This window comes from Syngnathus acus, unplaced genomic scaffold (genome assembly GCF_901709675.1).
Source record: "Syngnathus acus unplaced genomic scaffold, fSynAcu1.2, whole genome shotgun sequence".
Classification (NCBI taxonomy): domain Eukaryota; kingdom Metazoa; phylum Chordata; class Actinopteri; order Syngnathiformes; family Syngnathidae; genus Syngnathus; species Syngnathus acus.
Window position 1 is genome coordinate 1,621 of NW_023590234.1, and position 72,089 is coordinate 73,709.

The 72,089-nt window shown below is 47.2% G+C and overlaps 2 long non-coding RNA genes and 4 other non-coding genes across 6 annotated transcripts; 2 read left to right on the top strand and 4 right to left on the bottom strand.

The window, feature by feature from the left end:
* Nucleotides 1-11,362: 11,362 nt before the first annotated feature.
* Nucleotides 11,363-29,085, bottom strand: LOC119119053. The gene is made up of 2 exons (XR_005097077.1): nt 29,035-29,085; nt 11,363-11,577 (listed from the first exon to the last, which is right to left on the bottom strand). It is a non-coding gene; the product is annotated as an uncharacterized LOC119119053 (long non-coding RNA).
* LOC119119056 lies at nt 12,720-12,833 on the top strand. The gene has a single exon (XR_005097078.1). It is a non-coding gene; the product is annotated as a U5 spliceosomal RNA (small nuclear RNA).
* trnat-agu lies at nt 28,980-29,052 on the bottom strand. Its single transcript has one exon. It is a non-coding gene; the product is annotated as a tRNA-Thr (tRNA).
* A 351-nt stretch (nt 29,086-29,436) lies between the features above and the next one.
* trnar-ucg lies at nt 29,437-29,509 on the top strand. Its single transcript has one exon. It is a non-coding gene; the product is annotated as a tRNA-Arg (tRNA).
* Nucleotides 29,510-43,839: 14,330 nt separating this feature from the next.
* LOC119119052 lies at nt 43,840-45,260 on the bottom strand. Its single transcript, XR_005097076.1, has 2 exons — nt 45,148-45,260; nt 43,840-44,317 (listed from the first exon to the last, which is right to left on the bottom strand). It is a non-coding gene; the product is annotated as an uncharacterized LOC119119052 (long non-coding RNA).
* Nucleotides 45,261-48,029: 2,769 nt separating this feature from the next.
* Nucleotides 48,030-48,101, bottom strand: trnaq-cug. Its single transcript has one exon. It is a non-coding gene; the product is annotated as a tRNA-Gln (tRNA).
* Between the last annotated feature and the right edge of the window lie 23,988 nt (nt 48,102-72,089).

Below are 72,089 nucleotides of genomic sequence, written 5' to 3' on the forward strand. Positions count from 1 at the left end.
GCTCTTCTCATGATAATTCTTCTGTTGTATTTACCTCAGCTTCACAAACCACTCTCTCTCCGCAGCGATGTCGTGAAATTTGAATCCGGGACGTTTTCAGCTGGATGGTCTCATCAATTGTCATCAATGTCCACACAAAAACACAGCTTATGGTTAATACTCCTACTAATAGCAATTCCGAAAACCCCTTCGGGCCCTCCTCTTTCTTCCTCCGTTCTGCTACTCCTACTCCACCTGACCTCCCTCTCTTGGCCGTGTCACGGACCCGGCCAAACAGGGACACCTTCATCCTGTCGGAACAAACTCTGGGGCCGGACGGAGTTGCGAGACTGGCCTCAACGGGGTGTTCCATTCTGAACACGATACTTCCAACACCCATGCGTCCCAGAGGCCGCACAGAGTGTCTTCCAAGCCTTGGTCCGCCTCTTTCGGCCAACGATATTGAGGCCGTTTGATAGGCTGCGTCTCATCCATTTGGAGATCAATAGGGGCCACCGAGTGACAAAACCCGACATCAAATGGACCCTGGGACCACAGGGTGTCGGGCAAGGCCACAAGCATTACTTCAGCGTCCTCATGATCAGTTAATTCCCTGCCGTGTGTGCGAGATACCAACCTCATCTCCAGCAATCCTGTGTCTGTCATGGGTTGTTTAATTTGGTAAGCGTTCTGAGACTCGGACCAGTATAAATTAGGAATGTGAGTTTTCCGCCAATCGGTCTGTCGCAACAATCGCTTGACCATTGAGCCCAATTGTCTGGCCTCGTGTCCCGGGGCAAGAGCCAGCGAAATTTGTGGTGCCCCTTTTTCTGTCATTTTGAACCACTGCATTTGTTCAGATGTCAATTCAGTTGTTGCTGCGACTCCCTCTTTGCCAATTAAAATGCTTGATGAAGTTAAATCCCACATGCGCCCTTCAATTTCTTCAAACAAATCCCGATATACATCATCACATTTTCGGTCATAATATAGAGTGCAATGCAAAGGATCAACAGGTGGGTGGTATGGCGCCAGTGAGCAGATCCAGGGTTTCCACAGCAGGTAGGTTGAGAACACACCGCCACCAGCAGGGGTCTCTGGCTCCAGCCTGGCCCAGTAAGTGGTTGCAGTTTCTGCTTCTGCTGGTAGGGGCGCCATCAGCCACTGGCCATGTTGTTGTAGCTGCTGTGAGCACGGGATGCTGACGCCATCTGGAAATTGAATAATCACCCCTTCTGGCCCACACAAGATTCTGGCCTCAACGGCAGACAGCAAATCCCTTCCCACCAAATTGATTGGAGTGTCTGTGGAATGAATGTATTTGTGCCACAGTCTACACCCCGTCCGGGTGATCACCATCTCAAGTGGCTTGGTAAAAGGCACAGTTCGTGGTTGTCCCGAGAAGCCGACTAAAGTTGTTGTTTTATTTGACAGTGAGGATACGGCTAAGGCAGTGTTTATTAATGAATAAGTTGCTCCTGTGTCCACCAGCATCTGCACAGGTGTCCCCTCCACTGTCACATGAAGCATTGGCTCCGCCGGGCCGCTGTTTACCTGGCTCCCCGGGCGGCCCTATTCAAATTGTCCACTCCAGAGATCATCATGTTGGTAGTACTGACCTCCGTGTGTTTGTGGCTGTTGCCAGGGTCGTCCACCAGATGGAGCTGTTGGTGTGGCGGGCCTCCGGCTGGGCGGGCGGCTCCACGCGGCCGATATTGTGGGCATCCTCTTGCCCAGTGATCGGTTTCGCCGCAGATGAAGCATGCGTTGGGCGGGTAGGGTTTTTTATGTCGCCCTACCCGGGTAGGCGGGTGCACTCCCTCCCCGGCCTCTGTATCCGCCCCGGAACTGGCTCCTTCCGCGCCCCACCACCTGAGGAGCCTGTGTCATCTGCATTTCCTTTTTCTGTGATTTGGACTGTTTAGCTTCACCATGCATTTTTGCCAATTGTAATTTCAACAACTGTTTTGATAAAACATCTGTCTCGTTCTCAACTTTAGCATGTGACTCAGTGAACGTTCTGCAGTGATGCAAAAGATGACGTTTAAATCGTGCTTCGGCACAAACCAGAATGTCAGGGTCTGACATTAGCTGCTTCTTCACATCTGGCGGCAGCCCACCCACCAGCACCGTCCAGAAGAGCACCTCTGCCTCGGGCGAGAGAGCCGGAAGGCGAACTGTGGTTTCAATCCAACTCCCCACACGTTACATAATGTTGTGCTGGTGACATTTTCGCATCATAAATCGGGCCAAATCGGTGGGTTGTGGGAAAGTCGATTTAATGTTTTCAAACAGGGGCGCTGCTACTTGTGGCAAGGGCACCTCCCTCCCCAGTCTCGCTGTGCCTGCTGCTTCCTCAATCGCCTGCATCTGCACCAGGGAGCACGCTCCTGCCAACATCTGGCGCATGTCACCGAGAGTACAGCTCTGAAAAAAACGTCATGATGGCGCCGCGGATGGCAGCCACGGTGAGTCGCTCTCTGTTTATTTGTCTTATTTTGTGTGTTTTCTGTGTCCTCTGCTGTCCATCCCGGATCACCTTTACTCGAGAAGCGCTGTTAAACATCGGACAGTCTTCTTCTGGTATTTTCTCTCCTGTTCTCTTCGATTCAGACTGTTTGTCGGAGATTCTAGCCGGAGCGGCGGTGCTGTACAAGCTAGCACGACGACGGCGGCGCGGAAAACGAGCGGGAGCACTCGTAAGGCTGAGGCAGAGAGGGTTCCGTTCTGCCCTACCGTCAATTCATCTGGCGAATGTCCGCTCCCTGGCGAACAAGATGGACGAACTGCTGCTCCTCACTTCAAGGAACACGGACTTCAGCAGATCCGCCGCGCTGTGCTTTGTGGAAACGTGGCTCAGCGAACGAACGCCCCACCACGCCGTTGAGCTAGCGGGCTTCAGGCTAACGCGAGCAGATCGCAGCGCGGAGCTCTCCGGAAAATCAAAGGGAGGTGGTCTCTGTTTCTACATTAATGAACGTTGGTGTACTGATGTCACGGTGTTGAAAGAGTTTTGCAGCCCTCTCCTAGAAACACTTTTCATAAACTGCCGGCCGTTCTATTCACCACGGGAGTTCTCCTCGATCGTCATGGCGGCTGTTTACATCCCACCACACGCACGTGCGAGTGAAGCCACGCAGATGCTGGCTTGACCAGGTAGCAGACATGGAGAAACTTCTACCAAACTCACTAATCATTGTTCTGGGTGATCTTAACAGGGCGAACCTCGCACACGAACTCCCCAGATACAGACAGCACGTAACGTGTCCCACCAGAGGGGCACAGACTCTGGACCACTGCTACACCGTGATCAAGGATGCATACCACTCTGCGGCTCGTGCAGCTTTAGGACTCTCGGACCACTGTCTAGTTCATCTGATCCCGGCCTACAGGCAGAAACTAAAAACTTCTAAGCCTGTGGTGAGGACTGTGAGGAAGTGGACAGTGGAGTCAAGGCAGGACCTCCAAGCCTGCTTTGACTGCACCGATTGGGGAGCTTTCGAAGCTGCAACTTCAGACTTGCATGAACTCACTGACACTGTCACATCATACATCAGTTTTTGTGAGGATCTGTGTGTGCAGACTAAGACCTTCTGCACGTACAACAACGCCAAACCTTGGTTTACACCGAACCTCAGGAGGCTGCGCAAAGTCAAGGAGGAGGCCTACAGGAGCGGCGACCTGTTCAGGCAGACCAGAAACACACTGAACCGAGAGGTCAGGAAAGCCAAGAGGTGTTACGGGGAGAACCTGAAGAGACACCTCTCTGCCAATCCTGATCCCTCAACAGTGTGGAAAGGTCTGCAGAGCATCACGGGCTACAAGAAACGAACCCCCCGTCCTGTGGAGAGCCCAAGGCTTGCTAACCAGCTGAATAAGTTCTACTGCAGGTTTGATCGGTCCTCCCACACAACGGGACTTCCTGCAGCACAATCTACATACTCACCTCTCCCCACAACTGCTCTGTCCACACCTCTATCATCGTTGTCACCCACTCTCTCTCTTGCAGAGGCCGCGCCCGCACTCCAGGTCCGCGAGGAGGAAGTGCGCCAGATGTTCCGCAGACAAAAGACCAGGAAGGCACCGGGCCCAGACGGCGTGTCACCTTCCTGCTTGAAAGTCTGCGCTGAACAGCTGGCGCCCACCTTTGCACGGATCTTCAACCGTTCTCTGGAGCTGTGTGAGGTGCCCTCGTGCTTCAAGAGCTCCACCATCGTTCCAGTGGCCAAGAAGCCCGCCATCACAGGTTTGAATGACTATAGACCCGTCGCACTGACATCTGTGGTCATGAAATCTTTCGAGAGGTTAGTGCTGAACCACCTGAAGGAGGTCACGGGCCCCCTGCTTGACCCCCTCCAGTTTGCCTACCGGGCAAACAGGTCAGTGGATGATGCGGTCAACATGGGACTGCACTACATCCTGCACCACCTGGACACCCCAGGAACGTACGCCAGGATCCTGTTCGTGGACTTCAGCTCGGCGTTCAACACCATTGCTCCTGACATCCTCCAACAGAAGCTCATCCAGCTTGCGGTGCCTGCCCCCACCTGTCAGTGGATCACCAGCTTCGTGACCAACAGGAGACAGCGTGTGAGGCTGGGGGGCATCACATCTGACACCCGGACCACCAATACTGGAGCCCCTCAGGGGTGCGTCCTCTCCCCACTGCTCTTCTCTCTCTACACCAATGATTTCTCCTCAGATGACTCTCCTGTGAAGCTCCTGAAGTATGCAGACGACACCACTCTCATCGGACTGATCCAGGACGGTGATGAGACTGCGTACAGACAGGAGGTGGAGCGGCTGGTCCACTGGTGCAACCAAAACCATCTGGAGCTGAACCCGCTCAAGACCGTGGAGATGACAGTGGATTTCAGGCGAGACCCTTCACCACTTTTACCCCTCACTATCCGCAGTAATACTATTCTCTCCACAGACACCTTCAAGTTCCTGGGAACCACAATCTCTCGGGACCTGAAATGGACCGGCCACATAGACTCTGTCCGGAAGAAGGCCCAGCAGAGGCTGTACTTGCTGAGACAGCTCAAGAAGTTCAACCTGCCGCGAGAGCTTCTGAAGACCTTCTACACTGCCATCATCCAGTCTGTCCTCTGCACCTCCATCACTGTCTGGTTTGGATCAGCCTCCAAACAAGACAAGCACAGACTGCAACGGACAATCAGGACTGCAGAAAAGATCATTGGAATCAACCTCCCATCTATCCAAGACTTGTACCTGTCCAGGACCAGGAAACGTGCAAGGAACATCTCTACAGACCCTTCTCACCCAGGTTGCAGTCTGTTTGAACTACTCCCCTCCGGACGGCGTTATAGAGCTCGGTACGCCAAAACCAGCAGACACCGAGACAGCTTCTTCCCCCAGGCTGTTGCTCTGATGAACTCACACCACTCATAGAGTCTCAGAGGCATTACTGTGCAATAACATCCTGCTCTTCACACCTTTTGAATTTGTCTACACTGTTTTTGCCATTATTCACATGTCCTGAGTGTTGTTAGTCACCTATATGTTGAACAGAGGGTGTGTTTTACCAAAGTCAAATTCCTTGTTTGGCACGCTCAAACATGGCGAATAAAAACTCTTGAATCTTGAATTTCTGCCCACTCATCAGAGCCAAAAATATGTTCAGCCACACCTTACCTCCTCTGTGAAGTCTTTTCCATCATCGCGGTCACATCGCGGAGCACCATGGGCTCGTAGTGCTGACCGCCCGATGTGGTCACCAGCGGACACATCAATTCATTTTTCTGCACCTCGGCCTGCGTCATCTGTCCCTGACCACTCCGCAAATTGTATTCTTTCCGTGTCTCTCTTTCTCCCTGCCTGTGCTTCATTCTACTGTCCTGATTCACGTATTCTAACATTTTTCTCTGTTGCATCACAACATCATCTTCTTCCTCACCCTCGCTGCTGTCCCACTGTGGATGCTCTTCCTGTCTCCGCTCGCTCTTCGCGTCTTCTAGTCTCACTTTCTCCATTGCCCATTTTAACATCTGCGCTTCCTGTCTACGCTGCTCATCGGCTTGATCAACTTTCGCCACGTTCTCGGCACTAAGTCTATGCCAGCTTTCTCCTTTTGTCACGTTGGACGGCTGAGGGCTCGGGCCGGGGGTGGATGTGACTACGCGGGATGCATCCCCCTCCCGGGCCCGTCGCCTCTCTTTATTTACTGCTTGTTCAATCAGCTGCACAATACTCTGATCCGCCCTGTCGCCTCCGCCCTCGTCATCCATTACCAGCCGGCCACCCAACGTCACCACCGGAGCCATCACTCCGGGGTCGCCGTACGGCGGCGGTTCAACATTGGTCACTCCGAGTGTGGGGGCACTCGGGTGTGTCACATCGTGCAAAGATGTGTAAATGCCCTTGTATTCATTCCTTGCCGTCTATTTTCACCGTTTTCTCTACCTTCTCTGCTTTTCCCACATTCTCCTGTTAGCCTGCAATTGTCCAAATCAAAAATGTTATTTTCTTTTAATTGTCTTTCTTTTGAACCTCTAAATCTCTCGTGTTGCTAACCTATCTACACCAGGAAACCATTTAAAGGGTCTTAAAGACAGGACCAACAGATTACTCCCAATATTTCCTCATTATTTATTTATTAGCTGTGGGGGCGACATCCGTCTGCTCAACGATCTCAATCGCTTCTTTGCTCGCTTCGACGCTCAGGACAGCACTTGCCCGCTGAAGGCCCCTCCTCCTCCACAAGAGCAACCCCTGTGCCTCTCTGCTGATAGCGCTATCAACACTCGTAAGGCGGCGGGCCCTGACAACATCCCGGGTCGAGCGCTGAAGGACTGCGCTGGGGAGCTGACGGGTGTCTTCACGGACATCTTCAACATTTCCCTGCAGCAAGCCGTCGTCCCTTCGTGTTTCAAGGCTGCCACCATCGTACCTGTGCCGAAGAAACCTGCCCCGTCCTGCTTCAATGACTACCGCCCCGTGGCACTGACGCCCATCATCATGAAGTGCTTTGAGCGGCTTGTCATGGAGCAGATCCATTCTACCCCCCACCATAGACCCCTTCCAGTTTGCGTACCGAGCCAAACGGTCCTCTGAGGATGCCATCTGCTCTGCCCTCCACTCGGCCCTCACCCACCTGGAGAGTAGGGACTCATATGTGAGATTGCTGTTTCTGGACTTCAGTTCTGCCTTCAACACCATTGTGCCACAACGACTCATCTGCAAACTCGCCAAGCTGGGCCTCAGTACCTACCTCTGCAACTGGCTACTAGACTTCCTCAGTCAGAGACCTCAGGTGGTACGTGTTGGCGACAAGATCTCCGCCAGCATCACGCTGAGCACGGGGGCCCCCCAAGGCTGCGTGCTCAGTCCGCTGCTCTTCACCCTGCTGACGCATGACTGCGCTGCAACCTACAGCACCAACCGCATGGTGAAATTTGCTGACGACACGACTCTGGTGCCGAAGAAACCTCAAATCACCTCATGGAATGACTACAGACCTGTGGCACTGACTCCCATCATGATGAAATGCTTCGAAAGGCTGCTCAAAGATCACATCGTCTCCAGACTCCCCCCAACATTCGATCCGTTCCAGTTTGCCTACCGGCAGAACCGCTCCACTGAGGATGCCATCTCCTCCGTTCTTCACCTGAGCCTGGCTCACCTGGAGGAGAGGAACACCCACGTGCGGTTGCTGTTCCTGGACTTCAGCTCAGCGTTTAACACCATCATTCCACAACATCTGGTGGAAAAACTGGAACACCTGGGCTTCAGCACCCCCCTTCGGAACTGGCTGCTAGACTTCCTCACCAACAGACCTCAGTCAGTCCGGGTCGGACAGAACACCTCCGATGTCATCACCCTCAGCACAGGCTCCCCTCAGGGCTGCGTCCTGAGCCCCCTGCTGTTCACCCTGATGACACACGACTGCGCCCCCAGGTTCACCACCAATCACATCGTGAAGTTTGCAGACGACACAACGGTGGTGGGCCTCATCAGGGACAACAACGACCTGGACTACAGAGAGGAGGTGGAGCAGTTGGTGGGCTGGTGCAGAGAAAATAGCCTGATCCTGAATGTGGAGAAGACGAAGGAGATCATCGTCGACTTCAGGAAGAACCAGCCTCACCACGCTCCACTGATCATCAACAGCTCAGCTGTGGAGGTGGTCAGCAGCACTAAATTCCTGGGAGTCCACATCACAGACGACCTCACCTGGACTGTGAACACCACAACACTGGTCAAGAGGGCACAGAAGCGCTTGTACTTCCTGCGGAGGATGAGGAGAGCCCACCTGCCCCCACGCATCATGAGGACGTTCTACCGAAGCACCATAGAGAGCATTCTGACAAGCTGTCTCTCGGTGTGGTGTGGAGGTTGCAGCGCCTCCGATTGGAAGAACCTGAGGAGAGTGGTGAGGACAGCAGAGAGGATCATCGGGGCTCCTCTTCCCTCCATTCAGGACTTGTCATCCCAGCGCTGCGTGTCCCGAGCCCGAAATATTATCAGTGACCCATCACACCCCCACCATGGTCTGTTCTCCCTGCTGCCCTCTGGGAAGAGGTTTCGCAGCATCCGCTGGAGGTCCACCAGGTTCTGCAATAGTTTTTTCCCTGCTGTCGTCAGACTGTTGAACATTCAAACGTAGCACTCCTCTGCACACTTGTAAATACTGTTTTTGTCTCCTGCACTGTTCACATACTTTATCACTGCTGCACCTTGTACTTTATAATTATCTTATTTCATATTTTTATATAGAATGTCACTTTTTTTTTTAACCAGCCGAAATACCTCTACATTGCTGAAAGCCGTATGCAACGAAATTTCGTTTTGTACACACCTAGTGTTGACAAAATGACAATAAAGTTCTGTCTAAGTCTAAGTCTAAGTCTGGTGGGTCTCATCACCAAGGGCGACGAGACTCAATACAGGTTGGAGGTTGACCTTCTGACCACGTGGTGCAAGGACAACAACCTCCTGCTGAACGTCAACAAGACCAAGGAGATTGTTGTTGACTTCCGGAAGGGTCACACCCAACACCTGCCGCTGACCAACGACGGTGCTGTGGTGGAGAGAGTGAGCAGCACCAGGTTCCTGGGGGTGCACATCAGTGAGGATCTCTCCTGGTCCACCAACACCGCATCACTGGCGAAGAAGGCCCAGCGCCGCCTGTACTTCCTGCAGAAACTCAGGCGAGCGTGTGCTCCTCCGGCCGTCATGACTACATTTTACCGTGGCACCATTGGGAGCGTCCTCTCCAGTTGTATTGCTGTTTGGGGTGGTAGCTGCACTGACTACAACATGAAGGCCCTCCAGCGCATAGTGATCACGGCTGGTAAGATTATTGGTGCTTCACTCCCCTCCTTGAAGGACATTTACGCCTCCCGTCTCACCCGCAAGGCGACCACGATTGTGAGTGATGTGAGTCACCCCGCTCACTCTTTGTTCGATCTTCTGCCCTCTGGGAAGAGGTACAGGAGCCTGCGCTCCCGCACCACCAGACTCACCAACAGCTTCATACTCCAGGCTGTTAGGATCCTGAACTCTCTCCCCCCTTCTGGGTAGCGTCCTGTACTTTTGCGCTTTATTCTGACTGTCTGCTGTATGCACACTTGCTCCGTTTTGCTCCTCTTATTTATTGTCTTATTTGTTTATTTATTATTTATTCATCACTCTTATTATTCATTGTTTGTGCCTTCTTGTTTTTATTTTGTGTTGTTTGCTTGTATGTATGTCGTGTACTATGTCTTGTCACCGTGGGATAGTGGTAACGTAATTTCGATTTCTTTGTGTGTCTTGGCATGTGAAGAGATTGACAATAAAGCAGACTTTGACTTTGACTTTTTATTTACGAGTTAGCCCCCCTTCCTTCTCTCACTCCCTCTTTCTATCTGTCTCGGGCCGAATGTGTAGCGTCCTGGCATAAATCACTGCTGCCACGGCCCAACTGTTTTCCTAAGACCCACAGGTACACATACATTAGTATTTTAATGAGTATTGCAAGCATGCCCCTCTCTCGCCTATTTGCAAACTGTTAAACATTAGTACCAGTGATGTTTCAGTTTCAATCAAGCACGTTCGCTGTTGGTCATGCACCCTTTGCTCATCAACATTTGATCTCCCCTCGTCTTGCCTCAGTTCTCCTCGACATTGACCTCTCCCGGGGGGACCCAGCCCCGCCTTTGCGGACTCCTCGGCACAGCGGCCCTGGACGGGGGGGGGGGGGGGGGGGTAGGGGGTCAGCGTATCAATGTTGACGCCACGATCTGGCCAGGCCCGCGCGTCCCGCTGGCCCCCACCCCCGCCGGTATAGCGCCATTCCACGCCTTGGAGCCCACCGATCCCCCTCCTTTCTTGAACATTCTCTGATATGTGGCGTCTTCCTCCTCACACGGCCGCACCCACACGGGGTGTGCACATAAACGCACACACACCGAGCGCGCACACAACCGCACATACACACACGTATCCGCACGCCAATACACAAAGCGCGCACACAGAGCTCAGACGAACGACGACAGACTGACACAAACTTTACAGAGATTACGCACGAACACAGAACACACAGACAAAGGGATTCGAATCCATCTCTCATGTAGCTTCTTTGCCACTTTCTTTCGGTCAATGCCACTCACGATTTGTGCTTCCACATCAGCATACATTCCTTCAATCTCACTCCATTCATTCCTCTCACACACATTCCCCCCAATTTGGTTGCTCATTTTGGATATTTTAGCGGTCTGGTCTCTCACAGGAAGAACTGTTACCACCGGATACTTTTTGAGGAGGCCTCACTTCTCCTCGGGGACCTCAAAAACACCCCAGCTATTTGAATACGGTCGTCACCGCAAAACTTGTCCGCCACGACGAAGCACTAGGTCCCTGACCTATCCTTAGTACGCGTAAGTCCCTGACTTTACCGTACACGTTACACACGTAAGTTCCAAACTTATCCACCGTATGTATCTTAGCTTCTTGCACACCTTATTTGATCTGAACGACAGTCTCCTCTTAAATTTCCTCTTTCAATTTTCAGAATTTCGACTTCTAGTAGCAGGTATTCTGCTTACCTTATCAGTGGTGAGTACTCAGGGTTGAGGAGACGTCGTAACAGCTCAACGTTGTGTGACAGCGCTTATCCTTATCACGACGGTTCGCCGACCGGGAGGCAGTGTCCCTGACAACTGTCCGGTGCCCTGGGTGCAGACCACGAGTTTGTCAATTACCCTTCTCTTGACATCACGTCGGGGTCACCAAGAAATTGTTAGGATACGGATTTTAGTTATTGATCTGACTCCAAATTGCGATCAACACTTAACACATGAGTTGCTATGTCCTAATCCACACACTGGCGCACCTAACAATTTTGCGAGTTCGTTCTGTCAAAGAGAAGACCAGTAGATCAATCAGACCGAATTTACCAATTGTTTATTCCTGACAAAGCAAGCTAATACAGGCGCCTGGGTCCCGGGTCCCTCACACTAAAACGTGTGTGTTCTTGTGACCATCAAGAGACAACACATTCTTCCGGGTTGCCCAGTTATAAAGAAACACAATATGAATAATTAAACATGCAAAACATTGTGAGATGATTGGTCGATGGCCGTCTCCTCCCCACTGGGTGTTATCAGTGAGTGCAGCTGTCTGGCGGTTGGGTTTTTCCGACCACAAGGACGGGATGTTGTTCTCATTCCTCACCGATCTCGAGATGTTCTCGCCAGCTGCACGTTCGCCTCGCTCTCGCCTGACCGATGATATATCCTGTTTGCACAACACTTCGGAGAAAACAACTTTGTGCAGTTGCTTGCACATTTCCTTTCTACTCATCATGTGAACACATAAGTGCAGCCACTACTGGAGATTATATTGATGTGATTATATATAAGTCTAACGCTGTCACGAATTCGGGGTGGAAATGGAGCAGGGCGACCAAGTGCAGCTTGGACCAGGGTTTATTGACGGAACTCAAACTAACAGACTCGGTACACTGACATAACTGATTAACAAAACCAACAACAGGAACCGAACAGAGACGTGAGACAAAAGACAGGAACCGAACAAACCTCACGACAGTAAACCTCATCAATGCTCCGACAGGGAGTAACACACAGACAGGACTTAAATACGCGACAGGCAACAAGAGGCAGGTGAGAATGATCACACTGATCATGGGCACACAGGAGGGGAGGGGCGAGCACACAGACACACTGACAGAAACTTTGGACATGATCAGGGACACATGGCAAAACTGGGGACGAGACATGACAAACGCAGCATTAATAAAATGTTTGGAAACTGCCGAAAGCACATTTCCCTTTACGATCGAATTTTGTTTCCCGATTTGTGTTGAATAAAATAATGAAATTACACATTTTCAAATAAAACACAGAGATAGGATCATTTCCCGTTCTCTCATACCAAAAGTACACGTACCAAGACATACAACCGTTTTTACCTTCAATACTCAAAATAGACGCTCAATCGATAGGTGACGCAGTTTGAAAGAACGAGCGCCGTCAGTGTTCGATCAGGTACCTACAATCCTGTGCGCCAACAAGGTTTGAAGTAAAAAAGACATTACTGAACACAAAATACTCGTTTAAACCTTCTATTTAGGTTGAGTCCTTCTAAGTATAGTAAATCTAGGAACGTCTATTTTTTGTATTAGAAGGAATGGTTGCTGCAATTTGAGTGTGAGACCGCCTGTGAATTTGGTGAGACCAGCTGTGGGGTGGCCCGTTTTGACTCAGATTTTCAGATCACTCGTTTCTCTTCAGATCGAATAAATCTTTCGCCTTTTACTAAAGATTTCCGTGGGGAGGAACAATAAGAGTCTATCTGAATTTTTTTTGATGTTCTGCGAAAGCGGAGCATTCTTTCTCTGTGAAAATATCAATAACGGATAGCCGCCTATATCATACTCTGTGCAACAGTCATACGTTCACATAATTCATACCGACATACACGTATATGTGAACATGTTCACATAAACAGAGAAATAATGCCGAGTGCAGACAGACAATCACATTTAAGCCCTCGTTTATCAATGCAGTTTAATTTCTCGTGGTACCTATTTGAATGGGCACATGTCAGTCTATTGTAATTTGGCAAAGAAATATTGTTTTTGAACAAAAACCAATAACCGCCCCCCTCAATTGCACAAGCACTGCTCCTCACTTCAAAGAACACGGACTTGAGCAGATCCGCCGCGCTGTGCTTCGTTGAAACGTGGCTTGACGGACGCACCCCCCACCACGCCGTGGAGTTAGCTGGGTTTCGGCTAATGCGTGTAGATCGCAGCGCGGAGCTCACCGGAAAATCAAAGGGAGGTGGTATCTGTTTCTGTATTAATGAACGTTGGTGTACTGATGTCACGGTGTTGAAAGAGTCTTGCAGCCCTCTCCTAGAAACACTTTGTTGGGTTCACAACATTTATCTGAAAAGAATCTCACAGAGGCAGGAGATGTCTTCGATGGCAAGCGACTTCTGCAGAAGGGCGTAAACCAGACACACAGCAAGTGTGGCTGAGATTCACGCCCTTCCTCCAGTTTGTTCGTGTCTTTTATTGAGGAACAACAATGGGGGAAGTCTACATGAATGCATAGTTTCTTAAACAGGAAGGACATCTCATAATTACATCTCATGACCACAGAACAACAGGGATGCTATTATGGAAAGAGCAGTATGGTCATCTCATGACTTTAGCTTAACAAAGACGTAGTCTTAGTGCCCCTGGGATGCATACATCTGTGGCGTACTCGTGACTTTGGATTAAATAAGACGTTTGTCTGCTTCAACCATCTCATAACAAACTCATGATCTGTTCATGAATAGCTAACTAAGGAGTTTATTGTATAGCGCGACTCATGACTCCAGTCATGTGCTCCTTAGCCAGCCATATGCTCCCAAGTCATTATCACGAGGTCAAATTGTCACATACTGTGGAAGATCTTGCACACATAAGTAGATACATAGAATCCAATGATAAAAAGTATCTTTTTCCCAACACAGTTTTCATAAACTGCCGGCCGTTCTATTCACCACGGGAGTTCTCCTCGATCGTCATGGCGGCTCTTTACATTCCACCACACGCACGTGCGAGTGAAGCCACGCAGATGCTGGCTGACCAGGTGACAGACATGGAGAAACCTCTACCAAATTCACTAATCATTGTTCTGGGTGATTTTAACAGGGCGAACCTCGCACACGAACTCCCCAAGTACAGACAGCACATAACGTGTCCCACCAGAGGGGCACAGACACTGGACCACTGCTACACCGTAATTAAGGATGCACACCACTGTGGCTCGTGCAGCTTTAGGACTCTCGGACCACTGTCTAGTTCATCTGATCCCGGCCTACAGGCAGAAATTAAAGACTTCTAAGTCTGTGGTGAGGACTGTGAGGAAGTGGACAGTGGAGTCTAGGCAGGACCTCCAAGCCTGCTTTGACTGCACCGATTGGGGAGTTTTTGAAGCTGCAACTTCAGACCTGCATGAACTCACTGACACTGTCACATCATACATCAGTTTTTGTGAGGATCTGTGTGTGCAGACCAAGACCTTCTGCACGTACAACGACGACAAACCTTGGTTTACACCGAACCTCAGGAGGCTGCGCAAAGTCAAGGAGGAGTCCTCCAGGAGCGGCGACCGGGACCTGTTCAAGCAGACCAGAAACACACTGAACCGAGAGGTCAGGAAAGCCAGCAAGTGTTACGGGGAGAGCCTGGAGAGACACCTCTCTGCCAATCCTGATCCCTCAACAGTGTGGAAAGGCCTGCAGAGCATCACGGGCTTCAAGAAACAAACCCCTTGTCCTGTGGAGAGCCCAAGGCTTGCAAACCAGCTAAACAGGTTCTACTCTAGGTTTGATCGGTCCTCCCACACTACAGGACCTCCTGCAGCACAATCAACATACTCACAACCCCCCACAACCGCTCTGTCCACACCTCCATCACCGTTGTCACCTACTCTCTCTCTTGCAGAGGCCAAAAGATCAGGAAGGCACCGGGCCCAGACGGCGTGTCACCTTCCTGCTTGAAAGTCTGTGCTGAGCTGGCACCCACCTTTGCACGGATCTTCAACCGTTCCCTGGAGCTGTGTGAGGTGCCCTCGTGCTTCAAGAGCTCCACCATCGTTCCGGTGGCCAAGAAGCCCGCCATCACAGGTTTGAATGACTATAGACCTGTCGCTCTGACATCTGTGGTCATGAAATCTTTGGAGAGGTTAGTGTTGAACCACCTGAAGGATGTCACGGGCCCCATGCTTGACCCCCTCCACTTTGCCTACTGGGCAAACAGGTCGGTGGATGATGCGGTCAACATGGGACTGCACTACGTCCTGCACCACCTGCACACCCCAGGAACGTACGCCAGGATCCTGTTTGTGGACTTCAGCTCGGCGTTCAACACCATCGCTCCTGACATCCTCCAACAGAAGCTCATCCAGCTCGCGGTGCCTGCCTCCACCTGTCAGTGGATCACCAGCTTCCTGACCAACAGTGTGAGGCCGGGGAGCATCACATCCGACACCCGGACCATCAATACTGGCTCCCCTCAGGGGTGCGTCCTCTCCCCACTGCTCTTCTCTCTCTACACCAACAATTTCTCCTCAGGTGACTCTCCTGTGAAGCTCCTGAAGTATGCGGACGACACCACTCTCATCGGACTGATCCGGGACGGTGACGAGACTGCGTACAGACAGGAGGTGGAGCGGCTGGTCCACGCGCAGCCAAAACCACCTTGAGCTGAACCCGCTCAAGACTGTGGAGATGACAGTGGACTTCAGGCGAGACCCTTCACCATTTTCACCCCTCACTATCCGCAGTAATACTATTCTCTCCACAGACACCTTCAAGTTCCTGGGAACCACAATCTCTCGGGACCTGAAATGGACCGGCCACATAGACTCTGTCCGGAAGAAGGCCCAGCAGAGGCTGTACTTCCCGAGACAGCTCAAGAAGTTCAACCTGCTGCGGGAAGACCTTCTACACTGCCATGATCCAGTCTGTCCTCTGCATCTCCATCACTGTCTGGTTTGGATCGGCCTCCTAACAAGACAAGCACAGACTGCAACAGACAGTCAGGACTGCAGAAAAGATCATTGGAATCAACCTCCCATCTATCCAAGACTTGTACCTGCCCAGGACCAGGAAACGTGCAAGTAACATCTCTACAGACCCTTCTCACCCAGGTTGCAGTCTGTTTGAACTACTCCCCTCCAGACGGCGTTATAGAGCTCTGTACGCCCAAACCAGCAGACACAGAGACAGCTTCTTCCCCCAGGCTGTTGCTCTGATGAACTCACACCACTCTTAGAGTCTCAGAGTCATTGCTGTGCAACAACATCCCGCTCTCCACACCTTTTTTTGAATTGTCTACAGTGTAGACTCTACACTATTTGTACTATGTGTCCTCTCTGCATCCATTGCAGCCTGGTCATCCTGGAAGAGGGACCCTCCCATCTGTGGTCTCTTCTCAAGGTTTCTCATTTGCCCTAGTTGGAGTTTTGAGCTTTTCGTTGCCCTCCTGGGAGAATATTTGTCATTTTTCACACGTCCTGAGTGTTGTTAGTTACCTAAATGTTGAACAGAGGCTGTGATGTACCGAAGTCAAATTCCTTGTTTGACACGCTCAAACATGGCAAATAAAAATTCTTGAATCTTTACTGTTCACAAGCACAATCACAAGTACAAGTCATCTTTATCCATAAGCACATCAGTACATCAGTCTTTCCTTGTTAAAACACAACAGCCCTTCAAAACAAAATGTGTTCCATCAACTTTTAGTTTCTTAATAGACAATGATGTTATTTATTTACATATTGAAACACACGTCCACCTCCTTCAGTGTTACACGTGAATGCACATACAGAGAGAAGTTTTATTCATTTTGATCAGGCTACATGAAGCAAAATATAAAGGTGAATGTAATTCTCATTAATGGAATAAATTACTCCTTTTGACCAGCAGGGGGGGGTGCACATGAAGCCTCGAGAAATGAACCTATTTGCAAACCGTTTGGTGGGAAAGCCTCAAATCCCAAGTGTGCCAGTTTCTTCACTAAAGAGACGAGAGTTCTTTGTTACAGATGTTTACTGTGATCTTAATTCGTTGACATCACAGCCACACCGTAGAACTGGTGACAACACATATTTTGGCATGCCAGTGAACAACCGGGTACTTTACTGTTTTGACTTAGTAGCTTCGCGATGACGCATCCTAGGTCGGCCGTTAACTATTGCGCTGTTGCATCACGTCACCTTCCCGCTTCTTTCCCGGAAACAGGAAGTGCCCTCGAAGTCTAACTTACCACCGGTTTCTATCGCAACTTAATATCAACAAGACAGTGCTACAAACCAGTGGTCCCCAACCACCGGGCCGCGGACCGGTACCGGTCCGTGGGTCACTTGGTACCGGGCCGCCAAGCCACACAGAAAAAAAAAAAAAAAAAAAGTTTTAATCGACGATCAATTAATTCAGGTCAAGACGCTCGTCCCGGTCACGTGACATGTTTCCCCAGTCGAGCCCGCAAAGCTAACAAAAATGAGTAAGTATTTATTTTGAAAAATATAAAAAAATTGGCGATTCTCTCCCAATTACATCCGTCGGTTCAGGTCAAGACGCTCGTCTCGGTCACGTGACATGTCACCTCAGTTGAGCCCGCGAAGCAAGCAAAAATGAGCAAGAAACAGAGATGTTTGGAAAGCTTCTTCGGAAAGGGAAAAAAGCCCAATGAGGAGACGGAAGAAGAAGAGGCTACGACTTCTAAGAAAAGGAAAGCTGCATTTAAAAGACTATGACGCGCCAAGCCCACACTGCATAATATGTGGCAACAGGCTAGCTAACGAGGCAATGAGGAGGCATCGGGAGGGAGGTTATAAGTTAAGAGGGAATCACAACTTCAAAATCTTAAACATAAGAACAACCTTAAAAAGTTTCTGTATAACTATAACCGGGGTCAAACTATGGAACAATCTAAGTGAGGAACTCAAGCAAAGTCCAAATATCCACCAGTTTAAAAAAATGTATAAAAATATGTTGTTTAGCGGGTACAAAGGCTAAGAGTGCCAAAGGGCTACACACAAGTAAAAATGAAACAGAACAATAAGTGTGCAAGTTTGTCTACTTGTGTTATATTGTAGAATTACAGTATAGTATGTTGAATCGTTGGTTTAATGGATGAAGTGAGAAAGGGGTAGGAATCTAAAAAGCTATGCTTCCTCCTACTCCTTTTCGAGCATTCTTTATTTTTTTATTTACTTATGTATTATTATTATTAATTAATTAATTTATTTAATGTATTTACTTCTATTTGTTGGTTTATTTTTGTTGTTGTATGGACTTATGTGGCACTTTAGAGTGTTATTTGTTTTGTTTTTTGTTTTTTTGTTTTTCTTTTTTGTTTTGGATGTTCGAAATAAAGATATCAATCAATCAATCAATAAATCAGTGAAGCCCTCAAAACTGCTTCGGCACATGGAGACCAAGCATCCTGCATTAAAAGACAAACCTTAACCACTTCGGGTGTCATTGTCTCCGATTACGCCTAGATGGGACCGGCTCGTTTCTGAGAAACAAGCTCAGTGCTCCCACTAATTCAATGTAATGGTGAGTTTTATTTTAATGTCATTTATACTTGTTTTTATGCCAGTCGTATCATTTTATTTCATCGTATTCCTATATTTATTATAAATGTATTATTTATTTATATAAATGTATTATTTAGTTATATACATCTATTATTTATTTATATAAAGGCCGGTCCGCGAAAATATTTCTGACACGTAACCGGTCCGTGGCGCAAAAAAGGTTGGGGATCACTGCTACAAACTATATACAAATAACAAGGAACAAAAATAAATTCACACAAAAATAATTTGCACACCATGCAAAACGTTTTGTACAGGATATGGATGTGATCAGTCCAGTCCAGCCCAGTCCAGTTTGTTGTTAAGGTGAACACCCAGGAATTTGTAGTTCTCCACTACCTCAATGTCCGATCCCTGGATATTCACCGGAGTGAAGATGGGTGCTGTCCTCCCGAAGCTCACAATCAACTCCTTCGTCTTGCTGGTGTTCAGCTGAAGCTGGTTGAGCTCACACCAGCTGACAAAGTCCTTGATGACCAACCTATATTCCAGATCATTCCCCTCCGCGACATTTCCAACAATGGCCGTGTCGTCGGAGAACTTCTGGATGTGGCAGTGAGCGGTGTCGTGGGTAAAGTCTGAAGTGAACAGGGTGAAAAGGAAAGGAGAGAGCACCGTACCCTGGGGGACACCAGTGCTGCAGCGCACAACGTCGTACTCACAGCGATGTAACCTCAAATACTGCGGCCGGTCGGTGAGGAAGTCCGTTGTCCATGCATCCAGGCGCTCGTCCACACCCGCCTTCTCCATCTTCACCCTAAGCAGTGACGGCTAGATGGTGTTAGAAGCGCTGGAGAAATCGAAGAACATGATCCTCCCAGTGCTCCTGTTGTCCTCCAGGTGAAGCAGTGTTCTGTGCAGTAAATAAATCACTGCATTGTCCACCCCAACACCAGGCCGGTAAGCAAACTTCAGGGGGTCCAGCTGCGCTCCCACTAGGGAACGCAGGTGACCCAGGATGATCCTCTCCATAGTCTTCATCAGGTGGGAAGTCAAGGCAATAGGCCTGAAGTGGTTAGGCTCCTTGGGGCACGGCACCTTTGGTACAGGGACCACGCAGGAGGTCTTCCACAGTACTGGGACCTTGTTCAGGCTCAGGCTCAGTTTGAACAGGTACCTGACCACACCACTCAGCTGGTCCACACAGTCCCTGAGCAGTCTCGGCCAGATGCCGTCTGGGCCCGGGGTCTTTCCTGCTTTGATCTTTCTGAGGTGACTCCTCACCTCAAGATCTGTAAAGGAGAGGGGGATGTCGGAAGACCGGGGTGATGGAGTGGAGACAGAAGAGTGATTCGGGGGGGGGGGGGGGTGAGAGGGGGTTGGTGAGCTGGCGGGGGGGCTGGAGTGTTGAAGGTAGCAGAATGAGATGCAGATCGAGGTGAAGGGGTGGGGGGGAGGCGGAATCAAATCTGTTGAAGAACAGATTGAGTTCATCCACCCGGTCCTCGTCCCCATAAGCTGGTTTCCGATCAGCCCCTTTACCATGGCCCGAGATGGACTGCAGACCCCTCCATTGTAAGTTTACAGTTCAACAAAAACCAAAAGAAAAAATGCCAAGTTTTCTCTGTTGCAGATGTTTTGGTGTGTTGATCACTAAAACAATGTTAAACTGAGGAGGCCTGAAAGCACTGCTTTAACAGTTTCAGGAATATACAAACGTTTTGTGTGCCAAATCTTCATTACAGCCAATAGCAGAATCCTGATTAAAGGTACAAAAAGACAGACAATGACTCTGTGTTTCCACTGGTTCTTCTCTGCAAGTTCTCTGCATTTCCAGTGCGGGATGGCGGAGATCACAGAGGGGCTCAACGGTGTGGTTTGTCACATCGATGATCTGTTGGTGTGGGGGCGGGACCAGGAAGAGCATGACACTCGACTTAATGCCGTGCTACAAAGACTGGAAAAAGCAGGCATCACACTGAATGTGGACAAGTGTGAAATCTCCAAGAGCGAAGTAGTCTTCCTGGGCCATATCATCACAGCCGCAGGCATCCGCCCTGACCCAAGAAAGACAGAGGCCATCACAGACATGACAGAGCCCACACATCTGAGTGAATTAAGGAGTTTTCTCGGCATGGTCAACCAGCTGGGAAGGTTTATTCCCCAGCTAGCTGAAAAAGATAAACCGCTCCGTGACCTCTTCTCAAAGAAAAACTGCTGGGTCTGGGACGTGGACCAGGCAGCAGCGTTTGAAGACCGAAAGAAAGCTCTGTCCTCTCCTCCGGTGCAGGCTATGTATGACCCGGGCAGAGACACCAAAGTATCTGCTGATGCATCATCGTATGGGTTGGGGGCGTAATTCTCCAGAAATGGGGGGAAGGATGGAAGCCTGTGGCATACGCATCACGGTCACTCACTCCAACTGAGCAACGATACGCACAGGTGGAGAAGGAGGCTCTGGGCCTCACATGGGCCTCACATGGGCCTGTGAACGGTTTCGGGATTTCCTCATCGGAAAGGAGTTTTGCCTGGAGACCGACCATAAACCCCTTCTCAGCCTGCTCGGAGCCCAAGCACTGGATCTTTTGCCACAGAGAATCCAGGGTTTCAGGATGAGGCTGATGCGCTACTCATACTCCATCGTGCACGTACCAGGAAAGTCGCTTTGGACAGCAGACACACTTTCACGTGCACCTGTAAAATTACGCATGTCCACTGATGACCAGGAGCTGATGGAGAGCACAAACATATTTGTGGACTGTGTTAGGGTTTACAGATTATCTTGCTCGTATGATTATGTTGGAATGTAGACTAGAATTATTAACTTTGTTTAAACCTTTTACCTTTCCTTGACTCTGAAAAGTTTAACCATTCAGTTGTTGAAACTTTCCAAATGGTGTGGAAACATTCTTGCTTAGTTAGTCATCGAAAATGCTCCACTAGTTTCTGTTTCCACGACCTTGTAAAACAATGAGCTGGGACCCTCCGCACTGATTAACCAGTTGCTGAGGTGACCACCAAACATGTCCAATGTCACCCCCACCCTGCTTGTTCTTAATAAATATGCTCTTGCAAGAGGCCTAAGCCAGACCTCATTCGATCATCGCTGTACGCACAGCGACGAATGGTTCTCCATTTGCAAATGCTTAAAAAGGGCATACTGTCTCCCGTGTGGTTCTTGCAAAAATAAGTTAGAGTAAGCACCACTCTAACAGACTGTGTCACTGAGAGTCTACCTGTCGGCTCATCATATCCAGAAAACCTGAAAGAGCAGTTGAAAGCCGACAGTGTCTGCTCGCGTGTCATGTGCATGGAAGGATGGCCAGCACATGCAAAACAGGAACCAGCGCTGAAAAACTACTGGCTGGAGCGAGCTACATTAACAGTGAAAGATGGCTTACTGCTAAAGGACACACGACTGGTAATACCTTCTGCAATGAGGAACGACGTGCTATTCAAATTACATGAAGGACACTTAGGTGTCGTGAAATGTAAAGCACGTGCACGTCAATCTGTGTGGTGGCCGGGACTCAGCCAGCAAGTGAACGAAATGGTACTGAACTGCAGGACATGCATACAAGAGCGACACAACCCAAAAGACTCACTCATGCCATCAGGGTGCCCTGAAAGACCTTGGCAAAAGTTAGGAACAGACCTTTCAACACAAGAGGCAGAATAATCCTCCTAGGCAGGGGTGTCCAAACTACGGCCCGCGGGCCAACTGCGTTGCTGAATGTGGAGAATGACTGAGATGGTGAGGCGGGATGCGACGAAGTGGAGGGTGAATGTGGCCCGATCACACGGACAGAAGTGGGAAAAGCCATGAAGGCCATGAAGGATGGAAAGGCAGCTGGAACATCTGGAGTGGTGGCAGAGATGCTAAAGGCAGCGGGAGACGTCGGTGTGCAGTGGATGACCGACCTGTATAACAGTGTCATCGCTGAGAGGCACATTCCGGAGGACTGGACAAGAAGCGTCCTGGTGCCTCTATTCAAAGGGAAGGGGGACCCACTCGCATGCGGGTCATACAGGGCCATAAAGCTGCTGGAGCATGGAATGAAGTTATTAGAGAGGGTGTTGGAAAGGAGGGTGAGGACACGGGTAAAGGTGGACGAGATGCAGTATGGCTTCATGCCTGGTAAAGGTACAACAGACGCAATTTTTGTCATCCGACAGATGCAAGAGAAACACCAGGAGAAGAGGAAGAGGTTGTACTTCGCTTTTGTCGACCTGGAAAAAGCGTTCGACAGGGTGCCAAGGGAGGTGGTGAGGTGGGCCCTAAGGAAGTCGTGTGGAAGAGGGACTGGTCAAGGCTGTGATGGCTCTCTATTGCAGAGCCTGCACAACTGTTAGAACAGGAGTTGGCGACAGTAATGGGTTTGAAGTAAGGGTAGGGGTGCACCAGGGATCAGTGCTCAGCCCATTACTGTTTGCTATCGTGATGGATGTGGTATCGAGGGAAGTGAGGGGTGGACTGCCATGGGAGCTGCTCTACGCGGATGACCTGGTATTGATGGCTCACAGCCGAGAAGACCTAGCTAGGAAGCTAGCGGCCTGGAAGACATGCCTGGAAGTGAAAGGAATGAAGGTGAATGCGGCAAAATCAAAGGTCATGGTCGGTGGTGCTGGCCTGGGAGTGATATCGCAGTCAGGAGCATGGCCATGTGGAGTTTGCGGGAAGGGAGTGCAAGCTAACTCTATCCGGTGCAAGGGTTGCCAGAGATGGGTACACCGAAGATGCAGCGGAGTAAAAGGCAGCCTACTAGCTGCAAGTGTGACCTTCCATTGCAAGCGGTGTAGGGGAGAAGTCGCCCAAGCAGACCCAGCTGAGCAAGAGGGGCTCGTGGTAGATGGGGAGATGTACGAGGTGGTGGACAGCTTCTGCTACCTTGGAGACATGTTTAATGCTGGTGGGGGGGTGGACCTAGCAGTGACCACAAGGGTGAGAAACGGGTGGAAGAAATTCAGGGCAACTCATGCCCTTTTTAACATCTAAGGCCCCATCCCTGAAGATGAGAGGCCAAGTGTACTCAGCCTGTGTCAGAAGTAGTATGACGTACGGAAGTGAGGCATGGGCCCTGAAAACAGAACACGAAGACAAACTAAACAGAGCAGAAATGAGGATGATCAGATGGATGTGTGGTGTGTCAATGAGGGAGGAAAAGACCAGTGCAGAGCTGAGACAGAAGATGGGAGTGGAGGCCATAGTGGATGTGGTGAGGAGAGGCAGACTGCGATGGTACGGACATGTAGTGAGGAAGGACGAGAACGACTGGGTGAAGAAAGTTATGTCGTATAACGTAGAGCAGGGGTGTCCAAACTACGGCCCGCGGGCCGCAGAAGTACTGGGCAGGCTAACGAGTTAGCGGAAAGATGCTAATTCGCGATCGTGCTAACACGCGCAAACGGACCTCTAAAGGAAATTAAACGAACATTTGGAGCAATACTACATTGTCCTAAAGGTTAGACACATGTGATCATTCATTTCTCTTGTTAGGAGACACACTTACATCGCCAATGACTCCCGTACCACTGTAACCGACATATGTACAAGAACGTAAAAAAGGAAGTGGTATCGCCTGAAAACGGCCTTCAAAATAAATCACCCTACCTCAAATCAAAGCATGGCTGAATAACATAAATAACATGGAGAATTCTTAACACAAACTGTAAATATGTTTTTAGAACAACTTTTATTATTATACTTTTTTTTATAACAAGGTAGAAGTGTACATACTGTAAATATGTTCTTAGAACTCTTTTATTATTATAACAATTTTCTATAACAAGGTACAACACTAAATATGTTTTTAGAACTCTTATTATAATAACCTTTTTTTGTTTTTTAAATATGTACAAGTGCAGGTACACTGCAATTGTGTGGGCACTCCTTGCCTTCTGCTGGCGTATGGGCAAGTTTTGTGCCATAATTCCTCAATTTAGAAGTTTTATTTTGACTTTTAATTATTTTTTTCAATTTGGGAAAAAAATCCACGATGTAGTGAAACCGCGATAAACAAACCGTGATGTAGCGAGGGATTACTGTGCATCACTGAAAATCAAGGCAATTGTGTTTGTCTAATTTGTAAAGAGACGGTTGCCTTGTTTAAGGATTTCAACTTAAAGAGACACTATCAGACTAAACATGCGAACACAAACGACCAGCTAACAGGGAGTGACCGCGCTGATAAAGTGAAGCAGCTCCAAGCTGAACTGGCATCACAACAGCGATTCTTCACACGGGACTGTGAGTCAAAAATAAATATTACTAAAGCAAGCTACGAAGTGGCCATGTTAAGACTGTTGATGTTATGGACCTCTAGACCTGACACAAACTATTATTTTCTGAAAGATAATGTAAATGACAAGAGCAAAATTCACTAGTTTTAAGTTTTAATAATAACAGACAACTTTGCATTACTTATAACTCCCGTTTAAAATGTTCATGAGGCAAAAGTAATTTTAAACTCATGTAAATTTAAGGTATTTCATACAGTTTGTTCAATGTTATCTGACTCTTCAGATATGAATGAAAGGCAGAATTTGTGTTTTTAGAGTTGTTCACATCTGCCTGAGTGACTCATATTTGGTTATTTTGTCATTTGAAAAATAAAGACAATTGTGACAATGAAATTTGTTTTATAACAGTGTGTATTTGCATGACATTTTTGTAGTTAAAAATGTCCGAAAAAACTATTGGCCCCCGGGCCCCTTCACTTTATCAAATCTGGCCCTCCTTGCAAAATGTTTGGACACCCCTAACGTAGAGGGAACAAGACCCAGTGGCCGACCTAAAAAGACCTGGCAGATGACCGTGGCAGCCGACATGAAGGCACTCGGCATCAACCACGAGATGGCCATGGACTGTTCCCGGTGGAAGAAGGCCATATCGAGAACCCAGTCCAACCCAGCGGCGCCTCGAAAGCGGACTTTAAACCGATGATGATATCAAATAACTATCATATAAACAACAATATTATCAAACCATCTGTGTCACTCCAAATCATTAAATCCATCGATCAAATTCCTCGTCCTTTGTCAACAACGCTGCGCGTGCGCCGCTGATGTCAGCCTCGTCATTATTCCACAGATTAGTATATAACAATATTGTTTAGCCTTAACAAAGTACCCTAACCCGCCACACGGCCCCAAGCACCGGCATCGACTTCCAGGCGTGTGGCAGCGTGGACTTCCATCCCCGGAGGTGGCACTCCCAGCCACGGAGGTGGAAGAGAGCTCCATAGAATAGGACCGGGCGTGCGTAAAAGCCCTGTCCGAGCCCCATCCACCGTCCCCGGACAGCCACCCGGCCGAGCGCCGGCCCCCGACCTTCATCCACGGAGGTGAAAGATAGCTCCATAGAGTAGGACCGGGCGTGCGTAAAACCCATAATAGTTTTTCAAACCTTCTGTGTCACTCCAAATCATTAAATCCTTCAAACTCTTCGTCCTACGTGTCACTTACAAGCAAAGCCACTAAAGATGCCGGTAGTACATGGGGCTCTTCGTCATCTTTGTCATCCCGTGATCAAATCCTTTGTCATTTAAGTAAACAACCGCCGCGCCGCTGACGTCACTTGCAGTTCAAACTACAGTAATCCCTTGCTACATCACGGTTCGTTTATCGCGGTTTCACTTTTTTTATTTTTTTTTATTTTGAAAATTTGTGACAAAAAAATCACATATAAGTCGCTCCTCAGTATAAGTCGGCCCCCCCACCCAAACTATGAAAAAAACGCGACCTATAGTCCGAAAAATACGATAATGACAACACACAATACAACACAACACAACACAACAATACTTACCTTTCCTTTAAAATCTTTTTCTCTACCTAACACAGACAGATAATGGGAGAATGTGTCACAATGTGAAGGAGATGTATTGGGTAATGCAGAAACAAAACAAAAACTATTATTTATTGTTAGACACATTATCCACTAGGCTACTTTCCTCTTGACATTCATTAAATTGACAATGAAGGGACTTGAACCCCTTAATCTTCTGATCCAAAGTCAGTTAACTTCACTTGAATCTAGGCTGTAGATTTACTGTATATGCTCAAAAATCATTGCACTGCTATCACTTGTCAGAATTTCCTGTATGGCTATCTGGCCTAATGGATAAGATTTCAAATCTAAACAGATCTTCATGTCTAGTGTATCATCAAATTGAAAGAGGAAAATATAGGTAAACTGTTTGTGTGCTGTTTTGATCTTTGTTGTGATGACCCCAAATGTCATTGACAAAAGCCAAAAGAAAGAGGCAAATTTTTCATCTTATGTACAATTTTTAATTTGTTTCTCTTGACTCCAGTCGAGCAACCTGTGCTTGCTGATATTCACAATCCCTGCTTACTTTGCTGCCCTACCCCTTAAAAGAAGAAAAAGTTATTTTAGTCTGAGCAACCTGCTCCCGACTGAAAGTAGGGTTTCTAACTAAGGTTTCCAACTAGGACTAGGGTTTCCAACTAGGGCTAGAGTTAGGGTTAGGGCTAGTTTGGACTAGGTATATAAAAAGTCTGCCCCACCTGAGGACCGAACTCTTGACCTTCAAATTGTGAGACTGACATGCTAGTACCTGCACTAATGAGGCTGTGCATTTGCAGTTTTACAATTCTTTTTTACTGTAAAATTGATCAAACCACCGGCCATTTCAATCAAACTGAACTTCACAGAAAGAAAAAGTGACTGTAAGTCTGAGCAACTCGGGTTAGGGAAGCCAACTAAGGTTTCAAACTGTGGCCAGGGTTTTCCAACTGGGGTTTCCAACGAGGATGAGGGTTTCCAATTAGGGCTAGAGCAGGGGTGGCCAACCAGTCAGAGACTAAGAGCCACATTTTTTACTGTGTCATCGCAAAGAGCCACATCATACACATGAGCACACATGAACACCCCCCCCCCCCCACACACACACACACGCACACAAACACGCACGCGCACGCACGCACGCGCACACGCACGCACACACACACACACACACACACACACACACCCCTCTGCTCAGCCAAATTTATTGTGTGACATTATTATGTCACGCACCAACATGATAATGACAAATTGACTCCTACAGTACTAAAACCGCAGACCAAAGACCACATTTTCAACAATGAACATTGTGTGCATTGTCTCACACAGACAAACTCTCAGTTCAACAAATTCCACAAACAAAAACATAATACGTTTTTTCACTTACTATGTGTGGCGGGACAGACCATTCGTTTGAGTTCGTCGTTTTCAGGAGACAAGATTTCAATAACGTCACTGAGGCATATTTTAACGAACTCCACTTCATTGTATGGCTTTTTAGCCCGTGCAATGTTCCAAGCCAGTTGAAACAATGCAAGTGTGACAGTCTCTGAGTGCTTCGTAATTTTTTTGAAAAACTGTACCTATTTTTCTGCCTGACTTTTCAAAGTCTCCAAACTTGTGCCTGCGAAATTCAGTCCATTTTGCAAAGTCCATATCGATATTGGCATGAAGTGAGCTGAAGTGGCGCTGACCATTTGAAGCTTTTAAATGCGCCAATGACGTCCGACATATCAGGCAGAATGGCTTGCCATAGCATTCAACAAAAAACAACTTTAACTCTGTTAAAAACGTCCTGTGTTCATCGTCATATATTCGTTTAGCTGTGCATTTTTTCCTTGCCATTTTGGCAAGCGTCTTGTCAGCTTTTCTGGACCTAATGGGCCCCGTAGTCAAAGTCGCCATTCATAAAAAAAGCGGGCAAAACCAATCTCTCTGTTTGTCCCTCCTCCTTTGCGGGATTTCACCTCACGCGCATGCGCGTTTGACCAAAATACCATATTGAACTCAAGCGAAGCAAATACGCACGAAAAATAAACACAAATGTTGATATGAACGTAAAAGAGCCGCATGAAACTAGCCAAAGAGCCGCATGCGGCTCGCGAGCCGCGGGTTGGCCACCGCTGGGCTAGAGTTAGGACTATATAAAAGTATGCCCCGTGTGAGGGTCGAACTCACGACCTTCAGATTATGAGACTGACACGCCTGCGCCAACGACGCTATGTTTTTGCATTTTGTGCAATTGTTTTTACTGTAAAACTGATTCAACCACCGCCCATTTTGATCAAACTTAACTAGGCTAGGATTTCCAACTAGGACTTACAGGAAAGGCTAGAGTTAGGGTTGGGCTAGATATAAATCATGCGCCGTGTGAGGATCGAACTCTCGACTTTCAGGTTACGACACTGACGCGCTACCGCCTGCGCCAACGAGACTTTGTGGCACCTGTCTTAAAATTCTTTTTTACTGTAAAAAAGATTCAACCACCGGCCATTTCCATCAAACTGAACTTCATCGAAAGAAAAAGTTACTTTTGTCTGAGCATTCTCAAACTTGGGTTTCCAACTGGGGATGGGGTTTCCAACAAGGGCTCGAGTTAGGGTTAGGACTAAATAAAACAGAGCCCCGTGTGAGGGTTGAACTCACGACCTTCAGTTTACTAGACTGACGCGCTACCGCCTGCGCTAACGAGGCCGTGAATAGTTGGTTTTACAAAGCTCTTTTACTGTAAAATTGATTCAACCACCGGCCATTTCAATTAAACTCAACTTCACAGACAGAAAACTTTATTCTATTCTGAGCAACCTACTATCTTCTGAAATTGACAATGATTTTACTGTGGACTATGGAAAACAGCGCCCCGTGTGAGGGTCGAGCTCACAACCTTCAGATTTTGAGACTGATGCACGACCACTTGCACTAACAAGGTAACATGTCAATTGCATTACAATTCTCTTTTACTGTAAATTGATTAATCCACAGGCCATTTGTCTGGAACAATTGTGAACTTCACTTCCCACCAAAGGCTGCAGTCATCAGAAGTCGTTGCCATGTTTCACTTGGTACAGTCTTTCACATGGCTATGTGGCCTAATGGATAAGGCGTCTGACTTCGGATCAGAAGATTGAGGGTTCAAGTCCCTTCATGGTCAACTTAATATTATTTATATGAGATCAACGACTTTATTTCAGTCTGAAGCAACTCTTGTATACTGTCAGAAAGGGTTTTGGTTTCTGATTTATTTTTTTGTTGTGCTGACTCCCCCCCAATCTCCGTTTTAAGTGCAAAAAGTGACAAAAACCAAAAGAAAAAATGCTTTCTCTATTACACACTAGGGCCAGCGTTTCCAACTAGGGCTAGGGTTTCCAACGAGGGCTCCAACTCCGGGTAGGGTTTCAAACTAGGAATTCCAACTGGGGCAAGGGTTTCCAATTAGGGTTTCCAACTTAGGCTGGGGTTTCCAACTAGAGACAACATTGGACAGCTGCCACTTGTTGGGAACCTTTAAATGTTTAGTCTTATCAACGAATGTGTTTCAGAGGCTAGATTTAAAACGTGGCTGCTGGTTTTCGTGAACCAAACCCATTAAAAAAAAGTGAAAGAATGAAACAATTCTCAATAGCAGAAGCCTGGTTAGCTCAGTTGGGAGAGCATGAGACTCTTAATCTCATGGTTGTGGGTTCAAGCCACACGTTGGGCGTCCCTGCTTGTTGGGAGCCGTTGAATTCTTAGTCTTATCAGTCTTTAAAAATTTCAGATGGCGATGTGGCCTCATGGATAAGGCGTCTGACTTCGGATCAAATGATTGGAGCGTTCGAGTCCCTTCATAGTCAATTAATGTGTCATGCTTTAGAAATCCAAAACTTTACTTCAGTCTGAACCAACTCTTGATTGAGTGATTGAACTTTATTCATCCCACAGCGGGGAAATTCACTTGTCACAGCAGCGCATATGAGTGCAAGAATAATACGAGTGCAAGAATAAAACAAGTGCCAGAATTACAAAAAGGGTAAATAACAGACAAGGATAAACACAAGTGCTGCTAGTAGAGACGAAACACATTCATTTTATCAGGTGGCATGCATGTTGTAAAGTCTGACAGCAGAGGGAATGAAGGACCTGCGGAACCGTTCCTTCCTACACCGAGGGTGCAAAAGTCTGCCGCTAAAGGAGCTGCTCAGGGACCGCACAATCTCATGGAGGGGGTGAGAGGTGTTGTCCATGATGGATTTAAGCTTAATCAACGTCCTCCTCTCACCCACAACCTCAATGGAGTCCAGGGGACAGCCTAGAACAGAGCTCGCTCTTCTGACCATCTTATTCAGTCTCCCCTTGTCCCAGTCAGTACTGCCCCCACCCCAGCTGACCACAGCGTAGATGATGGCCGAGGCCACCACAGAGTCATAGAAGGTCCGTAGAAGAGCCCTGCACACACCGAAGGACCTCAGTCTCCTCAGCAGGTGGAGGCGACTCTGGCCCTTTTTGTACAGGGCGTGGGTGTGATCAGTCCAGTCCAGTTTGTTGTTAAAGCGAACACCCAGTAATTTGTAGTTCTCCACTACCTCAATGCCCGATCCCTGGATGTTCACCGGAGTGAAGATGGGTGCTGTCCTCCCGAAGCTCACAATCAACTCCTTCGTCTTGCTGGTGTTCAGCTGAAGCTGGTTGAGCTCACACCAGCTGACAAAGTCCTTGATGACCAATCTATATTACAGATCGTTCCCCTACGAGACATTTCCAACAATGGCCGTGTCGTCGGAAAACCTCTGGATGTGGCAGTGAGCGGTGTCGTGGGTAAAGTCTGAAGTGAACAGGGTGAAAAGGAAAGGAGAGAGCACCGTGCCCTGGGGGACACCAGTGCTGCAGCGCACCACGTCGGACTCACAGCGATGTAACCTCACATACTGCGGCCGGTCGGTGAGGAAGTCCGTTGTCCATGCAGCCAGGCGCTGGTCCACACCCGCCTTCTCCATTTTTACCCGAAGCAGTGACAGCTGGATGGTGTTAAAAGCGCTGGAGAAATCGAAGAACATGATCCTCCCAGTGCTCCTGTTGTCCTCCAGGTGAAGCAGTGTTCTGTGCAGTCAATAAATCACTGCATCGTCCACCCCAACACCAGGCCGGTAAGCAAACTGCAGGGGGTCCAGCTGCGCTCCCACTAATGAACGCAGGTGACCCAGGATGATCCTCTCCATAGTCTTCATCAGGTGGGAAGTCAAGGCAATAGGCCTGAAGTGGTTAGGCTCCTTGGGGCGCGGCACCTTCGGTACAGGGACCACGCAGGAGGTCTTCCACAGTCCTGGGACCTTGTTCAGGCTCAGGTTGAACAGGTACCTGACCACACCACTCAGCTGGTCCACACAGTCCCTGAGCAGTCTCGGCCAGATGCCGTCTGGGCCCGGGGTCTTCTCTGCCTCGATCTTTCTGAGGTGACTCCTCACCTGAAGATCTGTAAAGGAGAGGGGGATGTCGGAAGACCGGGGTGATGGAATGGAGAGGGGGGTTGAGAGGGGGTTGGTGAGCTGGCGTGGGGGCTGGAGTGTCGAAGGTGGCAGAATGAGGTGCGGAGCGAGGTGAAGGGACGGGAGGGAGGCGGAATCAAATCTGTTGAAGAACAGATTGAGTTCATCCACCCGGTCCTTGTCCCCATAAGCTGGTTTCCGATCAGCCCCTTTACCATGGCCCGAGATGGACTGCAGACCCCTCCAATGTCAGTTATAAGTTCAACAAAAACCAAAAGAAAAAATGCCAAGTTTTCTCTGTTGCAGATGTTTTGGTGTGTTGATCACTAAAACAATGTTAAAATGAGGAGGCCTGAAAGCACTGCTTTTACAATTCAGGAATATACAAACGTTTTGTGTGCCAAATCTTCATTACAGCCAATAGCAGAATCCTGATTAAAGGTACAAAAAGACAGGCAATGACTATGTGTGTCCGCTGGTTCTTCTCTGCAACACAGGAAGTTTGCATTAACAGGGACACTACAGTTGTGCCCATCGGCAAAAGGCAGCCCCCAACTACCACATGAGTAGCCGACAGGCCTGTTCTAAAACAGCTCACTGATGAGGACGTATTATTTTCAAGGAATGTTCTAGAAGTAATCGTTGTTAAAAAAATAAAAGAACACATGATGGTGGTACTTGGAGATCACTGTTTATATATACACACACAAATATATATATTGAGTCTAGGGAGACAAATATACCGCAAACTGTGGGTAGGTGTCAGGTGATGAACCACAGAAGAAATCACAGTTACCAAAGAAAGATGACAAGCCTCATTTTGAAACAGAGCTAAACATCAGGGATGAGAACGGCAAATGAAAAAAAACACTGAAAAGTAGCCGGGGTATGGGGGCCACATGCCCCACTTGCCGCAGGGGGCCAGGGGCCGCAGGCCCCCCCCAATGGGGGCGCAGTGGGCCGGGGGCCACTTGCCCCAATTGGGGGATGCAGGGGCCACAGGCCCCTATTGGGGGCCACAGGGCCCACAGGCCCTACTTGGGGGCCGCAGAGGGCCAGGGACAACACCCCAGAGGGGGCTCAGGGGGAAAAGCTCCCTGGAAACTCCTGCATTTTGGCAGTATAGCAACCCCAAAACCATTAATTTCATCACTCGATTTCAACAGTTTTGTTAAAAAAATATTCCTGCTTGGTGGGCTGCCAAGGTGAATATAATACAGTCAAGCCTCGGTTTTCGACCACAATCCGTTCCAGAAGGCGGTTCGAGAAGCGAATCGGTCGAATTCCGAATCTATCTTTCCCATTCCAAATAATGGAACATTTTTAATCCGTTCCAAGACTTTTTTAAGCATTTTTTCATTTGCGCATTTTTGTCCGATCGCGCAACTGCAGCGCACCGCCGAACGCGCAACAGTAGCGCGTTGCCGACCGCGTAACTGCACCGCGCTGGTTGCATTATTGTGACAGAGCCGTCACTGAAATTTAGAAAATATTTTTAAACTCCTGATGTACTTTCCAATATTCAAGTGGACCTAAGTGCGCAGGGAGCTTAATATATTCCGATCGCGCAACCGCAGTGCGCCGGGCGCTCACTGTCGCATTGCTTTAAAAGCGTCTTTGTGTTCCGAGTTGTAAAATGACGCTGCTCTCGAGCCATGCCCATCTGAAGCAGTTCGTGATCCCGTTTGACTTGTCTATTTCCCTGGCACGATCCTCGTCTTTTTTCTCTAAAACCTTCGGCATGCTGGCTAAAACCTTTGCTAATCAGGCAAATGAGTAGGCAAATGATGTGACGAAAGTAGCGCCAAAATGCTGCCGAAAATAATTCAGTTGTTGTCGCAATACTGCTGCCAGCCCCCCCATATACTATAACTACGCAGATCCGATGATCCCTAAGACTTGAGATGAGACAAAATTGGAAAGACTTTTTTGTTGACAGTGTCTGTGAGTTACTTCAACAAAAAAAGTTCACAAAAAGTACACATAGCTAATGTTGACCACAAAATGGCATGTGAGCTAGCCAGGAGTCCTGGAATCTTCTGATCTGTAGACAGATGCGTTATCCATTGCTCCACTCGCCCCACGGGAATATGTGGCTTGTAAACTTGTGTGTAACACTTTTGTAAAAATGAAAAAAAAAAAAAATTGGTGACATTATTTGAATACGCCATGATGCTTTATCCATTGCGCCACTCGCCCAACAAGTTACGGCTATTGACCGTAAACTTGTGTGGAAAATCGTCATTGTCCAAAAGATGGCAGTTTAGCAAGAGTGACCAAGGTACAAATTCCACAAAGCAATTTGATTATGCCATGACCAAGATGTTAACTGGGGTTGCTGCGGCCACAACGCAGAGTACTAACCACTATACGATCGTGGCCAATATGCACAACTGATTTAATGGTCCTGCATACAATCGTGTAGTGTTTAATTCCGTTGTGTTCGATTCGAATCTGGGTTATGGCATAATCAAATTACCGTTTTTTTTCCATGTATAATGCGCAAAATTTAACTAATTTATTGTCCTAAAATCTGGGGTGCGCATTATACATGGGTACAATTTTTTTTAATTTTTTTTAATTTTTTTTAATTTTTTTTTTTTTTTGTGAAGAAAATCATGGTACAACAATTTTTGAAGAAAATCTTGTCACGCATGGTTCTTTACAACGTCACTTTCCTCTCTTCATTTTAACCTAACTGATCGCGGTGGTGCCTTTCTGGGCAGTCGGAGAAATCAACGCCAACAAAAAAAATACATCCAGCCTAGTTAAGAAATCACCAGAAAGATCACCATGACAATTGTGAATAATAAATAAATAATTATTATATATATTATATATATTATTATTATAATAATAAATAATTGTGATAAATAACTGGAACATCACTCAAATATTGGTGATCCAGTTGAGAGTCTCACATATTTCTTCGCTATTGAGTTTGCTACTGCATGTGCAGTGATACTGACCGGCAGAATAACATCCGGTTGTTCCCAAAGATGATCTTTTTTCTGAAATAATTTTATGTTTACGGACTTAAGTAACCCGGCCGGGTCATACCAAAGACTATAAAAATGGGACCCATTGCCTCCCTGCTTGGCACTCAGCATTAAGGGTTGGAATTGGGGGGTTAGATCACAAAATGATTCCCGAGCGCAGCGCCGCTGCTGCTCACTGCTCCCCTCTCCCCCAGGGGATGGATCAAAATCACACGGGGATGGGTCAAATGCAGAGGACAAATTTCACCACACCCAGACGCGTGTGTGACGATCATTGGGACTTTAAAAAAAAAAAAAAAACGTTGGAAACTTTGGAATCCAAAGTGCTTCCAAACGAATGACTTGAAGCCCAAAGGGGAGCGAATTTCATCGTCTTCTTGGACACTAGCCATAGCACCAGCCCAGGAGCCGCGTAGTTGTCGGCTCCCCTTTCACGTGCCTGCTCTGCTCACAACACAGCACGCCGCGTGCTGCTCCCGGAAAGAGGAAGCAAGCAACAATGAACTGGATTTCAAAATAAAGTCGCGTCTAATGTCCGAGGTCAAACACGGCGATATAAATCGATGTTTACGTTTAGCATCGATGCCAATAAATCGTAGAGCATTATATCGATTAATCGATGTGTATCGATGAATCGTTACACCCCTAGTTGATATCATTACATCGTAAGATGGCGCCGCGGATGGCCACCTCGGTGACTCGCTCTATATTTGTTATTTTACATCTTTTTAACCTCACTTTGTATCATACTTCCGGTTTGCCACGTAGAGCGCCGCAGCGTCACTTGAGAGAGGATCTACATTCCTACATTTCTATATGCTTTTCTAATTTTTCCTCGCTTTTTACGTTTTTTACTCCAGTTTTGGGAGTTTACTATTGTTGAAAGTCACGGACCGTCAATTCCTGCCATTTCAACCACGTCACTGTTTGGCTCTCAGCGGAGGCTTCGTGGCTGTTTGTCTACCGTCGATCATCGGACACGTAAGTATGGCTGCGGATCAAGAGGTTTGTACGGCTTTGTGCACCAACTGCACCCTTCTCTTAGAGAGGTTGTCCCTGCTAGAGGGACATGTCCGCCAGCTTGAGGAGAATAGTGTGATAACAGTAGATTTTGGCGGACACAGATGCGGACTGTAGTCAGCCCGCTAGCCCAGTTAGCATTAGACTTAGACTTAGACTTAGACAAACTTTATTGTCATTTTGTCAACACTGGGTGTACACAAAACGAAATTACGTTGCGTACGGCTTTCAACAATGTAGTGGTATTGCGGCTGGTTAAAAAGTGACATTCTATATAAAAATATGAAATAAGATAAGTATAGAGTACAAAGTGCAGCAGTGATAAATTATGTAAACAGTGCAGGAGACAAAAACCGTATTTACAAGTGTGCAGAGGAATGCTACGTTTGAATGTTCAACAGTCTGACGACAGCAGGGAAAAAACTATTGCAGAACCTGGTGGACCTGCAGCGGATGCTGCGAAACCTCTTCCCAGACGGCAGCAGGGAGAACAGTCCATGGTGAGGGTGTGATGGGTCACTGATAATATTACGGGCTCGGGACACGCAGCGCTGGGATGACAAGTCCTGAATGGAGGGAAGAGGAGCCCCGATGATCCTCTCTGCTGTCCTCACCACTCTCCTCAGGTTCTTCCAATCGGAGGCGCTGCAACCTCCACACCACACCGAGAGACAGCTTGTCAGAATGCTCTCTATGGTGCTTCGGTAGAACGTCCTCATGATGGGTGGGGGCAGGTGGGCTCTCCTCATCCTCCGCAGGAAGTACAAGCGCTTCTGTGCCCTCTTGACTAGTGTTGTGGTGTTCACAGTCCAGGTGAGGTCGTCTGTGATGTGGACCCCCAGGAATTTAGTGCTGCTGACCACCTCCACAGCTGAGCTGTTGATGATCAGTGGAGCGTGGTGAGGCTGGTTCTTCCTGAAGTCGACGATGATCTCCTTCGTCTTCTCCACATTCAGGATCAGGCTATTTTCTCTGCACCAGCCCACCAACTGCTCCACCTCCTCTCTGTAGTCCAGGTCGTTGATGTCCCTGATGAGGCCCACCACCGTTGTGTCGTCTGCAAACTTCACGATGTGATTGGTGGTGAACCTGGGGGCGCAGTCGTGTGTCATCAGGGTGAACAGCAGGGGGCTCAGGACGCAGCCCTGAGGGGAGCCTGTGCTGAGGGTGATGACATCTGAGGTGTTCTGTCCGACCCGGACTGACTGAGGTCTGTTGGTGAGGAAGTCTAGCAGCTAGTTTCGAAGGGGGGTGCTGAAGCCCAGGTGTTCCAGTTTTTCCACCAGATGCTGTGGAATGATGGTGTTAAACGCTGAGCTGAAGTCCAGGAACAGCAACCGCACGTGGGTGTTCCTCTCCTCCAGGTGAGCCAGGCTCAGGTGAAGAACGGAGGAGATGGCATCCTCAGTAGAGCGGTTCTGGAACGGGTCGAATGTTGGGGGGAGTCCGGAGACGATGTGTTCTTTAAGCAGCCTTTCGAAGCACTTCATCATGATGGGAGTCAGTGCCACAGGTCTGTAGTCATTCAATGAGGTGATTTGAGGTTTCTTCGGCACCGGAATGATGGAGGCAGCCTTGAAGCATACTGGCACTGTGGCTTGGCCCAGCGAGATGTTAAAAATGTCTGTGATGACACCAGCCAGCTGACCTGCACATTCCTTGAACACCCGCCCAGGTATGTTGTCGGGGCCTGGGGCCTTACGTGGGTTGACTCTTCTCAGAGTCTTCCACACGTTGGCTGAGTCAAGGCAGAGTGCCTCCTCTTCCTGGTGGGGAACAGTTTTAACTGCAGGAGTGCTGTTTAGTGCCTCAAATCGCCCAAAGAAGTTATTTAGACCATTTAGGAAGTCAGCATCAACCTCACCCAACGGGGGGGAGGGTAAGTTGTAGTCCGTGATCGCCCGTATGCCTTGCCACATACTCCTGGTGTTACTGGCGTCGTGGAAAAAATCCTGAATTTTTCGACTGTGGCTTCGCTTTGCTAACCTGATGGCACGGTTCAAGTTGGCTCTCGCTGTCCTCAGTGCCTCCTTGTCGCCAGACTTGAAGGCTGAGTTCCGTGCTCGTAGCGTATGACGTACCTCCTCAGTCATCCAGGGTCGTTGGTTGGCTCGGGTGATGATGTTCTTAGTGGTGCTGACGTCCTCGGTGCATTTGTTGATGTAGGCTGACACAGTCATGGCGTACTCATCAATGTCGATCTGATTGTCATATGTTGCTGCTGATTTGAACATGTCCCAGTCAGAGCACTCAAAGCAGTCCTGGAGTGCCTCCATGGCCCCCTCAGACCACACCCTCACCTGCTTCACTGTGGGTTTTGCTCTGATCAGCAGGGGCCTGTATGCAGGGATTAGCATAACAGATAGGTGGTCTGAAGAGCCGAGGTGGGGGCGGGGGGCTGCTCTGAATGCATCCTTTATATTGGTGTAAACCAAGTCCAGAGTGTTCTCTCCCCGAGTTGGAAAATCCACGTGTTGGTAAAAATGAGGGAGAATAGTCTTCATGTTAGCCTGGTTGAAGTCCCCAGCAATGATGAAAACACCCTCTGTGTGCGTGGATTGCCGCTCACCGATTGTCCGATAGAGAACACTCATGGCCTCTTTAGTATTAGCGCTAGGAGGCACATACACAGCCGTGATGCTAACAACAGTAAACTCCCTGGGCAGGTAGAAGGGTCTGCAGTTAACAGTCAAAAGCTCGATGTCCGAAGAGCAGAAGCTGGCGACAGATCTAGCATTTTTGCACCAGTTGTTGTTGATGTAGACACACAGCCCACCTCCTCGGGATTTACCGCTTAGTTCGATGTTTCTGTCGGCGCGGAATGTAGCGAGCCCCTCCAGGCTAACGGCGTTGGACGGTATTGATGAGTTCAGTCTCCGTCAGGATGAGAGCGCAGCAGTTTTTAACCTCCCTCTTTGAAGAGAGTTCCAGTTGTAGATGGTCCATTTTATTATCCAGTGAGCGGACGTTGGAGAGGAAGATGGATGGAAGCGGCGGTTTGTAGGGGTTAGCTTTAAGCTTAGCCGTTAGCCCACCTCGACAGCCGCGCTTCCGCCGCCGGTCACACCGCCTACGCTTACTCCTCCTCCGGCGTGTGCTGCCCGGCGAGCCCGCTGCATTGTGAGCTTCTGGGGCTAGTGCCCGAAGCACTCCGAGGCTACGTAAACAGACTAGGGTAGTTGTGGCTACGAGTCCGAAAACACTTGATGACCGTACCTCCAGCAGGCGCTGGCGATCATATACTAACCTACTGGATGGATAAACTAAACTTTGTGTTGTTTGTAGTGTCCTAGGCGACATATTTTGTGAAAATGCTCGTCGGTTGTCGAGAGCCGTTGCAGCCGCAGCCAACTGGGACGCCGCCATCTTGACTCTTGAATTAGCCCCAAGCGGCTTGCTAACCGCGATGTGCCAGTTAAGACGCATAGCCGTCCCAAGCCATCTCGGCCTACTGGCTCTCGCATCTTGGTCATAGGTGACTCCATCACACGAAAAACACCACACTTAAAAATCCAGCCACGGTAATGTGTATCCCTGGAGGCAGAGCACCCGACATAGAAGCTAATCTATGGGCGCTAGCTCGCAATAGGTCTAGTCAACAGCGTAGGTCCAACAACACTAGCCACTCGGATATAGTGATACACGGTGGCTCCAATGATATATTTCAAGCATATATCGGCTCTATTGATAATCTTACAAATGAATTTAATGCGACATTGTTAAATGCCATCGACTCGGTAGTGCCACTACGTCTGAAAACTCGCCGTAGAAAGCCTACTACACGGTTCACAGGTGAAACACGGACGCTTAAGCAATTATGTAAAAAGCATGAACGAAAATGGCGTTGAACCAAACTTGAGGTTTTCCATCAGGCATGGCGCGATAGCCTCCTGAAATACAAAGATGCGCTTATTTTAGCAAAAACTAATTATTTCTCGCAAATTATTAATCTCAATAAAAACAATCCTAAATACTTATTTGATACAGTGGCAAAGCTGACGTGGTGCCATCCGACCTCCGATAGCTCCTTCCACTCAGCCGACGGGTTCATGAAATTTTTCGCTTGAAAGATTGAATCCATTAGGGATGAGATCAAGATGACAGTTCCAATCGCTCAGTCGAGACCGCCCATTACCGGCGCTGACGAACATGCAATAACCCTATCAAATTTTAAAAGTGTGTCCGTTGAAAGGCTCACGCAATTGGTTAGTGCGGCTAAGCAAACGACATGTTCACTCGACCCGCTCCCAGCCAAACTATTTAAAGAATTACTTCAAATTTTAGGACCGTCCGTCTTAAATATAATTAATCTGTCTGTCTCCTCTGGACAGCCTTTAAAACCGCTATCATTAAACCGCTACTTAAGCGACCAAATCTCGACCCGGACTGTCTCAGTAATTATAGGCCGGTTTCAAATCTCCCATTCGTAGCAAAACAACGAGTAGTCCATGGTAATGCGACCTCTGAGCTCTATAACGTCACTTGTGGTGTCCCGCAGGGATCGGTACTCGGACCAATTCTATTTAATATGTATATGATTCCGCTTGGGGACATAATACGTAAATATAACATTAGTTTTCAATGTTAGGCGGATGACACTCAATTATATATGCCGTTATCGATGACAAATCCGCAGGACTGTTGTAATCTTGAGGCGTGCCTTGCGGAGATCAAGCAATGGATGTCTCTCAATTTCCTTCGTCTTATCCCAGATAAAACTGAGATGTTGATAATTGGTCCAGCTTGTTATCACCACTTATTTAAGGAAACCACTATAACTATGGATAACTGTACTATCACTCAGAGCGATACTGTAACTAATCTCGGGGTAACATTTGACCAAACGCTCTCCTTTCAAAAGCACAATAAGAACATAACTAAAATTGCGCTTTTTTACCTCCGTAATATTCGTAAGATTCGTCCGATTCTCTCGTGATGCGGAAACTATTATACATGCGTTTATTATGTCGCGCCTGGACTACTGTAACGCATTATCAAAGTCAAAGTCAAAGTCTGCTTTATTGTCAATTTCTTCACATGTCAAGACATACAAAGACATTGAAACTGCGTTTCCTACTATCCCACGGTGGAGACAAGACATATTACACCCAATTGGTCCACAGACAAACAAAACATTCAAGTAAACAATACACAAAGTAAAAATAAGAAGGCACATAGTATATAAATGTATTATTTATTTATATAAAGGCCGGTCCACGAAAATATTTCTGACACGTAACCGGTCCGTGGCGCAAAAAAGGTTGGGGACCAGTGATTTAGTAGAAGGTGGCTACAGATAAAGGTTTGAGTTCATTTTGAAAAACTAACAGGTCACTCACTTAAGATGCACGCACAACCAATGCAGCTCTCTAATAACTCTGCTGCAAACATAGGTTAACGCACTTGGGTTGAAAACCGAACCCCAGTCTTTCACGCGACAAGCAGAGATACTATCCACGATACTAACAAGGAACATGCCCTGTGTTGGGGCAAGATGGACTGCTTGGCGGGAGAAAGGAAAGGGAGGAAGCAGAAAGGGGAACGCTCACAGAACACATGCGCTTATAACTATTATGTGGATTTTAACCATCTGTAAACGTTATTAAAACAGTACTGAAATGGGGCAATCTGCTGGTCTTTTTCGTATATGCCTGCCTTCAAGTTTAGAGGGCACTACCTTTAGGGGGCGCATTAGAGGTTAGGGTTAAAGGTGAGGGGGTTACCGTTAGCGAGTTAGCAGGTTAGGGGTTAATTATTAGGGTTTGGTTATTGTTCTGGTTTTAGAGTTAGCGTTAGGGCTTGAAGTTAGGGAATTAGGAGCCTTAGGCCAACCAGATTCCATTTATTCCATTAATCACTGACATTCAGTCTTCAGGTCCATGGGCTACCAATCGGAATGTAACGGGGTCAGCTGGTCGACTATGGAGCTCATCGGTGCAGGGGAATGATTCTCGCTTAGGGTGCATCATTACCTGGGTTTAACTCCCGGACGATCTCTTCTTGGAAACACTGTTGTCTATCATTATGTGGAGCGTTTGACAGGCCAACGTTACACGGAATGTAACATGGTCTGCAAGCTTCCGTCATGGCTCGTTGGTCTAGGGGTATGATTCTTGCTTTGGGTGTCGGAGGTCCTGGGTTCAACTCCCAGACAAGCCCTTCTTTAAAACGTTGCTGTTGATCAACTAGCCCAATTTAATTTTGGGCGCTAGCCCGAATCCATACACGGTGGATGGCGGCAGTGATATTTGAGAAGTGAAATGAAGTTGATTGGATTTGCAGACAGTGTGCAATCATTATTTCATCAAAAGTAGGCAGGTACATAAATTTGGGCACCCCAAGAGAAAAATGACAATATTTCAATATCAATATTTAGTAGATCCTCCTTTTGCAGAAATAACAGCCTCTCGACCAGTGGTTCTTAACCTGGGTTCGGTCGAACCCTAGGGGTTCGGTGAGTCGGTTTCAGGGGTTCGGCAGAGCCTCCACTCCGGAGGTCCAAACACACCTGATTAATAAATTCGCATATCTGAACTGGTCTCGCAAAGGCAACAGCAGAAGTCACACTGATTTGCTGGTATGTCATTTGTTGTGAATTCATGCATTGTGTTGGTTCTATTCTTTGAACAAGGTGATGTTTATGCACGGCTCATTTTGTGCACCAGTAAAAACATCTCTGTCTTCAATTTGAAAAAAATAAATATATATTCACAAAAGAGGGGTTCGGTGAATGGGCATATGAAACTGGTGGGGTTCAGTGCCTCCAACAAGGTTAAGAATCACTGCTCTAGACGCTTCCTATAGCTTCCAATGAGTGTGGATTCTGGTTGAAGGTATATTTCACCATTCTTCTTGACAAATCTGAAAGTCCCATAAACTTCATTTCACTTCTCAAATATCATTGTGTCTGTCCGCTATATGATATATTTTACTGATATTGCCTCTGAACAGGCGAGCAAGTGCTCCTCCGGCCGTCATGACTACATTCTACCGTGGCACCATTGAGAGCATCCTCTCCAGTTGTATCGCTGTTTGGGGTGGTAGCTGCACTGAATACAACATGAAGGCCCTGCAGCGCATAGTGAACACAGCTGGTAAGATTATTGGTGCTTCACTCCCCTCCCTGAAGGACATTTACACCTCCCATCTCACCCGCAAGGCGACCGCGATCGTGAGTGATGTGAGTCACCCCGCTCACTCTTTGTTTGATCTTCTGCCCTCTGGGAAGAGGTACAGGAGCCTGTGCTTCCGCACCACCAGACTCACCAACAGCTTCATACTCCAGGCTGTTATGATCCTGAACTCTCTCCCCCCTTCTGCGTAGCGTCCTGTACTTTTGCGGTATATTCTGACTGTCTGCTGTATGCACACTTGCTCCATTTTTGCTCCTCTTATTTATTATGTTATTTATTTATTTATTATTTATTCATCACTCTTATTTATTCATTGTTTGTGCCTTCTTGTTTTTATTTTTCGTGTTGTTTACTTGTATGTATATTGTGTACTATGTCTTGTCACCGTGGGATAGTGGGAACGTAATTTCGATTTCTTTGTGTGTCTTGGAATGTGAAGAAATTGACAATAAAGCAGACTTTGACTTTGACTTTTGACTTTGATAAAGGAAAATCTTGAAATAGATTTTGCATACAAATGATACTTTTGCATATGACCGTATATGTAACTCGGAGAACATGTGATTGATTACTTTATCAAATACTATTTGACTAAATATTTGAGGTCCCACTGAAACTTAAAACTCGGATCACGGGATTCAGAGTCCAGAGTGCTAATCATAACACCATGGAATAGACACACACACGCACGCGCACACACGCACGCGCACACACACACGCGCGCACACGCACACGCACACACACACACACACGCATCCTTGTTAACCTCCCTCTGCAGGACCCAAAGTACTTTACTGAGTTGTGGGGTCCACCCTTTCTAGTGGTCCAAGAACTATGAAAAAAATCAGGCAAGTCTCAAAAAAAATCTTGTTACTAAAAATCACTTTCAATAAACACAATTCAAAACTTTATTTTACATGTCAGTTTTTCAGTCACATGTGGGGCCTGTTTCTAACCTTCAGGCTTTGCGGGGTCCACCTTTACACACATGAGATTTTTAGTCAGTTATGGGGCTCGCTTTTAATATTTCAACCTTAAGAGGTCCACCTATACACACATGACAAATAGTGAACAAATGGTGAAACAGGACCAGCCATGTGTTTCTACCTCTGTTAAGGGAAGCTCTTTCACTCATATTTTCTCCTCATGGTGGTTATTCTATTTTTGACAAAGTACTTAACAGCTTTCCAGTCTCTGTTACTCAGTGCTTGTGGTTCTGCAGCAATGCATCTCTCGCAGTCAAACTTACCAGGAACCTGATTTGTCAATATATACTTCCTTAAATGTTTATTTACTGCAGCACATTCCTCTGGGGTCCAGCTTCTTTTCACAACTTTTTCTTTACCTAAGGGCATAAGAAGAGCACTTTTTAGTTGACAACTTAATTAGAACAAGACTGCATAAAGAATACATTCACTTTATGTACAATAGTCCGACAAAATAATTTAAATGAGATATTTTAAAAAGTCAACTATCTTTGTCAACGGTGATGAGCCCACAATAGACATAAGTAAATCAGTTATTATCTGGGATATTAATCCGGTCATTTAAGTTGCTCGGTGGTCTTCAGTGTCAGCTGTTTTCATATTAACAAAATTAAAAATAGATGCACAAAAGGGCAATATTAGAATGGCCCCAGTTTTGGAGGTGGGGGAAAGAGGTCTCTCATTTTCTTGACTACTTTTAAGCAGTTTTGCATTTGACCAGAGTGTCACTGCTGGTAGATGAAGCAATTCCTGGCCCCTACAGAGGTTGCACAGGCAGCACATTGGGATGCACCATTTCTCTGACAAAACCATTAAGAACAGATACAAGTTGTTGCAAAATCAGGGAAAATAAAAATCTGAAAAAAACTTTTTTCAGACAGTGTTTTACATGTATGGGGAATTTGCTTTGATAACGTGCTACACATAGACAAACAAAGATGATATAAATAAATTTGGATGGGTTAATTTTCATTTTATCACAAAATTCAACTATGATTGAATAAAGGTCTAAACTTTAGACCTTACATGTCTAAGAAAAAAAGTCGTGGTGTTTAATATATTGGGTCATCTAAATCTTAGTAAGCAGCATATGTGAGGATAATTAGATACTGATACAGTAGTAACAATTGGACAATTTAAAAGCAACCGTGATAAAGCTATATATTGAAAAGGATTACTCCAAACTCACCTCACTTTTTGGCAGACTTTTCATTACTTGGGCCACGAGATGTGAAGGTACAAGAGGTCACTTCTATGACTTCTGGCATCAGCCCATCTGAAATGATGATTTTTAAGTACAGAAAAAAATATGTTAAACTTATCTTATTAGGACAGCAAACACACGGATCAAGGGTACAGTTTCTAACAGCAAACTAAAGAGAAAAAAAAAACTATCTACACTTGTGCTCATAAGGAGTTATTTATTACAATAATGTCCTGTAGAACCAATCTTGTTGGAACCAAATTTGGATTTTGGTAAATACTAGACAGGAGCAGATATGAATGTAATGGACTATTTAAAAGTGGTGGAATTAAAAAATAAATAAAAATCAATATTGAAAACGAGTACTGACCTTAAACTGCAGTTTTACAAACTCACCTTTCTTTTTGGCCATTTTCTTCCACTGAGACTTGAACTCTGGTCGCTGGGGTGAGAGTCCTAACCCTAGCCCTAGCTCTAACCTTAACCCTACCTCTTACCCTAACCCTAGCCCTAGCTCTAACCTTAACCCTACCTCTTACCCTATTCCTAACCCTAACCCTAGCCCTAGCTCTAACCTTAACCCTACCTCTTACCCTATTCCTAACCCTAACCCTAGCTCTAACCCTAGCTCTTACCCTATTCCTAACCCTAACCCTAGCTCTAACCCTAACTGTAACCCTAACTCTTACCCTAATCCTAACCGTAACCCTAGCTCTAATCCTAATCCTAGCTCTTACCCTATTCCTAACCCTAACCCTAGCTCTAACCTTAAACCTAACCCTAACCCTAATCCTAGCTCTTACCCTAGCTCTAACCCCTCACCTTTCTTTTTGGCCATTTTTTTCCACTGAGACTTGAACTCAGGTCGCTGGGGTGAGAGTCCTAACCCTAGCCCTAGCTCTAACCTTAACCCTACCTCTTACCCTATTCCTAACCCTAGCTCTAACCCTATTCCTACCTCAACCCTACCTCTTACCCTATTCCTAACCCTAGCCCTAGCTCTAACCCTCGCTCTTACCCTATTCCTAACCCTAGTCCTAGCTCTAACCCTAGCTCTAACCCAACCCTAGCTCTTACCCTATTCCTAACCCTAACCCTAACCCTAGCTCTAACCCTAACCCTAATCCTTACCCTAGCTCTTACTCTAACCGTAATCCTAACCTTAGCTCTTACCCCTCACCTTTCTTTTTGGCCATTTTTTTCCATTGAGACTTGAACTCAGGTCGCTGGGGTGAGAGTCCTAACCCTAGCCCTAGCTCTAACCTTAACCCTACCTCTTACCCTAACCCTAGCCCTAGCCTTAACCCTACCTCTTACCCTAACCCTAGCCCTAACCCTACCTCTTACCCTATTCCTAACCCTAACAACCCTAGCAACCCTAACAACCCTAGCAACCCTAACAACCCTAGCAACCCTAACAACCCTAACAACCCTAACAACCCTAACAACCCTAACAACCCTAACTCTAGCATATGGTTTTATGGGGGAGCACACGAGCAACTCTGTTGCAAATTTTTCAAGGATAAGATATTTTTGGTCCCACTGGGATTTGAACTCAGGTCGCTGGGGTGAGAGTACAGAGCACTAACCACTACACTACAGAACCCACGCCATTACTTCATGGATGTTACCTATATGGTTTTATGGAGCAGCTCACAAGTAAATAGTATAGATAGGAATAGGTAAATGCCAAAATACTTAAGGTTCCACTGAGACTTGAACTCTGGTCGCTGGGGTGAGAGTCCAGAGCACTAACCACTAGAGTATGTAACCCACACCATTAATCCATGGAAGTTAGCTATATGGTTTTATGGAGCAGCTCACAAGCAAATAGCATAGATAGGAATAGGTAAATGTCAAAGTAGTTCAGGTTCCACTGAGACTTGAACTCAGGTCACTGGGGTGAGAGACCAGAGCATTAACCACTACACTATGGAACGCACACCAATATTCCATGGAAGTTACGTATATGGTTTTATGGAGCAGCTCACAAGCCAGATATAGGAATAGTATAAATAGGAATAGGTAAATGCCAAAATAGTTGAGGTTCCACTGAGACTTGAACGCAGGGCGCTGGGGTGAGAGTCTAGAGTACTAACCACTACAGTATGGAACCCACACTATTAATCCATGGAAGTTACCTATATGGTTTTATAGAGCAGCTCACAAGCAAATAGCATACATGGGAATAGGTAAATGCCAAAATAGTTGAGGTTCCACTGAGACTTGAACTCAAGTCGCTGGGGTGAGAGTCCACAGCACAAACCACTACAGTATGGAACCCACGGCATTACGTCATGGAAGTTACGTATATGGTTTTATGGACCAGCTCACAAGCAAATAGTATATATACATAGGAATAGGTAAATGCCAAAATAGTTGATGTTCCACTGAGACTTGAACTCCGGTCACTGGGGTGGGAATCCAGAGCACTAACCACTACACTATGGAACGCACGACATTATTTCATGGAAGTTACGTATATGGTTTTATGGAGCAGCTCACAAGCCAGTATAGATAGGAATAGGTAAATGCCAAAATAGTTGAGGTTCCACTGAGACTTGAACTCAGGTCGCTGGGGTGAGAGTACAGAGCACTAACCACTACAGTATGGAAACCACACCATTGTTTCATGGAAGTTATGTATATGGTTTTATGGAGCAGCTCACAAGCATATATATATATAGGAATAGGCAAATGCCAAAACAGTTGAGGTTCCACTGAGACTTGAACTCGGGTCGCTGGGGTGAGAGTCCAGAGCACTTACCACTACACTATGGAACTCATGCCATGGAAGTTACGTATATGGTTTTATAGAGCAGCTCACAAGCAGTATAGATAGGAATAGGTAAATGCAAAAAAGGTTGAGGTTCCACTGAGACTTGAACTCGGATCAGTGGATTCAGAGTCCAGTGTGCTAACCATTACACTATGGAACCACAAGGTCCAGACCATGGCAGGCATATGCTGGTGTGGGAGCCAGAAGTTTTGAATTCTTTTTTTTTTTTTTTCTTCTTTTTTTTTAATTGCTAATGTGTCAATTGCTGGGCATCTGAAACCAGTTTTTCCAGTGTCCAGAGACCAGCTATTCCAATTTAGTCCCATAATTGGCTTTCTGTACAGCGCACAAGTGGCAGGGAAGTCTGGGAGTACAGTCAAACCTCGGTTTTCGAACGTCCCGGTTCTCGAACAAATCGGAATTCGAACAAAGAAATTCGAGATTTTTTTGCTTCGGTTGTCCAACAAAATTCGGAGGTTGAACCTCGCAAGATGAGCCGAAAGGACCCGAGAAAACCCGACCGCGCGGCCCGGATGCCGACTGACTCCGTTCGTTATTGTAATTTCGTTACTTTGAGGATTGTATTAACCCCTAATCATGCCTCCAAAGAAAGCAAGTGGGAGCAGTAAAGCCATCCTAAAACACAAAGGCGCTCTTTAAGCAATGCGACAGTGAGCGCCCGGCGCGCTGCGGTTGCCCGACCGCACCAAATTAAGCTCCCTGCGCACTGAGATCCACTTAAATTTTAGAAAGTACATCAGAACTTTAAAAATATTTTCTAGATTTCAGCGACGGCTCTGTCACAATAATGCGACCAGCGCGGTGCAGTTGGGCGGTCGGCGGCACGCTACGGTTGAGCGTTCTCTCTCGCTCTCGCTCTCTCTCGCGCTCTCTCTTGCTCTCTCTCTCTCTCTCTCGCACTCTTTCTCGCTCTCTCTCACTCTCTCACACACACACACACACACACACACACACGCACACACACACACACACACACACACACACACACACACACACCATCATCGGCGGACACTCGGGACGAGTATGACTGTCTTCTTCTCAGGGTCGTCTACTTGTGGGTCCGCAGGTGGGCGTAGAGGCCGATCCGGGATCCACATATTTTTGTGCAGTGTGGGCAGGGGAAAGTGGTGGTGGGTTGTGGTCGTGCTGGAGCCTGTTTTTGTCTTTCCTTACGGAGTTGTTGTTTGGTTTCTGGGACACGGCGGAGTTCCTTTTCATGATGTGCTGCCCCTTCTTGCACCGCTACCCTCCAGCAGTTCCTGTTCAAGGCGATGCGCTCCCAGTCCTGAGATGTTATTTGGAATTTCTTGAGACTGGTCTTGAGGTTGTCCTTAAAACGTTTCTTTTGCCCGCCCGGGGCTCGCGGACCTCTCTCCAGCTGGGAGTATAACATCTGTTTGGGGAGGCGGGTGTCAGCCATGCGGATGAGATGTCCTGTCCATCGGAGTTGGTGCTGCATTATTAAGGTGGTGATGCTCGGTATCCTGGCTTCCTCCAGAACGCTGATGTTTGTGCGTCTGTCCTCCCATTTGATCCTGAGTATTTTCCTCAAGGTTCTCTGGTGGTGTTGTTCAAGAGCTCTTAGTTGCCTGCTGTAGGTTGTCCATGATTCTGCCCCATAAAGTAAGGTGGGGAGAACCACAGCTTTGTAAACCAGGAGGTTGGTGTCAACCCGGAGGTCTCTGTCTTTAAAGACTCTTTTCCGCAGTCTGGCATACGCTCCACTGGCACAGCTCAGGCGATGGTTGACCTCAGAGTCAATGTCCGCTTTGGAGGAGAGAAGGCAGCCGAGGTAGGGGAAGTGGTGAACATATTCAAGTGCAGTGTTGTCCACATTTATGATGGGCGGAGTAGATGGCTGGTTGGGTGGGGGTTGATGTAGCACCTGGGTCTTCTTGATGTTCACGGTCAGACCCAGGGCTCTGTATGCCTTAGCGAAGGAGTTCAGGATGCCCTGGAGGTCTTCTGCAGAGTGTGCTGCAATGGCATTATCGTCTGCATACTGAAGCTCCACGACCGTGGTGGTTCTGATCTTGGTTTTGGCTTTGAACCTGTTAAGGTTGAAGAGCCTGCCATCAGTTCTGTACCAAATTGGGATTTCGTGTGGTAGTTCTTCGTTGATGAGGTGGAGTATGGCGGCAATGAACACAGAGAACAGGGTGGGTGCAATGATGCATCCCTGTTTGACCCCTGTCTCTACAGTGAAAGGCTCAGTCAAGGAGCTGTTGTTGAGCACTGTGGCTGTCATTCCGTCATGTAATAAACCCAGTATTCTGACGTATTTATCCGGGCAACCATACTTCAGAAGGATTTTGTCAGGTCTATGAAAGCCATGAACAAAGGCTGTTTATGCTCACGGCATTATTCCTAGAGTTGGCGTGCTGTAAAAATCATGTCTGCAGTGCCTCTAGATGGGCGAAAACCGCACTGCGATTCTGGGAGAACTTCCTCAGACAGTGGCAGTAGGCGATTGGCAAGAACACGAGCAAGTACTTTGCCAACTGTTGAAAGGAGCGAGATGCCCCTATAGTTTCCGCAATCCGCTTTGTCCCCTTTCTTGAAAATGGTCACTATCAGAGCATCCCTGTGCTCCGAGGGGAGTACTTCTTTTTCCCAGACCTTCAGAAAGAAGGAATGGAGGTGGCGCTGGAGCTCTACTCCACCTTCCTTTAGGACCTCAGCTGGGATCCCATCTGGCCCAGAGGCCTTGTTGTTCTTCAGGCTCCTGATGGCATCTTGGACCTCTGCTAAAGTGGGAGGTTCACCCATGTCTTCCCTGATGGGACTCTGAGGGATGTGACTGAGGAAATCTGACTGAGTTGTGCTGTCACGGTTGAGGAGTTCCTGAAAGTGCTCTCTCCACCGGTTGTTTATGGACTCATTGTCCTTCAACAGCTCCTGCCCGTCTTTAGAGCGTAGGGGGTTTTGGCCGCGATGGCTTGGGCCGTAGACAGCCTTAGTAGCGCTGAAAAAGCCTCTGGTGTCACCAGAGTCTGACAAACTCTAGATTTCCAGTGCCCTTTCTGTCCACCAGGAGTTTTTAATCTGTCTCACCCGGCTCTGGACGTCAGCCTTGGCTCTGGAGTTAGCCTGTCTCTTTGCTGTGCAGGTGATGTCATTTTGCCAGACACGAAAGGTTTCCCTTTTCTTGGAGATGAGCTGTTCTATCTCCGTGTCGTTCTCATCAAACCAGTCCTGATGCTTTCTGGCCTTGTACCCGAGAGTGGCACGGCAGGTGTCGAGGATGGAAGACTTGAGCAGGCTCCAGTGTTCGTCAATGTCCTCAGGGTATTCCTGATTGAGGCTTTCTCCAAGAGAGGCCTGAAACTGCTGCAGGGCGGCAGTTTTGTTCAGGGTCTCAAGGTTTAGTCTCTGCCGGCTCAGCTTCTTTTGCAGTCTCCTCTTCCTCTTGAGTCTGATGGACATCGTGGATCGTATCAGGCGGTGATCTGTCCAGCAGGCCTCTGAATCCATCATGGCTTTTGTGATGCTCACGTCGCGCTGATCCCTGGCCCTGACAATGACATAGTCAATAAGATGCCATTGTTTAGAACGAGGGTGTCTCCATGAACCATTGAGTTTGTTCTTCTGGCGAAAGATGGTATTGGTGATGGTAAGGTCGTATTGAGCACATTTGCTAAGAAGCAAAACCCCATTGGAGTTGATGTTTCCAATGCCTTCCTTTCCAATGGTGCCCTTCCAGAGTTGGTGGTCTCGGCCCACTCTGGCATTGAAATCTCCCAATATAATAATCTTGTCCTCCTTGGGGATTTTTGACAATACCTCATCCAGACAGGCATATAAGGCCTCTTTTTTGTCCTCATCGGAAACGAGGGTAGGTGCATAAGCACTAAGAACTGTTGCCGTCATCTAACATCCACCGCCTGATGTGCCAGCTTGTGACTAGGGGCTTCCAGACTTCACAATCCTGCCCCCGTTGCCACTTACTGGTCGCCACAGGACTTTAATCCGGGATGTAAGGTGGACTCCCTGAAAAAGACGCCTGTGCGTGACTTTGTTTAAAGTGGGGAGACTGGTGCACAGACAGTCACCACACTGTCCTTGACAGATCGGGGTCAGAGTCCAGTGGCAAGGAGACCAAGACGACTGGTGACCCTTTTCTGCTGCAGCCTTCATCCGCCTTCCCAGCCGTTGTGACGCCACCCCTTAGGTCAGCTATCATCCTCCGCCTGGTCCACCGTTGAGGTCTTCACTATTTTACCCATAGCTGGAGCTGTTTACCCACAGTGGTTGATGGGCAGTAGGGCGTGTCCACACACCGGTGGGCCTACATGCCACATCTCTGGGGCCCACTGCTGCTCCGAGATCCTGCACAACTTAGCCTGGGACCACAAGGGGCCAGTTGCCGTGTGTGGCCACGAGGAGGCGTGTGCAAGTCTTGGCAATGGAGAGGCTGTGTACCGGCTTATACACTCGGCTCCTCTTTTCACCCCCGGAAACAGAGGGCTAGCCGGTGGCGGTAGCTGAAAGCAGAAAAGTGGCAAGCAGACGCAGCATGCAGCATGCACAAACTACAGGCACTACGACTCCAACACGACTGCACTGACGCATCACACGCCCTGTGTGCTGATGGAACACACACACACACACACACACACACACACACACACACACACACACACACACACACACGCACACACACACACACACACAGGGCAGTGACTCTCCAATACACATAGATACCAAATGGTTAGGTGAAGCTTTCCCGCCTTTTCCGGACAGTATAAAACCTTCTGACCTGGAGACCTGACCTAGTGTTGTTACATCTGCTGAAGTGCCATGTGCATTGACCGGCCATTAAACAACCCAAGATCTTGCCAATAAAGAACCAACCGTTACTCCACATCTTAGTTTTCCTGACCCAACAACAGACATCATCAACAACATGCAACAGCCGTTGGTGGAATCGAACCCGCACTTTCCTAACTGTGAAGCGGACGTGCTAACCAGTGTACCACCGAGCCGCCAAAGAGTATAAATACTACTATGTTGAGTCAAATACAAGACAGATTACAGATTTAAAACCACCCTTCGACGAGGATGGGAATCCATGCGAGCAGAGCACAGCGGATTATCAATCCATCGCCTTAAACTCTCGGCCACCTCATCGTGGACAACTTGTGTTGACACATCACATTATGTACGTTGTGCCAAGATACTTTGGATGTGAAGATAATGAAAATCCGGCGAGGATGTGATATGAAATGATGAGTGGAGAGCACAATGGGGTAGCAACACATCGCCTGAATATCTCAGCCACCGCATCTCATGCATGAGTTGTATGGGCGACATGATATGGTATGTACGGTGTGGTATAAGCCGCAAGGTAATATGATACAATACTTTAGATGTGAAACGAAGAAGAGATAAGCCACAAAAGAAGTGACACTGTCAACAAAGAAAAACGTTTTTTCAATGTTGTCTCACCCCAAATCTTTGGGATTATCGGATCTGCGCAGTTGGATAATTCCACCAACATTTTAACATCAACATTCTTTCATGGTCTGCCTGGGTGTCCTGGCTGAAGATCCTAAAGGTTTTGAATTCATTTTATGATTCCGCATATAAGCCATGATCGTATAGTGATAAGTACCGTAAATTCCGGACTATAAGCCGCGGCTTTTTTCCCAAATTTTGAACCCTGCGGTTTATAGTCAGGTGCGGCTTATATAAGGATTTTTTCGTGATTTTTGTGATGACTTGATCACTTCAAGATTCAAGAGTTTTTATTCGCCATGTTTGAGCGTGCCAAACAAGGAATTTGACTTCGGTAAAACACACCCTCTGTTCAACATTTAGGTGACTAACAACACTCAGGACATGTGAATAATGGCAAAAACAGTGTAGACAAATTCAAAAAGGTGTGAAGAGCAGGATGTTATTGCACAGTAATGACTCTGAGACTCTATGAGTGGTGTGAGTTCATCAGAGCAACAGCCTGGGGGAAGAAGATGTCTCTGTGTCTGCTGGTTTTGGCGTACCGAGCTCTATAACGCCGTCCGGAGGGGAGTAGTTCAAACAGACTGCAACCTGGGTGAGAAGGGTCTGTAGAGATGTTCCTTGCACGTTTCCTGGTCCTGGACAGGTACAAGTCTTGGATAGATGGGAGGTTGATTCCAATGATCTTTTCTGCAGTCCTGATTGTCCGTTGCAGTCTGTGCTTGTCTTGTTTGGAGGCTGATCCAAACCAGACAGTGATGAAGGTGCAGAGGACAGACTGGATGATGGCAGTGTAGAAGGTCTTCAGAAGCTCTCGCGGCAGGTTGAACTTCTTGAGCTGTCTCAGGAAGTACAGCCTCTGCTGGGCCTTCTTCCGGACAGAGTCTATGAGGCCGGTCCATTTCGGGTCGCGAGAGATTGTGGTTCCCAGGAACTTGAAGGTGTCTGTGGAGAGAATAGTATTACTGCGGATAGTGAGGGGTAAAAGTGGTGAAGGGTCTCGCCTGAAATCCACTGTCATCTCCACGGTCTTGAGCGGGTTCAGCTCCAGATGAGAGTCTGTGCCCCTCTGGTGGGACACGTTACGTGCTGTCTGTATCTGGGCAGTTCGTGTGCGAGGTTCGCCCTGTTAAGATCACCCAGAACAATGATTAGTGAGTTTGGTAGAAGTTTCTCCATGTCTGTTACCTGGTCAGCCAGCATCTGCGTGGCTTCACTCGCACGTGCGTGTGGTGGGATGTAAACAGCCGCCATGACGATCGAGGAGAACTCCCGTGGTGAATAGAACGGCCGGCAGTTTATGAAAAGTGTTTCTAGGAGAGGGCTGCAAAACTCTTTCAACACCGTGACATCAGTACACCAACGTTCATTAATGTAGAAACAGAGACCACCTCCCTTTGATTTTCCGGAGAGCTCCGCGCTGCGATCTGCTCGCGTTAGCCTGAACCCGGCTAGCTCCACGGCGTGGTGGGGGGTTCGTTCGCTGAGCCACGTTTCCACAAAGCACAGCGCGGCCGATCTGCTGAAGTCCGTGTTCCTTGAAGTGAGGAGCAGCAGTTCGTCCATCTTGTTCGCCAGGGAGCGGACATTCGCCAGATGATATTATGAGCTTTAGTAGGAATGCACGCTAGGTGACCTGCGTCAAAGGGCTCTAAACCCTTTCTCTTACTCTGCCATGTGACTCAGAGATTACACGAAGCAGTGGCGCTGTTTGGACCATCTGCATTGTATTAAAACCCAATCAATCAGCATTTAAATTCAATTCTTCTGACATTTTGCTCACCAAAAACAAGTTGTTGACGTCATGATGGCGCCGCGGATGGCAGCCACGGTGAGTCGCTCTCTGTTTATTTGTCTTATTTTGTGTGTTTTCTGTGTCCTCTGCTGTCCATCCCGGATCACTTTTACTAGAGAAGCGCTGTAAAACATCGGACAGTCTTCTTCTGGTATTTTCTCTCCTGTTCTCTTCGATTCAGACTGTTTGTCGGAGATTCTAGCCGGAGCGGCGGTGCTGTACAAGCTAGCACGACGACGGCGGCGCGGAAAACGAGCGGGAGCACTCGTAAGGCTGAGGCAGAGAGGGTTCCGTTCTGCCCTACCGTCAATTCATCTGGCGAATGTCCGCTCCCTGGCGAACAAGATGGACGAACTGCTGCTCCTCACTTCAAGGAACACGGACTTCAGCAGATCCGCCGCGCTGTGCTTTGTGGAAACGTGGCTCAGCGAACGAACGCCCCACCACGCCGTTGAGCTAGCGGGCTTCAGGCTAACGCGAGCAGATCGCAGCGCGGAGCTCTCCGGAAAATCAAAGGGAGGTGGTCTCTGTTTCTACATTAATGAACGTTGGTGTACTGATGTCACGGTGTTGAAAGAGTTTTGCAGCCCTCTCCTAGAAACACTTTTCATAAACTGCCGGCCGTTCTATTCACCACGGGAGTTCTCCTCGATCGTCATGGCGGCTGTTTACATCCCACCACACGCACGTGCGAGTGAAGCCACGCAGATGCTGGCTTGACCAGGTAGCAGACATGGAGAAACTTCTACCAAACTCACTAATCATTGTTCTGGGTGATCTTAACAGGGCGAACCTCGCACACGAACTCCCCAGATACAGACAGCACGTAACGTGTCCCACCAGAGGGGCACAGACTCTGGACCACTGCTACACCGTGATCAAGGATGCATACCACTCTGCGGCTCGTGCAGCTTTAGGACTCTCGGACCACTGTCTAGTTCATCTGATCCTGGCCTACAGGCAGAAACTAAAAACTTCTAAGCCTGTGGTGAGGACTGTGAGGAAGTGGACAGTGGAGTCAAGGCAGGACCTCCAAGCCTGCTTTGACTGCACCGATTGGGGAGCTTTCGAAGCTGCAACTTCAGACTTGCATGAACTCACTGACACTGTCACATCATACATCAGTTTTTGTGAGGATCTGTGTGTGCAGACTAAGACCTTCTGCACGTACAACAACGACAAACCTTGGTTTACACCGAACCTCAGGAGGTTGCGCAAAGTCAAGGAGGAGGCCTTCAGGAGCGGCGACCGCGACCTGTTCAGGCAGACCAGAAACACACTGAACCGAGAGGTCAGGAAAGCCAAGAGGTGTTACGGGGAGAACCTGAAGAGACACCTCTCTGCCAATCCTGATCCCTCAACAGTGTGGAAAGGTCTGCAGAGCATCACGGGCTACAAGAAACGAACCCCCCGTCCTGTGGAGAGCCCAAGGCTTGCTAACCAGCTGAATAAGTTCTACTGCAGGTTTGATCAGTCCTCCCACACAACGGGACTTCCTGCAGCACAATCTACATACTCACCTCTCCCCACAACTGCTCTGTCCACACCTCTATCATCGTTGTCACCCACTCTCTCTCTTGCAGAGGCCGCGCCCGCACTCCAGGTCCGCGAGGAGGAAGTGCGCCAGATGTTCCGGAGACAAAAGACCAGGAAGGCACCGGGCCCAGACGGCGTGTCACCTTCCTGCTTGAAAGTCTGCGCTGAACAGCTGGCGCCCACCTTTGCACGGATCTTCAACCGTTCTCTGGGGCTGTGTGAGGTGCCCTCGTGCTTCAAGAGCTCCACCATCGTTCCAGTGGCCAAGAAGCCCGCCATCACAGGTTTGAATGACTATAGACCCGTCGCACTGACATCTGTGGTCATGAAATCTTTCGAGAGGTTAGTGCTGAACCACCTGAAGGAGGTCACGGGCCCCCTGCTTGACCCCCTCCAGTTTGCCTACCGGGCAAACAGGTCAGTGGATGATGCGGTCAACATGGGACTGCACTACATCCTGCACCACCTGGACACTCCAGGAACGTACGCCAGGATCCTGTTCGTGGACTTCAGCTCGGCGTTCAACACCATCGCTCCTGACATCCTCCAACAGAAGCTCATCCAGCTTGCGGTGCCTGCCCCCACCTGTCAGTGGATCACCAGCTTCCTGACCAACAGGAGACAGCGTGTGAGGCTGGGGGGCATCACATCTGACACCCGGACCACCAATACTGGAGCCCCTCAGGGGTGCGTCCTCTCCCCACTGCTCTTCTCTCTCTACACCAATGATTTCTCCTCAGATGACTCTCCTGTGAAGCTCCTGAAGTATGCAGACGACACCACTCTCATCGGACTGATCCAGGACGGTGATGAGACTGCGTACAGACAGGAGGTGGAGCGGCTGGTCCACTGGTGCAACCAAAACCATCTGGAGCTGAACCCGCTCAAGACCGTGGAGATGACAGTGGATTTCAGGCGAGACCCTTCACCACTTTTACCCCTCACTATCCGCAGTAATACTATTCTCTCCACAGACACCTTCAAGTTCCTGGGAACCACAATCTCTCGGGACCTGAAATGGACCGGCCACATAGACTCTGTCCGGAAGAAGGCCCAGCAGAGGCTGTACTTCCTGAGTCAGCTCAAGAAGTTCAACCTGCCGCGAGAGCTTCTGAAGACCTTCTACACTGCCATCATCCAGTCTGTCCTCTGCACCTCCATCACTGTCTGGTTTGGATCAGCCTCCAAACAAGACAAGCACAGACTGCAACGGACAATCAGGACTGCAGAAAAGATCATTGGAATCAACCTCCCTTCTATCCAAGACTTGTACCTGTCCAGGACCAGGAAACGTGCAAGGAACATCTCTACAGACCCTTCTCACCCAGGTTGCAGTCTGTTTGAACTACTCCCCTCCGGACGGCGTTATAGAGCTCGGTACGCCAAAACCAGCAGACACCGAGACAGCTTCTTCCCCCAGGCTGTTGCTCTGATGAACTCACACCACTCATAGAGTCTCAGAGGCATTACTGTGCAATAACATCCTGCTCTTCACACCTTTTGAATTTGTCTACACTGTTTTTGCCATTATTCACATGTCCTGAGAGTTGTTAGTCACCTATATGTTGAACAGAGGGTGTGTTTTACCGAAGTCAAATTCCTTGTTTGGCACGCTCAAACATGGCGAATAAAAACTCTTGAATCTTGAATCTTGAATCTTGTAATGAACGTGAACTTTTAATGCATTTTATTCAGAAGGTTACTTTGAACCCCGAGGCTTAAATGGCGGCGCGGCGTATTTATGGATTTTTACGGCCTCCAGGGGGCGCTCTAGCAGGAAGCAAGTCGCTCTTGCTTCTTATATTATTCTTCTTCTTATTATTTCTTCTTCGTCTGTCTCGCTGACAGACGAAGAAGAAATAATGCGCCGAAGAAGACGTGCTAGTTTGTGTTTTGAACATTTCGCGCATCACGCACACACCCTCATGGAAAACACACGAAGAAATGCATTTGATGCAGCTTTTAAGTTAAAAGCAATCGATTTGGCTGTCAAAGAGGGAAATAGAGCTTAAATGGCGGCGCGGCGTATTTATGGATTTTTACGGCCTCCGGGGCGCTCTAGAAGGAAGCAAGAGCGAGACAGACGAAGAAGAGATAATGCGCCGAAGAAGACGTGCTAGTTTGTCAAGACGGTTGCGTCACCCTTTTCTTTATTTCGTGGTCCCGTCTACTCTGGAGCTATACGTGTCGCTCGCTAGTTTAATGTAATTTAGCGCTTCGTGCATGAATAAAATTAGCATGAACAGACCCTCATCACACTCGAAGAAATGCATAAAAGCGACGACGAAAGAGAGACTGAGCAAGTGTGAGGCGAAGGATATCTAACGCTATTCCAATCGGACGCTGAGGAGGAAAACTTCGATGGTTTCAGTGGAAGGAGGAAGATGAAGACGATGAAGCTCTTTTTTTACTTTTACTGGTATGTTTTTTAACGAGCCCTGTTGGTGCTGTACTACCGTGTTGCTGCTGTGTTACCGCCGCGTCTCAGTGACTTTTACCGGGTATGTTTTTTTTAATCCAGCCCTATTAGTCTTGTGTTACTTCCGTGTTGCTGCGGCATTACTGCCGCATTACTGCCGCGTCACGGGCAGTGTTTGGAAAGAAATGTTAAGGTATGTTATTAAAACTTTAAAAAAGCTTTCTGTGTCCAGTCTTTCTTTGTTAATAACTCGGGTGCACACTTCCGTGTTGCTGCGGTACTACTGCTGCGTCACAGGCAATGTTTAGAAAGACATGTTAAAGTATGTTATTAAAACTTTAAAAAGGCTTTCTGTGAACGGTCTTTCTTTGTAAAAAACGCGTGTGCACGTGCGGCTTATAGTCCGGTGCGGCTTGTATAAGAAAAAAACTAAAACATTACCCAAGTTTAGCTGGTGCGGCTTATAGTCCGGTGCGGTTTATAGTCCGGAATTTACGGTACTCTGCGTTGTGCCCGCAGCTCGTTCGAATCATTTTTGCAAAAATGTTACACACAAACGTAGCAGGCACGACCTATTCTGGGGCAATGGACGCAATGGATAATGCATCTGAGTACGGAACCGAAGATTCTAGGTTCGATTCCTGGCTAGCTCATATGCCATTTTTTGGTCAACATTAGCTATGTGCACTTGAATCTTAAGCGCTGAAGTGACTCACAGACACTGTCAACAAAGAAGTTTTTCCCATGTTGTCTCATCTCAAGTCTTTGGGATCATTGGATCTGCGCAGTCTGATAGTTCCACCACCAGCTCAGTGGCCTAGTGGTAGAGTGTCCGCCCTGAGACTGGAAGGTTGTGGGTTCAAACCCCGGCCGGGTCATACCAAAGACTATAAAAATGGGACCCATTGCCTCCCTGCTTGGCACTCAGCATTAAGGGTTGGAGTTGGGGGGGTTAAATCACCAACTGATTCCCGAGCGCGGCACCGCTGCTGCTCACTGCTCCCCTCTCCCCCAGGGGATGGATTAAAATCACACGGGGATGGGTTAAATGCAGAGGACAAATTTCACCGCACCCAGGTGTGTGTGTGACGATCATTGGGACTTTAATCTTTAATCTTAATTTTAACATCAACATTCTTTCATGGTATGCCTGTGTTAGAGTGGTGCTCACTCTAACTTATTTTGCAAGAACCACACGGGAGACAGTATGCCCTTTTAAACACCTGCAGGTGGAGAGTCATTCGTCGCTGTGCATACAGCGATGATCGAATGAGGTCTGACTCTGGCCTCTTGCAAGAGCATTTTTATTAAGAGAAACAGGGTGGGGGTGAGAGTGGACTGGATGGAGAGAAAGCCCTTGACCTCTAGTCAAAGCATAGCAGGGGGTGTTTTACGACGTTGTGTAGGATGGGACAAGCTAGGTTATTTATTACAGGTTACATTCCAACATAAGCATAAAACTAATCTAGCTAGGTTATTTATTACAGGTTACATTCCAACATAATCATACGATCAAGATAATCTGGAAAACCCTGACAGCCTGGGTGTCCTGGCTGAAGATCCTAAAGAAAAGACCCTAAAACTCATTGTATGCTATTGCATGATCGTATAGCGTTGTGGCCGCAGCATCCCCGGAACGAAGCTGGGTCATGGCGTAATTAAATTACCTTGCTGAATTTGTCCGTTGTTCACTGTTGCCAAACAGCCTTCTGTTAAACACAAGCTTCCAGACATTACGTCCACCTATGTTTCAATATCAAGTTTATTTCATCAAGTTTTTCTGAATTCATCTTGGTGAAACTCCCTCAGGCATTCCTATCTTTTTTTAGGCCTGGCTGCCACGAGGCAGCGGTAGACATACAATTATGACCCTGAAAGGATATGCGCAAACTGGCTATGATATTTATAAAAATTCATTAATCACCGAAATGCAGTCCTCAGGTCCATGTCATATTCGCTACCAATCGGAATGTAACGGCGTCAGCTAATTTGATACGGGGCTCGTTGGTCGAGGGGAATGATTCTCGCTTCGGGTGCGAGAGGTCTTGGGTTCAACTATCGAATGAGGCCTACTTTGAAACACAGCTGGCTCCTATTCTCTGCCATTTTCGACAGGCCAATGTCACATGCGCATCATTTGCAGGCTGCATTTGTGTGACACGTGATATGAATTTAGACACAGCTAAGAACTACCAAATGGAATGTATCAGAGTCAGCATGGTTCCATCTAAAGTGAGTGAAAGAAGCCAGTTTTCTCCCAGTCTCAAATCAGGTACCACAACATAATTGCAGCGCAAAATCGTTTTAATTTGTCATGGACTTTGCATAGGAACCAACAATGACAAGAAATAGTCGAAGAAGCTGTTTCCACCCAGTCTCGAACTGGGGATCTTTCACGTGTTAGGCCAGGGGTCGGCAACCCAAAATGTTCAAAAAGCCATGTTGTCCCACCCCAAAAAAAACATACCTGTCGAGAGTGGCAAAAATCTAAAAACCTTTTATAAGGCAATATAGACTGTCAATACATGACCTGTATGCCTACTATTAAAATAATTAAGTAGGCTACAAATACAAAGCAACAAAGCGACGCAAGACGTTGCCCCTGGATAGCCGGCAGACTTTGTTGTGCAGCAGGAGATCGACATATTCGCTCTCAACTTCATCTAGCAATTCACGGAACTGGTGGTGGTTTAATGCTTTTGCGATTATTTTCTTCACAATTTGGATGACAAGGTTCATTACCTCCATACACTCTGGTGGGAATGTTTACGCACACAGCGCCTCTTGGTGCACTATGCAATGGAATGCAAGCAAATTTCGATCCAATGCTTTCTGTCGTAAAGTCACAAACTTTTGCGACCCTCTCAAACTCGGTGTGCCGTCTATAGCGTCTGAAATCAGGTGGCCAGTGTGTATCGCTGTCATTTAAACACTGCAGCACAGCCTCGCAGATGTCCTCCCCCCGTGTTTGGCCTTTTAGTGGTATCAATTTCTTCTTACGGCCCATTAGAGTTCACGTACCTGCATAGCAGAGCTGTCTGTTCGATATCGGTCACGTCACACGACTCTTCACAGGCAATTGAGAAAGCTGGAGCTGAATTGATGTCCTTGATACATGAGTATCATGAACTCACTTAACATCTAAGGCCCCATCCCTGAAGATGAGAGGCCAAGTGTACTCAGCCTGCGTCAGAAGTGGTATGACGTACGGAAGTGAAGCATGGGCCCTGAAAACAGAACACAAAGACAAACTAAACAGAGCAGAAATGAGGATGATCAGATGGATGTGTGGTGTGTCAATGATGGAGGAAAAGACCAGTGCAGAGCTGAGAAAGAAGATGGGAGTGGAGGCCATAGTGGATGTGGTGAGGAGAGGCCGACTGCGATGGTACGGACATGTAGTGAGGAAGGACGAGAACGACTGGGTGAAGAAAGTTATGTCGTATAATGTAGAGGGAACAAGACCCAGTGGCCGACCTAAAAAGACCTGGCAGACGACCGTGGCAGCCGACATGAAGGCACTCGGCATCAACCACGAGATGGCCATGGACCGTTCCCGGTGGAAGAAAGCCATATCGAGAATCCAGTCCAACCCAGCGGCAACTGGAAAGCGGACTTTAAACCGATGATGATGACGATGATGATGATTTGCTGATTGGTAATATTGTTTGCCATTCAAATTACCATTCCGTTCACTGATTTTGCGGAGAGAGGCATGTCTTTAATTTTCGGAATGATCTCGGTTTTGTTTTTGAAGTCCGAAAATACGCACTCTGATATTTTAACGAATTAATCCTTCATGTACTCGCCATCGGTGAATGGTTTTCCGCGCTTTATTATCTCCCGGGCTGCAACAAAACTTGCAGCAGTAGTAGAGTTTGGAGATGCAATCTATTTCTTGAAACTGTTTTTTCGTTCCTCAAATTGCACCTTCCCTCTCCGTTCCAACTGGGTGATCGGCAGCAAATTTAGCATGCTTTAGCTGAAAATGTCACTCCAAATTGCTCTTTTTGTTATATTTGACAACTTCTCATTGCAAATCAAACATTCAGGCAATCCTTCAGCATTGGCAATGAAAGCAAATAGTTGAGTCCATTCTTTCTTAAACCCTCTTTTCTTATCAGCAATCTTTCTGTTTTTGCCTTTAGAATCCATGGCCCGTCACTCAAACACCTGTTTGTTTACAACTCGCCTGTGCTGTGTCGCTTGCTATGCGCCACTCTGATATTCACTATTTTTAATATATTCACAACTACGTACATTTTCTACAGAATAAGAATGTTTGTGTCATGATTACCATCTAAAAACCATATTTAAAAAAACAAAACAACAACATCTTTTCCCATTTTCACGCATTTTTGCAAGAGCTCCAGGGAGCAGCTAGGATTGCGCTAAAGAGCTGCATGAGGCTCTGGAGCCGCGGGTTGCCGACCCCTGAACTAGCCCCATTTAATCTGAGGTGCATGCCATATGGGCTATCAATTGCAATGAAACGGCTTGAGTTAATTGACCTTGATTCTCTTTCGTCTGCTATTTTGATTCTCATCATACATAAAACATCACTTAAATCTGCCATCATGTGTTATCCATTGCGCCACTCGCCCTACAACACCGTATTGACTGTAAACTTGTGCGGAAAACTGTCATTGTCCAAAGGAAGGCTGTTTAGCAACAGTGACCAGCAGACAAATTCAACAAGGTAATTTGATTATGCCATAACCCGGATTCGAATCGAACCAAAAAACGAACCGAAAGGAACCAATCAGATGGCCCGAATCCATGCATGGTGGATGGCGCCGGTGGTAAACAGTGATATTTGAGAAGGGAAATGAAGTTTATAGGATTTGCAGACAGTGTGGAATCATTATTTCAACAAAAGTAGGCAGGTGCATACATTTGGGCACCCCAAGAGAAAAATGACATCAATATTTAGTAGATCCTCCTTTTGCAGAAATAACAGCCTCTAAACCAGGGGTCCTGAACCTGGAATCGGTCAAACTAGGGGTTCTGTGAGTCGGTCTTAGGGGTTCAGCAGAGCCTCTTCTGGGGAGGTCCGAACACACCTGATTTATAAATTCGTGATAACGCATATCTGAACTGGTCTCGCAAAGGCAACAGCAGAAGTCACATTGATTTGCTGGTATGTCATTTGACGTGAATTCATGCATTGTGTTGGTTTTATTCTTTGAACGAGGTGATGTTCATGCACGGCTCATTTTGTGTGCCAGTAAAAAACATCTATGTCTTGAATTTGAAAAAAATATATACATTTTTTTCACTAACGAGGGGTTTGGTGATTGCGGATATGAAACTGGTGGGATTCGGTACACTGCAAGGTGAAAAGAGTAGCCCATGCCAAAGCGAAGGCAGCCGTCCAAACACAGGTTAGGAAACTGAAGAACCAATGGTGGACAAAGAAGGCTCTGGAGATCGAGCAGCTTGCTGACTCTGGAGACACGAGAGGCTTCTTTGATGCCACGAGAGCGGTGTATGGTCCCAGCCACCGCTGCCTAACCCCCCTTCGCTCAAAGGATGGCCTGCTGCTGAAGGACAAGGAGGCAATTGCAAACAGGTGGAAAGAACACTACGAGGACCTCTTAAACAGGGACACTATACCTGAGATGGAGGCTCTTGATCAACTACCACAACAGCCCACAGCTGAAAGCATGGGAGAGCCACCCAGCCTGAACGAGCTGCAGGATGCCATTGGGAAGATGAGGAACAACAAGGCTGCTGGGTCCGATGGAATTCCAGCAGAGGTCTTGAAGAAAGGCGGACCCGACCTTCTCAGGCACATCCATGCCCTGCTTCTTAAGATTTGGGAAGAAGAGAAAATCCCTGCGCAGCTCAGAGATGCCTTAATCGTCTCCGTATTCAAGAAAGGAGACAAGGCAGACTGCGGGAATTACCGTGGCATTTCTCTCCTCTCCACCATAGGGAAAGCCCTCGCTCAGGTTCTGGCCAACAGACTCACCCCCCTGTCAGAAATCATCCTTCCTGAGTCTCAGAGTGGATTTCGCCCAAGCAGAGGCACCACAGACATGGTTTTCATTGCTCGACAACTGCAAGAAAAATGCCGGGAACAAAATCAACCACTATACATGGCCTTCATAGACCTCACCAAAGCCTTCGATTCAGTTAACCGTCAGGCCCTTTGGCTGGTTCTATCCAGGATTGGCTGCCCAGACAAATACATCAGAGTACTGAGACTACTGCATGATAACATGTCAGCCACAGTGCTCAGCGGCAGTGGAGACGAGACGGAACCCTTCAGGGTTGACACAGGTGTCAAACAGGGATGCGTCATCGCTCCAACACTATTTTCCATCTTTATTGCTGCTATCCTCCGCCATACAAGCAAGCATCTGCCCCACGGAGTCAAAATCATGTACAGAACTGACGGTCAACTCCTCAACATCAACCGACTCAGGGCTAAAGGTCAAACCACCACCATATCCATCATGGAGCTGCAGTATGCGGACGACAATGCCCTTGTGGCCCTGTCGGAAGAAGACCTACAGAGTATTCTGTCTGCCTTCGCGAAGGCATACAAACAGCTTGGTCTGGCCATTAACATAAAAAAGACCCAAATCCTCCACCAACCACTACCAAACTGCAGTTTGCTTGTCCGCCTCCCAAGCATCTCTATTGATAACATCCGACTGGAAAAGGTTGACCACTTCCCCTATCTTGGCAGCCTCCTGTCATCTAAAGCCACCATTGATGATGAAATTGACCATCGCCTCAGCTGTGCCAGTGGGGCTTTCTCAAGGCTACGGAAGCGAGTCTTCGAGAATCGTGACCTCCAAGCAAAGACCAAAATCCTGGTCTACAAAGCTGTGGTCCTCCCCACCCTTCTGTATGGGTCAGAAGCCTGGACCACATACAGCAGGCACTTAAGGGCACTGGAGACCTACCATCAGAGATGCCTCTGGAAAATCCTCAGGATCAGCTGGAAGGACCGACGCACCAACACCAGCGTCCTGGAGGAGGCTGGCTTGCTTACCATCACTGCCACCATTGCCCAAAACCAACTGAGATGGATTGGCCATGTAATCCGCATGCCTGACTCTCGCCTCCCAAAACAAGTTCTTTATTCCCAGCTCGCTGAAGGAAAGTGGGCCCCGGGAGGTCAGAAGAAGAGGTTCAAGGACAACATAAAAGCAAACCTGAAGAAGTGCCACATAAACCTTAAAACTTGGGAAGACAAGGCCGCAGACAGGACGACGTGGAGAAACCTTGTCCGTGATGGCGCCGCTCAATATAACGTTGACCTCCACCATGCCGCTCAAGACAAACGCAGACGCAGAAAGGAGAGAGCCCCCACCAAGCAGGCCCAACCCAAACCCACCACCATTACATTCCCCTGTCCACACTGCTCCAGAGTTATCGGGTCCAGGATCGGCCTCTTCAACCACCTGAAGACCCACAAAGACCAAGAAGGAGGACCGTCATACTCGACTACGAGTGACCGCCGATGATGATGATGATGATATGTGCGTGTGTGTGTGTGTGTGTGTGTGTATGTTGTTGTAAGGCGGACGTAGTTAAGAGCGCCAGGAGAACGTTAAAGGGGCAAGTGTGGGCGTGGATTGTATATATAAAACCCGCGCCCTATGACGCGGTGCGCCCTATGTGTGTTAAACACAGTCATGGCACACATAACGGAGACTGCGCCTTTTATTACGGTGCGCGTTTTAATCGTGAAAATACGGTAACTCGTCAGCGCTGGTTTACTGCAATTTGACGACAAACCGCAAAACTATTGGGCATAGAAAGCATCATTTATTGGCACGACTAAAGACTTAAATTTATCAGAAAGAGAGGAGTTAGACCTACTAACAAGGTGGCTAGGTCCAAGATCTGCAGAACAGGTGAAAAGGGTTCATGGAGTACCCGCTGGAGGCGTAAAGATGATTTGGGAACGGGTTGAAGAGTGTCACCGTTCCTCAGAAGCAATTGAGGACACACTGCTAAACAAGATAGAGGAGTTTCCAAGGCTAACAAACAAAGATACGAGCCAGCTAAGAGACCCGGGAGACATCTTGTAGGAGCTATTGTGGGAGCTAAGTCAGATGATTGATTGATTGATTGATTGATTGATTGATTGAAACTTTATAGATCCCCGGGGGTGGGGAAATTCAGGCCCCAGCAGTATTCATACTGAAAAGGGAGCAACAGCAATGTCTAAATATTTCATATTAATTACATATTAATTTATGAAAACATAGTTGCTCCATCAGAGCACAGACACGGCACACACAGCTTGGTAACTTTTCCATTACACATAAGGCAGAGCTTATTAACGTCATGACACATTGATACAAAACATTCAGTAGACAACAAGACATTCTTATGAGGATATGTTTTTCCTTCTTTTCCCCTCCCTTTTCTTCCCTTCCGTATTCCTGCTTGCGGAGAATATAAAACTTTCTGATCTGGAGTCTGACGTGGTTGTTCTCCTCTGCTGAATTGCACTTGTACTGACTGCCGTGAATCAACCCAAGATCTTGCAAATAAAGAACCAACTATTACTCCACATCTTTGTTTTCTTTGCTCAACGACGGACATCTTGAACAAAACGCAACATAACCCTGCCTGATAGTAGTGTGTTTGAATTTTGATTAGTGGTAGGTGCTAAAGACTCATTGCTAGCAAGAGAACTGGTCTTGCAAAAAAGGATTCACTCGCTGAGTCCAAATTCACAGGCTGCATCCTCAGAAAGTTTTTTTTATTTTTTTATTGCCAATTATAGGGCTGCATAACGTGACTCCCGGTGGGACGCGAACGCACATCACGTGACACACGAATTCAGCCTTGAAACTGGCATTCGTTAAATGGCGACGGATGCTGAGCGGAGACTACATACGTATATTTTAAAGTCATTTCCCATATTACTCTTTCAAATATCTATTCAGAAACTCTCAACATATAAGGACATACTGATTGAGAGAAAACAGGGGGGGGGGGGCTGAGAGTGGACAGGTTTGGTGAACCCCCGACATCTGGTCAAATCAGAGCAGGGGGTGTTTTATGATGTTGGGGGAAACAGAACAACTTGATTGCTTCCTCTGCAGCTGGTTAACCAGTGCAGAGGTCTTAGCACTTTGTTTCCGATGTTGTGGGAACAAACAGAATATTTTTTCCCCCTCAGCAACTGGTTAATCAATATAGTCTCCATTCCAACACAATCGTACAATCAAGATAATTTGTCAACCCTAACAATCTTGTGCCAGGAACTGAGCAGGAAAAAGGTTTCTCACCTGTGTGTGTTGTGTTTATTTTTAAGTGACTGTTCTGAGAGATTCTTTGACCACAAACTGAGCAGGAAAAATGTTTCTCACCTGTGTGTGTTCTTGCATGTGTTTTTAAATGTCGCTTCTGAGAGAATCTTTGGCCACATCTTTTTTGATGAAAAGACACACCTTGTCCTTTTGCTCGTTAGGCATGACTGTTGTCACATTCAAACTTGTACATAAAGGAGAATCAAAATCAGGACTCGACCCTGCTTTCCAAGACCAGCGCTTCAACCAGCTATGAGGTTCGAGAACACTAACTGGTTCTCAAACTTGGCCCAGCTATCTTGCTTTGCTTGCTCGCAAAATAGTAGCATGGTAGTTAAATGTGCCTATTGATTTGTGACACATCCTAATTTCGCAATATTGTACATGAATAGTTTATAGTTTATTAGTAACAGCTGTAGATCAGACCTTGTAGCACAGTAGTTAGGGTACTGGTTTAGTAAACAAGGGGTTATGAGTTCATTTCTCACTGAGCCCTGATAATATGCTTAACAATTGCTGTGCAAGCTGAATTTATAATAGTTGAGGGTGTAATTACACGTATCTTGTCCATGGTACTGGTGACCAGCAGTTGTGTGATGAGTTGTTGTTGTCTTTGGGGACATGAAGGGAAATTTGATAGTTTCTCATGGCACACAAATGTGTCCACACTGGTTGAAATTCACTGGCCTAGAGTCCTGGTTAGACTACATTTTCAAGAGTTTCTTTTGGTTCATCTTCTAAAAGGTTGACACAGTTTAGCCAAGCAAGGCCGCGTAGCTTAGTGATAAGAGCACTAGAATTGTAAATCAGAGGGTGTGAGTTAAATTCACACTCGGGTCTGACAGACAGCTACATCTGCTGACCTTGCTTGTTTGTTTGTTTTTTGTTTGTTTGTTTGTTTGTTTATTTTCACATACAAAACCAATTTAAAATGTACATAGATTAAATAAATGTGATGGAGAATGTCTAAAAAACCCTCCAGGGGCTTGCGAAGTGGCATTCTCCAGATATATGAATACATTCGATCTCTTTGTGTGTCTTGGCATGTGAAGAAATTGACAATAAAGCAGACTTTGACTTTGACTTTGATTTAAGATAAAATTTCAATGGATAGAGAAATATGCATCCTAATACATGTCATACAGATGAAAAAAATATATATAACAGGGATAAAGCATACAACATACAACAATAAGGAAAAATACACCAAAACTATAACTAAAGAGAATAATGAATGGATCCAGGTTCATTTAGCATACCATTTGGAAAGTATTTAGTGTCTAAGAGAAGTGATTTCAGAGACTTCTTAAATTGGTCCCATAAAAATAGTGGCAGCGAATTGTAAATCTTTGACCCTCTGTAGCCTATGTTAAACTGAGTTTGGGCTGTACGGGCTATTGGTGGTCTGAGGTCATTTGAGCTGCGTGTGGGGTAATTATGGACCTGAGAATTATGTCTAAATAAGTTATGAAAAAATAGGGGAAGGGTTCTCCCCAATGAGCCATGAACAAAGAGACCAATTTGAAGACGATTGACTTGAAAAACAGTGAGGACACCTAGCCGAGTAAAAAGAGGCTGAGATGAATGTTTCGTATGTACACAACATATTACTCTTAGAGCTCAAGTTTGGCCTGGTGAGTACTAGGTCAAGCGATACTACAATAGTAAATATACGGCTCGATCATTGAATAGTATAGCATATGGCTACCTCGGAGCTTATTAGATGAAGGGTTTTACGCACAATACCAATGCTCTTGGCCATTTTTGTGGAAATAGTCATGATATGACATTTCCAGGACAATGATCCATCAATCATAATGCCAAGGAATTGTGTAGAACACATGTTAATTATAGGGATGTTATCAATATATATTGCTGGTGATTTGTTAAATATATGAGATTTGAGACGAAAACATATGAAGTTTGATTTTTTTAATATTAAGTGATCATTTGAATGTGCTTGATATATGTAACTATTGAATGTAACTGTATGCTGATACATATGCTTAATTTGAATGTGCCTCATATTGGTTCAGCAGTTCATTTTTTCGGACATTTTTCTCAGTTGTCATTGTCATCCCAGTGTCAAAGTTCAATGTGGCTTAGAATAATATTGAATGTTTCGTGACTTGGAAGAAATTCAAGAGGCAGTGGCATAGTGGTTCTCTCAACTCATTTCAGTTTCATTTATGGTCTATTCTTCGGTTCAGGTTTTAAACATGACCACGGCCAAGATCTTGAGGTATGGCGTCACAGATGACGAGATGGTGGACGAACTGCAGAAGAGAATTGCAGACGAAACCAGCATCCCTGCAGCCCAGCCGGAGTTGCTGCTGGAGGCCGGCTCAGCCTTGGAGCCTCATGGGCCGGCCACGCAGTGCGCCATCGATTACACCGTAACTCATATTGAATCGTTCTCGCATGAAAAAAATGTCAATGGTACATCATCATCATCATCATCGGTTTAAAGTCCGCTTTCCAGGCGCCGCTGGGTTGGACTGGGTTCTCGATATGGCTTTCTTCCATACTGAGAATATTTTTGGAGCAAAACGTTTTCCAGTCGAATGCCCTTCCTGACACCAACCCAAGGGGAAATTGATTTTCTGGAGGGGTTGACTCCCTTAGCCCATTCCTCTCCCGAGGAGCCCACTGGGCAGTGGTACTATTTAACCCATAGTTGGGGTCTGGTTCGTGGGCACCAGGGCGTGTCCACACACCGGTGGGCCTGCGTGCCGCACGTCTAGGGGCCAAACCTCCTCCGAGTCCCTTGTAGTTTAGCCTGGGTCCGTGTTGTACCCACTTACCATGTGTCGCCGCATGGAGGCACTACATAGGGCTTGCTGTTAAAGAGGCTATGTACTGGCAGCGAGAGACTTACGCACTCGGCTCTCCCGTTCGCATACTGCTAGCCAGCGGTGAGGGTTGACAGTGAGAAGTGACATGCACTGGGCACTCCACCAACACACTAGACGCATCACAACAACCCGACTTGGTCTTATGAAGTCAGACACACCACATCATGTCTCAAATCTCACACTATGTGCAGGAGATAGATGGGCGGCGGACAGACTTCCCTCTCGTTTTCCTGTTTGATCGCTCATCTTGTAGTTCCGAACCACCGTTGACTCCTCGCGTCCTCCCTGAAAACATCCGTTTCTCCATGAGTCTTCCTCCTCCTTTTGTTGGAATTAAAATGTATTTTATTCTTAGTGTGTGCCATAGAATAGTGGAACTCTTTAAACATTCTTAGTATTAGAATTACCAACATAGAAAATAAGGCAGAAATTGTATTACTGAAAAGTATGCTTCATCGCGTGAGCCAATGTAACATTATTCAGTTTGAACATTAAAAAAGGGCTAATGGGAAAATAAAAAAAACATTAATATCAATTATATTGTAAAAATACTGTGTACGAAACACAAATATTGAATTTGTCACCATTTAACTATCAATTTTAAATTAAATTTACAAAATTACTCTTTTTTTCCACACTTTGATTTATTTTAACCCCCTTATTATCATATTATTTTTTGTGTAAAACCTATCAGATATACTACATAAAGCTAGATTTTATGATAGTTATTAATGGTAAAATTATTGTAGTCTTCTTCTTTACCAGAAAAGGATCCAAA